This window comes from Drosophila innubila (assembly GCF_004354385.1).
Source record: "Drosophila innubila isolate TH190305 chromosome 3L unlocalized genomic scaffold, UK_Dinn_1.0 0_D_3L, whole genome shotgun sequence".
Classification (NCBI taxonomy): Eukaryota; Metazoa; Arthropoda; class Insecta; order Diptera; family Drosophilidae; genus Drosophila; species Drosophila innubila.
The window spans coordinates 13848106-13919801 of record NW_022995376.1 but is presented as its reverse complement, the minus strand read 5'-3'; the positions used below and the strand labels follow the sequence as shown (position 1 = coordinate 13919801).

At 39.6% G+C, this 71696-nt stretch overlaps 5 protein-coding genes across 7 annotated transcripts in view; 3 read left to right on the top strand and 2 right to left on the bottom strand.

Annotated features, from left to right (window-relative positions):
• The window catches only part of LOC117787093 (toll-like receptor 6), a 4818-nt gene extending 1397 nt beyond the window's left edge, over positions 1–3421 (bottom strand). Inside the window, exon 1 of the mRNA XM_034625538.1 lies at positions 1–3421. This exon is cut by the window's left edge and continues 1397 nt beyond it. Within this exon, the coding sequence (XP_034481429.1) occupies positions 1–3421 (3421 nt within the window).
• A 26338-nt stretch (positions 3422–29759) lies between these two features.
• LOC117787608 (cationic amino acid transporter 2) lies at positions 29760–36220 on the bottom strand. 3 transcript variants are annotated; one of them, XM_034626176.1, is made up of 8 exons: positions 35928–36220; positions 35359–35726; positions 34136–34386; positions 33787–34071; positions 33615–33719; positions 32754–33557; positions 32387–32662; positions 29760–32290 (listed from the first exon to the last, which is right to left on the bottom strand). In XM_034626176.1, exons 3-8 carry the CDS (start codon positions 34374–34376, stop codon positions 30798–30800), a joined length of 3204 nt encoding a protein of 1067 aa, XP_034482067.1. In that variant the 5' UTR covers positions 34377–34386; positions 35359–35726; positions 35928–36220; the 3' UTR covers positions 29760–30797. The 3 variants fall into 3 exon arrangements, with proteins under 3 accessions (XP_034482067.1, XP_034482068.1, XP_034482069.1); XM_034626177.1 differs by having other exon boundaries at positions 35359–35624; XM_034626178.1 differs by having other exon boundaries at positions 29760–30012; positions 35359–36220.
• A 2042-nt stretch (positions 36221–38262) lies between these two features.
• Positions 38263–40029, top strand: LOC117787879 (bestrophin-2). Its single transcript, XM_034626503.1, has 3 exons — positions 38263–38333; positions 38397–38507; positions 38559–40029. The coding sequence occupies exons 1-3, from the start codon at positions 38263–38265 to the stop codon at positions 39994–39996; spliced, it is 1620 nt and encodes a 539-aa protein (XP_034482394.1). The 3' UTR covers positions 39997–40029.
• Positions 40030–42257: 2228 nt separating this feature from the next.
• On the top strand, positions 42258–44288 carry LOC117787510 (bestrophin-4). The gene is made up of 5 exons (XM_034626056.1): positions 42258–42342; positions 42422–42532; positions 42594–43344; positions 43404–43806; positions 43883–44288. Exons 1-5 carry the CDS (start codon positions 42272–42274, stop codon positions 44116–44118), a joined length of 1572 nt encoding a protein of 523 aa, XP_034481947.1. The 5' UTR covers positions 42258–42271; the 3' UTR covers positions 44119–44288.
• A 25860-nt stretch (positions 44289–70148) lies between these two features.
• Positions 70149–71696, top strand: part of LOC117787940 (putative polypeptide N-acetylgalactosaminyltransferase 12) — a 1761-nt gene continuing 213 nt past the window's right edge. Inside the window, exons 1-2 of the mRNA XM_034626578.1 lie at positions 70149–71213; positions 71271–71696. The exon at positions 71271–71696 is cut by the window's right edge and continues 213 nt beyond it. Of these exons, the coding sequence (XP_034482469.1) occupies positions 70296–71213; positions 71271–71696 (1344 nt within the window). The 5' untranslated portion in view covers positions 70149–70295. The remainder of the gene's footprint in view (positions 71214–71270) is intronic.

Genomic DNA, 71696 nt, shown 5'->3' with positions numbered 1-71696 from the left:
TATTGGCCAGAATCTGATTGACAAAGTGCTCGTCCTGCAGGCTGTAGGCGAAGTAGGCATCGTTGGGTCGCTCCTTGTCCAGCTGATCGACTGTGAAGCGCGGCGAGCGATAGCAGAGGGTCATCAGGCAGCTGCTGGAATGAGCCCACATCTTCAGTTCATGGCGATAGCAGAAGAGTCCAAAAATGAGGCCAAAGAAACCCACAAAGGCGCACGTGGCCACGAGGAGCAGGGGCAGCAGTCCCTCAATCTCATTGGTGTGCATGTAGTGTGCGACGCCATCACGCAGCGTGCACTTGGTGCCATTCTTCTCCCTCAGCACACTGGTCGCATTATTATAGATGCAGCTCACCCGTGCTGCGTCGACAATCTTCTCCGAGCTCTGAGCCAGATAATTGCGAAAGCGTGACAAATAGCCGCACTCACAGCTCCATTGATTGTCGGCTAGGCTAATCTCGACCAGATAGGGATTCGCAGACAGCTGCCAGACCTCAAAGTGCATCAGCCGATTGCCATCGAGTCGGAGCACCTCCAGTTTGCGCATCATTTGGAAGCTGCCATTGGCAATGCTCGCAATGCGATTCGACTGCAAATAGAGTTCTCGCAAGTTCTCCAGATTGTGAAATTCATTGCCCTCCAGCGAGACAATGTGATTATCCTCCAGATGCAGAATGAGCAAACGTTTCAGCCCACTGAATGTCGTATTGTAGATGTGCACCACATTCGAGTTGTTCGCATACAATACTGCCAAGTTCTTTCGACCAAGAAATGAATGTCCCGCCAGCTCGACAAAGTTATTGCCATCGATGTAGAGCTCGGTGGTGTCCATGGGCACACGACGTGGCATCTCGGAGTATCCAGCTCCAGAGCACTCGACGATATTCGTGGACCAGGTCTGGTCATGGAAGCACGTGCAGTTCGTCGGACACGTCATCTCACAGTCGCAGGCATCGAACTCACAGCAATGACAGACGGCAAAGCAATGTGTCTTGTAGGTGCATAGGAAGTGTTTGGGTTCCGCCTCCAGGAGGGGAATGTAGGCACGTTCACGATTATTCAGGAGCTTGCAGTAGATGGTCTCCAGGTCCATGATACGGGGATACTGACGCGACGTAATGTGATTGATCTTCTGCAGCCAGTCAATGTTGCAGTCGCAGGTGAAGGGATTCCCCCCAATGTAGAACTCAGGCAGAGCACGATGCTCCGAGACGGGAAGTATGCGCAAGGACTTGATATCGAGGGTGGTTATCTGATTGGCATACAAATCCACTCTGGTCAGATTTGACTTGTGCATAAATGTGTCGGGGTCGACAGTCGTTATCAGATTATCGTTGAGGAACAACAGCTCTATGGAATTTGGGATGGAGCCGGGTCCAATGCGTTGCAGTTGATTGAAGCTAACGTCGAGGGTTTGAAGTCTCAGCTCGGCGTCAAGGCCGAATCGATTGGAGAGCAGGTTAAGTCGATTCTTGTGCAGATCGAGCCATTGCAAAGTGCTGGGCACATGGCCATAATCGAAGCTTTCCAAACGATTGTCTGAGATGTTCAGCCAGAGCAGGGAGGGCATATTGCTGAAGAGTCCATTGATGTCCGACAAATCGTTGCCATCCAGTCGAATCGCCTGAATACTCGAAGTCATCTCGAATGCTCCTGGCTCCACGACAGCAATGCGATTCCTGGCCAGGTTGAGTATCTGCAGACTGGGCAAATCCCGGAACGTGTGCATCGTAATGTTCTCCAAGTAGTTGCCAATCAGACGCAGTCCATACAAATTGCCCAATCCCTTGAAAGCATTCTCCTCCAGCACGGTTATCATGTTCTCTCCCAGATCCACGGTGCGCAGGAGGCGCATGTTTCGAAGAGCCAATGGGATAGTCTTCAACTGGTTGCCATTCAAGTTGAGATCCTGCAGAGCACTGCAGTTCCTAAAGGCATCAGGATGGACGCCAATCAAAGCATTATTGTCCAGGGAGAGCAGGGACAACACATAGAGACCATTGAGAGCATATGCATCCAAGTACTTGAGCTTGTTGTGGGAGAGTAACAGAGTGTGTAGGTTATTCATCGGGGCAAAGGTGTCGGCGGCAATGTTCTCCAGCTGGTTGTGACGCAGATTGAGAATCTGCAGGGTATACAGGTCGGTGAAGATCTCGGGTTCCAGTTTGGTCAGCTTGTTGTGCGACAGATTCAGCAGGACGAGGCGGATGAGACCCGCAAAGGTGTTGCGATCTGTCCAAGTGGAGGTGATTTGATTGAACGAGAGATCCAAGGCCTGCAGCTGGTCCAAGTTCGAGAACAACTGAGGACTGAGCACACTGATGGAGTTGTTTTGCAGATACACCTCCTGAATAGTCTTGGACTGCTCCGCAAACAGTTCTGAGGGCAGGGCAACAATCTTATTGGAGCTAAGGTTGAGCACTTGTAGATTCTTAAGGCCACTCAGAGCTTTGTCTGCAATCATCGAGATCTCATTGTTGTTCACATGAAGGACACGTAGTCGTCGCAGGGTTCCGAATCCATTGGAGGGCAAGAGCACAAAATGATTAAAGCTGACATCGAGCAGTTCCAGATCCAAGCTGCAGGAACTGCCCAGTCTCCTGGCAGCCGCTGCCTCCGTGGTTGAGCTGGACTCCGTGGACGTGGCCGTCTCCTTGCTGCGATCCCTGAATCCCAACTCGTTGACATCCTGCAAACGATTTTCGCTCATATTGAGGGCGGAGAGGGCGGACAAGGCACAGAAGATGTTATCCGGCAGAGACCAAATGTTGTTCGAGCTCAAGTCCAATCTCTCCAGCTGCTTGGTCACTGCGAAGGCATCTGCCTCGATTTCAAAATTCAAGGCCGGCCAGAGGATGTTGTGGGTGCGCAGCGTGAGATTTCGCAGCTGCTCGAGTCCGTCGAGCACCTGACGTCCCAGCTTGCTCAGCTTGCAGTACTGAATGGACAACTGCTGGAGACGGGCCAAATGGGCAAACGATTGGGCCTCCAGTCGGCTCTTGGCCATGATCTCATCGTTGCACAATATGTGCAGGGCAACCGTGTGCTCCGCGGGAATCACACTGAAGTTGGTCGTGTCGAATTCACTGTTCACCGTGCGCAGATTGCAGGTCAGTGCTATCTCTGGCTGCTCCAGACCCGCAGCGGGCAGAAAGTGGCAGTCATCGGGAGCATCATAGAGACCCGCATCCCCGCTAGAAATCGGACGCAATGTCCGTGCCGGCGTCGAGGGTTGCAACAACTGTGTGCTGGACACGCCCGCCTCGCCCATTATCGCATTCGAGTGCGACTGCGACTGCTGCTGGTGCTTGCTGCTCGACAAGGACTCGGATGTCTGAGCTGAGGCTGGAGCTGCCGACTCCTGGCTGCGGCTGCAGTGGCTCACAGCGAGCAGGATACACAAGCAGAGGCACAATGGATTCATTTTCATAATTGAATTGTTTCTCTCTCTGTGTCTGTGTGTGTTTAAGTGTGTGTGGGTGTGTGTGTATGGGCTTCCTTCGGCAGGAAAGTTTAATAACGAAAAAACCAAGAAATTAAATGAAACTCAATTCCACTTGCTGCCGGTAAAAAACTCAGCGCACATTTTGTTCGATTTCGGCTCCTTTCGCTCAGTTGAGTTAATTTTAATTGGCGTGGCCAAGTTTTCCGTTAACTGTTACTCCCGTCCACATATTCGCATTTTCATTTCGTTTCTGTTTTGTTTTGTTTTTCTTTCACTTGTTTTCTTTGTTTGTATGTATGTTGTTGTAACGAATTATCTTGCGTTTTGTTTAGGAACCTTGATGAATTTTAATTGCTGCGGGCAACACACTCGCGTCACGATATTCTATTATCACTTTTATTTCTTCTGTTTTATTTGGGGGTATTTTCTACTGACAGAGGCAAAAATTGTAACGGTTCACGTTGTGTGGGTGTGCGTGCGTCGTAGTCTCTGTACGTCTGGCGCGCACGTTAGCTGAGTGTCGACTGACTGCCGCAACGTGCGCAACTCTCACTTAAATAGAGAGACGACGACGACGACCACGATGAAGCTGAACAAACCGAACACTGCACAACGTCGGCAGCAGCAGCAGCAGCAACAACAACAGCAACTGGATGGGGAAATATTCAAAGAGAGAGCGTGAGCATGCTTGACTTAAGGGAAATTTGCTCCGCTTGGTTGAATTTCTGAGAGAGTTAAAGAGCAAGAGAGAGCGTGACGCTGAGATGCTGCTTAGGGGTTTCTAATCGCATCAAACAGCTGGCGTCCTTTTTGCCTTTTGGTACTTTTGCTCCTCGTCTCCCATTGCGATTTCGACTGTGACTTCGACTTTGTCTCTGTTTTGATAATGAAAATATATGATGTGCAGGCCAGCGCCAATCTTCATACAAATGTAATTTATTTTTATACGCATGTGTGTGTGTGTGTGTCTGTCTGTCTGTGTGTGTGTGTGTGTGTGAGAGTACCTTGTCTGTATCTCTGTGTGCGTGTGTGTTCAAGTGTGTGCGACACATAAAAATAATAATTCCTTACATTCCATTAAATTACAATAATAATTTTAATTAAACTGTTTTGTTTGCGCATCATGTAACATTTGGTTTGCCTTGATGACATCCTTTTTTTTCGCCCCAATTTGAGATTACCGCTTGTGCTCATCAACAATATCATCATTATCATCATCAAGAATATGATTGCGGTTTGTTGTCGTTGGCTTTATGATAATTTCTAAATTGGATTCAGAGAAATCTCCTGCTTTCTCCTTGGGTTAGGTTCGGTTCTAAAATCAATATGCTGCAGTTTTCTTTTTGAATGAAAACGATGATGATGATGACGGACAGACAGGAAGTAGGCAAACAAGGATATCTGGAAGTATATCGTTAGACTTTGCCCTCTCAATCGAATCATATATTTTTGTATTACGGCGGAAAACGTCATCGAGATAGTTAACACTATTTTCAAATAAAAAAAAATTTCCTTGGCAAAATCTTCAACTTGATTAGGAAGGATCATAGAAATTGAAAATTGAAGTTTTGTTGTAAAAATTGAATATATGCTTTTAACTAAAATTTTTTTGTTTGTGTTTGGATTTTTACAATAAGTATTTTTTTTTATTGATATAGAATATATTTTAAGTTAATATATAGAGGATTATACATAATTCTTGACTGTCACCTTTACAGCCTTAGCTATATTTCGTCGATATTCCGTAAAGTTTACAGATAATTTAAAGGGATAAATAAGGGAATTTTAATGTATCTATCTGATCTATAGCAGTAAATGTCAGACTAAAAAAATGAGATGAAATTTCGCAAGACTCTGAAAAAACAGGTTCTAAACGAATTTTTCCTACATAATTTTCCCACAGTGAAATTTAAATCATATTTTAAAGATTTTTCATCATAGCTCGAGCATCAAAATCGATAAGATTCTATGCAAAAACTGTTCCAAGTAACAGGTAATGCATTTTTCCTGTTTCGCACCATCTTAAAGTTAAGCATCTCATCAGTTGGGCTTTGCAAGGAAAACCTGCCTGAGGAAAAGTCCAACTTGTTTGGTAAACACAAATCTCAACACTCTAATCAAGATGCTGCAACATAAAGAACGCGTTGAAAGCATTTACAATCTCTATAAAATCGGGTTAAGAAATGCGCTAAAATGCAAAGCCGCCATATCTTTAAATACTGATTAAGATGTAGATAGAAGATGTAGAAAGAGGATGAGAATACGAAAGAGGATGAGGATGAGGAGATGTATGTGTAGTGCATCCGTTTTGAGAACAAGCCGATTTGCCGGTTGTCCTTCTCGACATTCGTCTAATGCAAAAGCCAATAGTCATGCACAATTCACAATTGTGAACATAATGCTGGCGAGGACAAATGGGAATGAAAGGAAAATATAAGGTAAACACTTGCGGATGTAAAAGATTATAAAGAGACAGAAACGGAGGCAAAGATGGAGACGTAGACGGAGACGGAGAAAGAGAACTTGATGGTGGTCCAGTGCTCTGCTTTCATATAGATATAGATATACATTTGCTTTAAAGGACATTTTGTGCTCATGACAATTTATCTTCGAAGGAGTCGCTTGTCTTCTTTCCTGCTGCATTGAGGATATAAAAAATTTGTTTGTCAGTTTGCCTGCCCGACTGCTCGACCAACTTGACTGACTGACTGACTGACTGAATTGCGGGTCCAAATGTCTTTATGAGCCTTCATTGTGCAAAATGTGTCCCTTTGGAACAGGAAGCAGGAAGCTGGACTCGCATGTAGGTAAAGATGTCAAGTCACCCAGTTGGAGTCTGGCCGTGTCATGGCCATATTTCTCCATATAATGGCTATTGATTTTCGACATTTGATTGTTTACATTTTGGCGTATTTTGACAACTAAATCGCCAGACAACCCGGCAGCCAAACTCATGTAGACCTGGCCCACCCAGGCCCAGGCTCTTGCTTGCACTTTATAAATTAAATGTCAGCCATACAGTTATTGACCATTTGACTTGACACATGGTTCGATTTCCGGTTGCCTTTCCTTTCTTTTTTTTTTTCGTTTTTTTTTTCAGTTTTGTTTGTATGTTTTTCTTTTTGTATAACCCACAAAGCTGTGGCCAATCCTGCGGAATATCGCCGTGAAGGTCAACCAAGCAATTACTACTTCCAGCTAATAGCAGCAGCAACTGCAGTCCAAGGTTCCGCAACCGTTTCAGCTTTTTCTTTTCCTCTCTCTCCCTCATTCTTTTCCATTCTCTGTGTGTGTCCTTGACTACACTTGTTATACACTTGCTTTTGGCTATTAGATGTTGCCAAATGAGTGTCATTGATAAAACTACAAGATGTTTTTCAGATACTTTGTATCTTATCCAATAAATTAAGAGCAAGGTATATTACTTTTTAATCTAAATTGATCTTGGATAGATTTTATGCCAAGTTGCTTAGAATTACAAGGATTAGAAAATATAATTTCTTATGCAATCAAAGAGTGCAATAATAATATATATTGCTTTACAAAATATTATAAGTAATTGATTTTTAATATAAATTGAAATATAAGTAATAAAACATGTTTTTTAAGACATGTTTGTGATTCCACTCTTAAAAAAAGACTAAAAGAAATCTAAAAATTAAAAGGTGTAATTTTTTAAACCTTGCATACTCTTAATAAGCTTATCTAAAAAAATAATACTTTTCTTATCTACTTGCTGTCTTTTTTTTCACTCTCTTGATGACTGTGCGCCCATTAACATTCTCAATTTGTAGTACTTTTTTTGGAGTGAGCTGAGCTTAAGCTATTTGGAATATTCCCAACTAGGCAGTACAAAAGCCTGGCTGTAAGTTTTAGCTTAAGTTTGCTGCTAATGAGCAATTCATGTCAATTGCTAATTAGTCCGCTGAAGATTTCTATCTGCTTTGCTGCTGACTTATCGTGCCATTTTTATAACCCAGACGCAGGCCGAAACCGAAACCGAAGCCCAGCGTCATCGTCAGCGTCAGCGTCAGCGTTAGGACCAGGCCCAAACACAATGGCCAAGAAATTAGCAAACCCGGCAAAGATAAGTCAATTAGGTTTGGCTTTATAGCTGCCACTGGCGACCAAAACAAAAGCCCGCCCAAAGAGAGCCGAGAGCTGAGTGCGGAATGAACGCGATGGAAAAAAGAATGAGCGAAAAAGGCGAAGGAGGAAAACCAAATCAAATAAAATGAGGCCAAATAAAGGCAACAATTAATAAGCGCAAACACACAGAGCCAAAGAATAGCTGCCAGGACGAAACTGAGACCGAGCTACCGCGCCGGACGCTGCGTATCTGTATCTCTGCGCTGCTGTTTAAGGACATTCGAAGCGGGGCATGAGGTCGGAGGATTGTGTACGGCGGAGTGTCCTGACGTGTATGGGCAATTTAAGCTGGCATTGGACAAGCAACTGACAGGCGGGCATTCGAGATGAGGTTGGCAGGGGGAGGTGAACAGACAGTCACCGTGCAGGATACGGACCTCCTTCCCCACCTCCCCCCCCATCTTCAAGCTTCTACGTTTGTCGTTTAATGCCCCCAGAGACGCAATTGTTACATTTAATTGTGATTTTTGTCTTCGTGCTAAAGCAGCTTTCAGCCTTCATCCTGCAGCCTTTTAGCCAAGTTCCACTCACCCTGCCCCTTCCTCAGCCCCATCCCCATGCAGCCTCCCCATGCGCCGTAAAATATGCAACCTTTTTTCGCAGTGCGCCTCTTGCCTTGAGTGAAAGTAATCCGAAATGCTGTCATTAGGCGCTGCGTAGATTCTGTTGAGATCTGTGAAATTCTGCCAAAGACGGAGACGTAGTTGAAGCTGGCAACGAACCCACGCACAATTAAGATTGACTTGAAAGCCGCTTTCCTAATGCCATTGTGTGTGTCCTGTATACTGTGTCCTGTGTCCTGTGTGTCCTGTGTCCTGTGTGTCCTGTCTCCACTATATAGTGCGTTGTCCTTACAAATAAGAACGAGAATTATGGCACTGTCGAAAAGTGGACAACGTAGCGACGTTTATTTTCTTGGTCATTTCTCATAATTTTCCTCCAAGTCGAGAATTATTGCCAAAGTTAATATTAATGACGTTGATGAAAATCTTGTCATTCGCGTAATCAAGAAAAAAATAAAAAAAAACAACAACAAAAAGTGGGAAAAAATGAATATAAATAAAAAAGTCGAAGGAAAAATACGCGAGCCAGGAGCACATAAATAAGCTAGCCTACTTTGGGCCAGAGTTGCCGAGACAAAAGGCCCAAATTGATAACCACCAAAAAGTTGCTCGCATGTGGACACCAAAAAAAGAAAAGCGGCGACGACAAGGAGAAAGAATAGGGAGGGGAAGAATAGGAGTCGACGGCATTTACATTTGAAAGCAAAAGCAAAAGCCTCTGGCACAATGGCGACAGGAGCCATGGAATCGGCAAATAAATCCAAGGATGCTGAGAAGCTGCGGCTTATTAGGCTTCAGGTCCTGCTCCTGTTCGTTCTCCTGCTGGTGATATAATTTTAATAACTTACATAATATATTCTTTTGTGTGGCCAGGCACATAATTGTTAGAAACATTAGGCAAATCATTAGCCCAGTAAGAGAGTCAGCCAGAGGAAGGAATGAAGGCAGAGAGAAGGCTCAACTGACGTAATTTGGAGCGTGTTTTTAACGCTTGTTTGCTTAGGCCAAACAATTTAAGGAGTATTACTTACGACCATCAAAGATAAGCTAATATCCAAACTGGGCCAGCCAGCTGTAAGCCAAGTGTTTTTACTATCCCATTAGTCAGCTTCTTCTTCCGCCTTTAAGCTAGACTCAGAAATATGCTCGTAGAGCTATTGGCCTTGAAAAGGCTGTAAAAACAGCTTTCCATCAACAAGATTAAAATAGCTATGAGGTATTTTAATGGGTCTAACGAATGACGTCATACTTTGCTTATTTTATAACTCAGAACGGATTTTCGACATGACTTAGGTTAGGTTAGGCACAAGTAAACTAAGATTAGTTGTGATAAGTCGAACTACAGAAAGAAAGTCATGTAAGTGAGATATTTACATCTGAAAAAGTGATATAGTTTAGATTAAAGTTATTTTTAGGAATTAGAATATTAGGATATTGAATATAGAATGGGATAGTTAAGAACCTTAAGTTAAATTCTTATTTATACTTAAAGACTGGTATTTAATTTAAAAATATATGTGTATTCATATCTGAGATAGAAAATATCTGCATTATTTTTCGTTATTATACAGGGTTTAATTTTGAATCACCTAATATAGAAATATGTGCAGACTCTTAATATTTTTTCTTCGATTTCAATTTCAAGATGTCAAATGTTATTTCTGTTTTCCCAGACAATCGAAGAATTTCAATTGAGATACAATTCAATTTTACAACCCTCGATAAGCGATCCATCATTTTATCATTTAGAATGCTATCCATCAAAATAGTACGACATGCAAAGAATGAATGCTCTATTGCTATTGTGAATACGAATACTCGTACACTGATTTACTTACGACTTCATTTCGTAGGCAACTCAATAACTGAATTTTAACAGGTGCCATTTATCATTGCAATTTCAATTGATATACAAGATACTCGAGCACACCTCAAAGTGTTTCTAGAATTATGTGATTCCAGGGGCTTTTGCTCCGGCTTTTGGCCTGCGTCTGCTGTCAAAGCAATCGGAATTAAGGGAACCCAACCCAATCCAAACCAACCCAGCAACAAATCACACAATCAGACAATTATTTTTCAGGTCTATCGCATGCTTTTTGTTCTTTGTGCCTGACCCAATTGAGTGCTCTCTCGTTACGAGTCCTAGCGCCTACTCCGATTTCATAAATTTACGTGTGCTGCGAGTCGGGGTCTGTCATTGGGTCTGGGTCCGGGTCCGGAGACCGGAGACCGCCCCTAACTAAGAGAAAGTGTCAATTTCCAAGCGATTTCAATCCAACTGCTCGAGCTCGTGTTGTTGGCTTTTCATTATTTACGTTGTATTTTTTTGTGAAGTCGTACTTGTGTTTTTGCGATGGGTTTTTCTCTGGTAAAAATGGCACAACTTTTGAGCAGGACTATCGAAACAAAGGCGTGAAAACAATGCAATTGCATTGGGCCAAGCAATCAGTGTTGCTTTGTCCCGAGTCCTGTAGTTTTCACACTGTTTAGCTTGACATTTGGCTGTCAATCAACGATATGACATTGTCCTGCCTGGTCCAAAGTGTGACTGCTTCGTATGACGGCTACTATAATACCATTAACAGCATGGACAGCGCCGCAGGACTTCACACCAAAAACTCATTAAATCAATGCCCCCCACCCCACCATAAAGCAAATGAAAAGAAACTCATGAAAGACAATACGAATAACGTTAGAAAGAAAAGTCAGTTGTGCAGTTGTTCAGTTGTTCAGAGCCCAAAGAGAATGCTTTAGCTGTGCACTGCATGAGATATTCGAAAACAACAAAAATCTTATAATAAAGAAGGAAAAGAAAATTTAACTGTGACCAAGATGGCACCATGTGCCAGACGCTGACTCTCCTGAGTGTGTGTGTGTGTGTATGTGTGTGTGTAGCCTTAGGTAAAGGAAGCTGAGAGCACGACAGCTGTTCGCTGTGGTGAGTTTGCTGTGCAGCCTTTGCAGACACTACAACAATTCACCACGCGCTCTCCCACAACTTTACGCTCTCTATTAGAATTAACGCTCTCACACTCTCTCTCTCTCTCGGTTTGCTTCGGGCTGCTGCCTCAGTGGGTCAGTAAGGGAAATTTTTTTCACGATGCTCTCAACTCTCACTGCGTGGGTGACACATTTCTGGAGTAGCTTTGTCGTTTTTATGTTTTTTATTGTTGTTGTTGTTGTTTTTATATGGCGCTCGACTAAAATAAGTTTTAATTAATTGATGCATAATCATTCTAATTATGCTGGTAGCTTTCATTTGCCTTTGAGAACTATTAAGCATTAGTTTATTATGCAGTTCTCTTGCCACAACAGAAAGTACCAAAAGGAGAGAAACCTCAGTTCTTTTTGCCTTTTCGCAGTTTCGGTTTTAGTTCTTGGTTTTGTTCCTGCCGTCTCGTGACTTACTTTCAGCCCGAATTCGATGTCAATGTCGCCCTCCTGCTCGTCCTTGCTTTGTCCTGCCTGTCACCTGACCTCACTTTTACCTCGTTTCGTCACGTCTCCAAAATAATTTCATATTTATTGACAGCCATTGAACTGTTGCAGTGGCAGAATGGCAGAGTGGCAGTTGCACTTGCATCTGAAGCATCCTTTCATGAGCTGCAAAATGTGGCAAGCCAAGAGTTGCACCTTTTGAATTGGCTTGAATAAGATTTTACTTACTAATTAGCAGCTTTTCCTCTTGACACAAACAAGCTAAGCCCAAGGCTTTACACAATCTTGAGATACTTTGCATGTTGCAACACGCCGCATGCTGCAACTAAAGATGCAGATATTATAATATGTCGCTGTCTCTATAACTCAATAGGATTTTAGATTTGATCTCAATAGGATTTGTTTTTATTAAAATAAAGTTTATAGTTGTTTTTATAAAATAGTCTACAAATAACAATATTATATACGATTTAAAAAAATTTAGTTAAGGAATTTCGATATACATTTTTTCACCCAATTTATGTAATAAACCTCTTAAGTACTTTGGCCAATCCAAAGTTTGTACAGTTGCTCATTCCTTAACGAAAGCGAATGGTTCTGTTGCAAATTTGTTGGATAGAAGATGGAAGATTGTATATGGAAATACGTGAAAAGCTATGCCAAGTATGTATGTTAGCTCTTTTATCAAAAACTTTCGCTTGCAGCGCTCAGCTGTCGACTCCCGTGTGGCATCCACAAGCAGAGGCATATTCCCATCCTTGAGTCGCACTTGAGGCTCGTCGCTCCACATCAAGTGTACTGCGTACTGAGTTTTGTGCTCGCATGCGGTGGCGCCTCAATTTTGACACACTTTCAAGGCAAGTTTTAGTTTCATGCTCGGTTGAACCAAATAGTTGTGCGTTGTGCTTAACGTGCCACGCACTGTGGCAGGCAACGTTAGCTGATGTTGAAAGCGCGCCAGCAGCTCTGTAACCGCAAATATGCACGAGGTGGCAATGAACAGCATGAGCACAGTAGTAAGGGATGGAAGGGTGGCAGGGTGGCAGGGTGAATGGGTGACAGGGAGGTCGGGGGCGGGCACCTTGAGCGCCTACAAGGCAACAACTCAAACTGAAACATCCATTTAAGTGCCTCGTGGCAGTTTGTGGATCGTCTGGTGCGGCATTTTGGCTTTGATTTGAGCCAAAGGTAACACAAAGTAACAATTGTCAGTCCTGGAAGGGTTTGCCCCCAAGGGATAACTGGCAAAAAATGAAAACGTCGAGCATTGAACAGTGAACACTGAAGCGTGGAAATGGAAAAGTGAAAAGTGAAAAATGAAGAAGAGACCGTGCCACCATGGCAACAATCGAATTGGCAATGGGGCATGCCGCCTAATTTTTCAGGCATAACCAAAGCAAATAATTGACATAAAAGCGTCTACGGCAACATCAAAAAAGGAGTCAAAAAAGTCAAGCAGAGCAATTAGAAATCGAAATGGTAAGGGGAATTAATTAAAATATTCCTGAAATTAGGGTTGTACCCCTATCGGGATCGGGTGTGGCAATAACATTTTTCAGCTGCCTTTCAAATTTTTACTGGCAAGCTGAATTTATAGGCTACTGATGAAAACCACAACAAATGAAAGTTTCGCATAGCTTGATTCCTTGCTTACAAGAAGAAAGGGCAACTAAAAACCACACTGCTTTAATTTTGTTAGCCATTAATTAAATTAAATAAGCTTAAGACAGCAAGCAAATATTACGAAAGTTTTATTAGTAATATTTAAAAAATTAGACAATGATATTAATAAAAGTGCTCGAAACATATTTCGCATAAATTGTTTTCATTGTGTAGCAAACAGAGAGATAAAGCGGCAAAACTATTCTACAAATTCGCGCACACACACACACACATAGAGGAGATGTCATGTGTTGTAAAATACCATTAAAATCATGTCAAATGTAATATAAGAGTAAAGCTACGATATGCCGTTAGTTAAGCAACGTTTTTATCCGGCTAAAAACCCATAGCTCTCACTTTTTAGGCAGCTTTTAGTTTTGATGTGCAGGCGTTAAATTTGTCAAAACACAACACGATTGCAATTTACATACACATGCACACACATACACGCACACACACACACACACACACAGAGAGAGAGAGAGAGAGGCACACACATGCTACTCCAATATGAAATGTCACAAAATTTTCAACTATGATTTTTTTGCTGCATATTTGAAAATGTGAAAATAAATTTTAATGCCAGCTGCACACACACACACACCCACACACACACACGTACACATGCACTAAGCAAAAAATGGCAAACGTTTGGAGTTTCAAGTGCAGTCCAACAAATACACACACACACACACACATACTGGCATACTGGCATGCTGGTGTATGTGTGTGGAAAAATGCCATAAATTAAATTTTATGAAAAACAATTACGTATAGCAAAAGTCTACCCACAAAAACACCAACCTGCTACCACCCGCTGCTCCCTGCCCCTGCTCCCTGCCCCTGCTCCCTGCCCCTTCTGCCCGCTCCTGCCCCTGCCTGGCAACCCTGACAGCTCTACATGCGCCCGTGCTGTGGTTTACACTTGTAAGCATTTTGCCAAGCATATTTCATGCTGCGGCAGAGCAGGACAGCAAGTGTGATGGAGTGAGAGAGAATCCAAACGCAGAACAAGTCCAACATTTGCAAGTGTTTAAATTTCATAATAAATTGTCGCACGCGCAGTGTTTCGAGGGGAGTTGGGGAAAGGGTGGAAACATAGGAGAACAGGAGAGTGGGTAAGCTTCACCTGCAACGTTTCAATTAGCCAAGAGCCAGTAACCAAATGTGGGGCAACAGGTCGAAAATGCGCACAGGTCGCAAGTAGGCAGGAATAAGGAGTTAGGAGTCAGGAGTCGGGAGAAAGGATCTTTGCCTTTGCTTTTACTTTCGCTGCAATTTTGGTTTACCTGTGGGCGCGAGTTCCGCTTTCGTTTCTGTTTCCGTTTCCGTTTCCGTTGCCGTTGTCGTTGCCACTGCTCTGCCTATGCATCATTTCCGGTATATGGTTTTATATGCTTTTAATAGATGTCTGCACTGGAAGCAATTTATTTTGGCAGCCAAATGTATGTAAGAATGAAGCTGCGATGTCTAGAATCTGGTGTCTTCCTCGCATCCGGAATTGTTGTGGATTGTGCTCCTATTTGCATTTTATGTATTCAAATTGTGACATTTACAGACACACACCCACACACACATACACACCCACACACACACTGTCGTACACATGTTCCACTTTTCATAGTCATAGATATTCATTTGTATGTCAGTCGGTGGCTGCCACCTCTCACACCGCCTTTCCCCGTCGCCCGCTGACTTCTCCTGCTCTGCACGAATGAATCTAATTGCGCAAATGTGTGTTAAATTATATTTTTGCATACGCAGACAATCGTACACATCCGAGCAGAGGTTGCAGAAGAGGCAGCAGCTGTGTTCTCTGTGGTTCTACCAGTTGTTGTTACTCTGGTTTTCCCAGTCATTCAGTTAGCCAGGTGTGTGCTACTCTGTGTGTGTGTGTGTGGGTGTAGGTGCAATTGACAGAGGGCCAAGTTAACAGTTTGTTAACAATCTTCTGTTACAACGAACTCAAGGTTGATTGGCAAGATCTAAAAATAGGATCCTTGACTGTAGTTCACAGCTGTAGCAAATTGCAATCAAATATTTGATAAGCAGACTTCCAACTCTGTTAAAAGATAATACAAAAATGTTCAAATGGCAATCTCGTGTAATTTTATATCAAATGTAATATTTTTCTTTTAAGATAAAATAATTTCAATCAACTGAAGAGACAAATTAAAACAATATTTTCTTATTATAATATTTATTTAAAATGCCACAATCCAAGAATAACATTCCCAATAAATGAAACATCATATAAATAAAACAACTGTTTTTTTTTTTCGATATATGTAATTCATAAGTTCAACAAAAACAGTATTAATAAAATAATCAATCAAAGATAATAATTTAATTTAATACTTGTATCAAATGAGTTTCGTTTTTCCAACAATTTTAAATAATATTGATTTAAAATAATATATATGTAACTTTAACTACTTCCAAGTACTCGCAAATAACTTGAAATTTGAATAAATACTCAGTACTTAAAACTTCTTAAAGAATTCTCTGAAAAATGAATTACCAATGAAATTGATTTGGAAAACCACAATAAAACGAATTTCCTCCACGCGTCTTTGCACTGAATAAATCTTAAAGTGAAATGAAAAATTATATATGTAATTGAAATTCTCAGGAAAAATTTGGCTTCTCTGTCATTGCTTAAGACATATTTTCAATTGCCTTATTATTGGGGAGTCCACAGCCAAAACTTGTTAGGCCGCCCTCGCTGTAACAATCTCCCCTTGCACCATTGTTACTTGGTTGTATGTTGTGTGGCTGGTGTGCCATAATTGTCAGTAGCTTTTGTTGAATAATTGCTGCCATGCCGAATGCTGGAGAGGCAAACCAGATGAGCATCACACATACACACACACACATATGGCAATGCCAGGGGCACTTGCTGCGGACTTTGCTGCAGCTCCTTCAATCCTCCCATGCTCCCATGCTCCCATTCTCCGATCCTTCGATTCTGCCCTGTTCCGCTCCACATTCATCCTCTTGGCTGGCAAACAAATAACAGCAGCCAGGGCCATGGACATGCGTCTCGCTCTTCAGAACTTGGCATGGAAATTTAATACATTTGGATTTAAAAGTCAAGACATGTTGTTGGCTCCGCGTTGCCAGGCGGCTCCTTCTCTGAGGGATTGGCTGCCGGTTGGGTGATGGGACGGGGGAGGCGGTGTTGCCGTTGACCCGGGTACAAACAAATTGCGACTTACACGTTGCTATTTTACATAAATTACAAAAACAAGCAACAGAGACACCGCACAACGGCAACTGTGGCGTGCCCCACGTACGTTGGCAACGTGCAGAAAACGGGCGACATTTTTATCAATTAGTTTAATCTGCCTGTGGAGGAAAGCTGCGCCTTATCAGCAGCAGAAACAGCAGCAGTTGACAGCAGTTTCCTTTACTCGCTTTGTGGTTGTTTTGTTTTCTTTTTCTCGTTTTATTTGTTTTTTGTTTTTGTGTGTAGGCTGGATACAAAAAATCCTTAAAATTGATTTTGATTTTCGATTTGTGCCAAACAAATCTCAGGGCGAGACATCAGACAGCCCAAATCAGGCAAATTATATTAATTTCCACATTGTCAGTTGCTTTGACACAAATACCAAATCACAAGAAATCTTTTGCCAAATACTTTGCAAACGAAATTAGAAAATCGATTATTTTAAAGCACAAACTGCCAAAGAAAGGGAGACAACGAAAGAGACTGAGGAACGGAGGGGAGAGAAAGGGAGGTGAAGAGCAGCTTTGCTTGGGACATTAGCCAAACTTAGTTGACGGAGACAACGACTGATACGACAAATAGAAAAGTAAAATAAAAGAAAACTTCTTCGAAATATACCAAAAATGCCAGCATTCAAATTAAATAAAGAAAAAATAAAGAATGAATGAACTATTGATTGTGTCAGGGGAATTTGTGTATACCCTAACTCTCCTGATTTTGCAGCAACAGTCAGAGTATTAATATTAATAATATTTAAAGCAAGTCATCAATATTTCAAAATGTTGCCAAAAGTCAAACAAAATAAAATTGATCTGCACTTTAAAATTGAATAAGATAGAAAAGGGAAATAAGAAATTAAATTCATATGTAAGATTTTATTTATTAATATAGCTTTTGTACTCCACTCAATATTCTATTTCCGTTGATAACTTGTGTTTTCAATGTTATTTCAATCTCTTCATTCTCAGAATTATTTGTTATTTATTTTAAGACTTAATAATAATAAAAACTGCACTATATGCCTTGACTTTACAAAATTTGCTAACTAAGTATGTTCAAGTTACAATATTTTCTCTTAATTTACCGCAAAAGTGAGACAAGGGCTTAGAGTTGGCGGCTTTTAAGTTAAGGCCAAGTTAAAGACAAAGCTTTGATAGAGTATCGAAATCAGCAAAAAGGCTGACACAGTCTGATCTGTCTCTCCATTGGTCCATCCGTCTATCCGTCTGGCTGTCTGTCTGTCTGTCTCTCTGGCTGTCTGTCTGTCTGGCTGTCTGTCTGTTTGCCACACACTCCACCGACTACATATAGTTGAATGAAAAAAAAAAAACACTAAAATGCTCTTATTCAAATGCAGATTATCCTTTGCCGCACCCACACACACAGTCACACACACACATGCACAACTACAGTTGCGTAGACTTAGTCCAAGGATTTACTTTCATTTGTATTCGAGGAGTGCGTATGTGTGTTTCATCTCTTTCCCTCTTTGTGTGTAAATGTGTTTGTGAAGGGCTCTAGACGACAACGAGAATTAGACAAATGAAGTAGAATTTTGTATGTGGCACACACACACACACACAAATTTAAAGTGCACAAGCAGGCAAAAAGGACACTTAAGTGCCTCCTCGTTGTGTTCACATAATTCGATTTATGTAGTTCTTGCTCTTCTCGTTGTTGTTGTGGTTGTTGCTGTTGTTGTTGTTGCCAGTAACCAAGTCCAAGTTTGAGGTTGAGTTTGAGTTTTGAGTCCTATTCGAAAATCTAGTCATGCTGAACTCCGCAGTTTGTCGCATTGCGACTTGTTCGTAATTTACATAAGTGTTTGTCACATATTGCCACATATTTCGAGTGCTGGTGACAATAATGACACTTTTTGTTTAACAATTGCATTCTCAACTACAACAATCTAAAGCTCATCATCATTATCATCATCGTCATCCAACTAACTGACAATGCAAACTGCAGATGATGATGGGAGACAATCCTTGACATACGTGAGTCGAATCTTGTCGAGCTGAGTTGGGACTGAGTCTGAGTTGAACTCTGTTTTGGCAATTATCGATTTGACACATTTTGATTTTTGACCAAACATTTGGACACAAGTGGTGGAAGTCCAACAACAATAACAACAACAACAGAATCCAAATCGAGACCACAGCATGAGTCACATTTCATGCATTTGATTATCAAATTTCAAACAGAATGCATATCACAATACAAGTCCAAATATTTGGGCTAAAAGCACGCAATTGTGTTACAGTTTTGGCATACGAGTACAAACAATAAGCCATTGATAAATTGACTGCTTGCTTTTCAACAAACTCATGTCGGCAACCAATGCACACGATATTGACAAGTGTTATTAGAAACCATTTCAAAAGCATCCATTGCATTGTTATTGTTCATGACGAAAGTAGAGTTATGAGAGCTAATGGAAGCTATCATATCAAATTATTTCAATTAGGACAACTAAACCAACTAGAATATTGAATTTGATATGAAAAACATTTTCGAACTGATTTTTTTTATATCAGGTATGTTCCAATATCATTTAGAGATTTCTTTGGAAACCAACCGTTCTGGAGTCAGGGATTTCCATTTCTTTAACATATTTTGCCAAATATTTATTTTATGTGTATACATTTAAGTAATTTAAATGAAAAATTCAGTTAAAGAGCAATAATTTAATTTAATTCAAAAATTTGTTAATATTTATAGGCATGTATTAATTATATATTAACAATATTTATACGAGTACCATCAAACCTTATCCTACATTTTATCTTAGTATTTGGTGTGAAATCTTTTCCCATATCAGCTTACATTATACCTGGAAATCGCACTCGAACGGAAGTGGTAGCAAATTGGTAGAGCTCGAAAACTTTTCATTTCACGTTAACTTCTTAACCGACTTTGTAATTTGGATCTTTGGGTTTCAAATTTCTTGTTGTCACAACAGATTGGGCCACTCTCAAGTGCTGTTGGCAGCGCCTTCTGCGAAGGGTCGTAAATCCTATTAGATCCTTCTGTACTTCTGCAACATGTGGCAGCTGCTGCAGAGAATTCTTTTGTCCAAAGCTGAACCTCGTTTTTCGCCTTAATCGGCTTTAGCTCAATTGGAACAATTGTTGCTGTCAACGACTGTCAGGTAGATGCCTTCTGTATGTCGCAAAAGCGAGTTTGGTGCTTACATAATCTCAGCATATAGAGAAAATGTTCTCATATTTCCATAAGCATTTTATAGCTTTTGAATGGCCAGATAAAAGCCAATGCTTGTCAGATCCCACCCAAAAGACATAGTCTAACACCAACACAAAATAGATCTTCACACCTTTTATCGAAAATGAAAAGATTCAATATTCTGGTAGCCTATCTATAATTTCAGTTTTCCAAACAAGCTGCTTAGCTTATCGGAAAATTCAAATGTTTTTCCCTTACAAGATCACATCAATCGATCGGAAATGACTGAGCATTTTCATAGACCAAGGGAAGGGAAGGAATGGGAAAAGATCAACCCATGTATCGTCTTAACAAGTTCCATGTTAGGTCTAGCCCTATAATTTGATGCCCGAAAGACCGAGACCATAAAAAACACAAGCGTCTCCTACTCCCAAATCTATTTATCACAAGCAACACAAAATAAACGAGATCATGACAAATCCGTGCCGGCTGACGGACGATTGAGTCTGTGTCCGACTCCGACTCCGAGTCCCAGTCCCAGTCCCAAGTCGGGAATGACTTTTGAGAAAAACTCTTTGCCTGCTGTTGTCGGTGCCGTCGGGCCATATGGCTTGGGTTCGAGTCCACGCCCGTCCGACTGACACTGACACTGACACTGTCTGCCATATGTTACACTCTTTTCGGCAATTATCCTTTTCCGTTTTCATTCTCTCGTTGGAAATTAGTTTCAGTTGCAGTTTCGCTTTGGTTCAACGGACCAAAGGGATGCCGATGCAACTGCAGCCATGTACTATGTAGTGAGTAAGAGTATCTATGTATCTGTTGGATGCTCCGCACATAAAACCGCAGCTAATGTGCTTATACACGCTCAATAAGATGCTGACAGGCGTTTGGGGGCCAAGGTGAAGGGCATGTGTCTCGGTCTCGAATCCGGGCATGTTTTCTTTTTTTTTTGTTTTGTATGCATTCTTTGCTGCAGTTGTAAAGAAAGAAAAAGGTTTTTCTTGTAGTCATAAAACTGCCAGCAACTTTGTGGTGCATAGCTCATCATATCCATATCTCGGGCATATATCTGCATACTATACCATACTCGATAGTGAGGCACTAAATCTAACGCCCCTGCCAATGGGTACTTAGCAGCAGCTGTCATATCCTTGGCGCTCCATGCGTTCATCCTTCTTCAAAGTGCTCTGTTCCGTCTAAGGACATTTTCGTCTCAGCTTGCAATTGAGTTTCTTCTAACGTACTAGTCTTATTCCTTCTTAAGTCCCACTCTCTCTCTCTCTCTCTCATTCACAGCGTGCCTTGGCATACTTTAGATAGTTTTGTGTATTTTGATACTTTTGGTGTCATTTATCATGACCTTCTGCTGCAGTTTCACTTTGTGCCAGTACTAAAAATAACTGAGTCGAGCCAGAGTTCTTAAAAGTTATAAATGGTATAGCGGCCATAAGCTAAAATAATGAAACCAATGATGAAGTCGAGTGTTTCATTGTCTTAGAATAACGAATATATAATGAGGATGCTTATCCAATAGGAACACCTACATAATCTGTTAAATTTATCAGTTCGAAGAGTTATAAGAATGCACACTTCATATTTATAAAGTTAATTAGTCAAATTTAATGCTATATTGTAATAAAAAACTAAAACATGGCTTTCCCCGAGATTTAAATTTAACATTTTTAAATTGTTCATTTCTAATTAATTGACTTATCAATTTCTTGGACTTTTCACACTTTTCTACAAATTCACTGTTATAAGATGCCTTAAATCTTCAAGACAACACTTAAAAATTTATGGAACAAGGAAAATTGCTATCCACATTTTAGCATATTCTTGGAAATTTCATTTTCGTATATCATTAGCATAGTTTTCCCCCACTCAGCCAAAGACAGTGCAACGATTTAATTTGTTGCTTCACATAGAACCAAAAAAAAAAAAAGTAAAGAAAAATGAAATAAAATAAAAATTGAAAAGCAGAGTAAGAGCGAAAAATCTGCTCCGTTTTCCAATCGCACGCTGACTTACTGACTTGCCGCTGCTGCTTTTTCTCCTGTCCCCTCGTCTCCTTCCAAATCTTCACACCGTCCGCCTGTTTGCCGTCTCGACTTTTGCGTACAAGTGAATTTTAATTTAATTTCCCTACAACTAGACGGTTGAGACAGACGTGTGCGCCAGCTCAGAAGCTTAGAGCTCTCCCCTCAAGAGGCTAGAGGGGGGAAGGAGGGAGTGCCCCTACTGAAGTCCGTATGAGACGGGGCGCTTTAATTGTGTGCGGCATGACAGCGCACAAAATGGCGACGAGAGTTGCACGTCATCAGGCGGAGCTTCTATGGCTGGCAGCTGCCCCTGTTTCCCTGTTCCCCTCCCCTTTGGCCGATGTAGACAGCGAGCCTCTGTGCGATTTTCGTATTTAGTTAAACAAAATTAAAACGTGATTTGTTTTCTTGTTTTCGCCTGGCACTTTCTTCCTCTTCTCCGTGCTCAACGTTTCTGGTCGTTCGTTTGCACATTTTTGGCGTTCCTGCCTCCATTTCACTCTGCAAACTCGCCCCCGAAAAGCGTCGAGTGTCTGACTTGTTGTCTGACTGCTTGGTGGCTGCTCTTCATTATGTTGCAAGCTTTAAGCGTTTTAAATTCAATGCGCGCCTTTTGTGGCACCAATTGAAAATTTATTGCATTTACAAGTCGATTTATTATGCAAGCCAACAGTGAAAGGATCTAATAGGATGCGGGGCAGTGGGTATAGGGGGGTGAGGTTGTGGTAGCTGCTTCTCATCAAAACTGCCTGTGGGTTCTACTCTATGCCGCTGCTGCCATTTTCCAATCTGCACTTTCATTTCAATGCCCGTTGACAATTTCCATTTGGTGCCAATTCCCTTCATTTTCCATCCATCCATCTCCTTCCATTCCATTCCCTGCTCTGTTCTGAGTTCTGTGTTCTGAGTTCTGTGTTCTGCGTGCTCGTCCTCGAGCCAAGTGAACCGCAGCTGGTAACCAACTGACGTTTAGATGTGATTTGAAATGTTCAAATTACCAACATTATAAAAGATGAACAGCGTCAGCTCTCAGCTCAGTTCAGCGCAGCTCAGTCAGTAGCTAAAGCGAGGGTAAGCTTGAAAGTTCATTGTGTTAATGAGAAAAAATTTATACCGTTATATTCTGATGTCAATACGATTGCATTTCCAAGTATCTATGTAAATACAGCTCATGCTAGAACGAAACTGTTTTATTCAAATAAGAATCCAACTTTTTAAGCTTTATTAAAATTTCTAATATTTATATTTTTATTGATATTTAAATTTTTAAACCTTAAAGAAAATCGCAGCAAAAATGTCAACTTTTAATTTAAAGAAATGTACATTAGCTTTGTTTAAATCATATTAAATTTTAATTTTCATCTGTTCACTGTATATCAAGATCAGATACTAAAAATAACAAATTATAAAATTTTTAAAAATATTTCGAAACATGGTCTTAATTCTCTTTAATCACTTATTATTTAACTTTTATTAATTTATTTTATTTCTTTTATTATTTATACATATTACAGGTTGTGTATTTATACAAAACATACTTTCAGGTCTTAATTCTCTTTCATCACTTATTATTTAACTTTTATTAATTTTTTTTATTTTGTTTATTACTTATACATATCACAGGTTGTGTATTTATATAAAACATACTTTCAGTGCCGCCCTCGCGTTCGCACATTGAATTTCATCCTATTCGTGTCTTTCTCTGTGTCTGTGTGTGTTTTAAACGCATCAAATGCTTGCGTGTGATTAGTTTGCATACAATTTGATGTGGTGCGAGGCGGGAGGAGGAAAGGGATGAGGGGAAATAAGATACAGTGGGTGGCGTATGAAGATGAGATTGGATGGAGGTTGAAGCCTTGTTGACAAGTGCCTGGCAGGCAACGTCGTCGGCATCGTCATCGTCATCGTTCTCGTCATCATCATCATCATCGTCAGAGCTTAATTTCGCGGTTTCACGCTTAAAACGCGTAATGCCATTTGCAACTACTTGAACTACAACAACAACAACAAAAACAACAGCAACAACAATTGGAACTACAACATGGCAAATGAGCATTTGAATACTAAAGGAATTGATAATGCCGAGCAATGAGAATTTCGAGCGGCTTTTGTTGTAATTGTAATTGTAATTGTGCTTGTAACTGGGCGTGGTCTACGGTGTGATGTGTTGGATTCTAATCTAATGTGTATCTATGTGTGTGTAAGTGCCTTGTTAGCAGCACGTTAGTCGCTCAGTTAGTTAGTTAGCGCTTGCACATTAGGCCGTTAAACAGACAGACAGACAGACAGACAGACAGACTGAGAGACAGCTGAAGAGACAAACATTTGGCTGTTTTATACTTGTAACTGGTTGACAGGCAATCAGCAGCAACTGGCTAAAAGCTTACGTGCCAACGGACAGCTGACAACAGGCAACTGACAATTGGTAACATTGCCAATGGCAACTAACGCACTTTTACTGTCCGAAAAATTGTGCCTAATGAGCATTTGAAATACGCACATTTGCCTATCAGCAACAAGCATTAGATCCACGGAGAGAGCGAGAGCGAGATAGAGACAATAACTGATTTGACCCGGCCAGAAGCGTTAACGTGCCATTGCCAACTTGTTAACAAGCCCAACACAGACATCCGCTGGACAGTTGGGGAATTGCCGCTCAGGTCCGAGCATTGGCTTTGGACCTGCCATTGACTCTTGTTTTGCCCTGTGTGTTGACAATTAGCCCCAGTTAATATGATTGCCACTTGATGTCCTGATGGGCCACTCTCTATGGCTCTATGGCTGCCGAACGGTATAGCGCAATGCGCCACTAAAATGAATGCTCCATAAGCGGAGCAACTCTGAAACTTTGGTTAGCTTGACAACACGGAAATTACCCACTTAAAATTATATATTTTTATGCAATGGAATTTTTAATGCAATACATTGGTATATTAAAGCAATACTTATTATTTATCAAAAGTTCTTTAAAATTATTATAACTATTAAAATTAGTATTATTTAGCAATTACTAAATTCGTATGATAAACTATAAGTTGCCTGATAACTTTTACTTCTGGATGACATATTCATTTTAAATTCACATACTTAAAAAACATGCTAACATATTTAAGATTTATGAACGATTTAAAAAAAATAATGTAAAATTTAACTGTTTTTTCTGCATTATATTTATAGTTGACATTTTGTTAATTTTTTTTTTATTAAACTTAAAGTTTATTTCACTTATCAATATTTTAATATTTTTGGTATACTAATTTAAATATTGGGTAAAAATTAATTAATTAAAATATTAGAATAAATGTACTATTAATAAAAGACAAACCAACAATATTTGGTAATATTAAATTTTTTTTTTATTAAGCTTAAAGTTTATTTTACTTTTCAATATTTTTTATTTTTGGTATATTAGTTTAAATATTGGGTAATTAATTGGGTAATTAAATAATAATTAATTAAAATATAAGAATAAATGTTCTATTAATTAAAGACTAACCAACAATATTTGGTAATATTAAAATTTTTTTATTAAACTTAAAGTTTATTTAACTTTTCAATATTTTTTATTTTTGGTATATTAGTTTACATATTGGGTAATTAAATATTAATTAATTAAAATATTAGAATAAATGTACTATTAATAAAAGACTAACCAACAATATTTGGTAATAATAAGATGGTAATAAATTGACCCACTTGTTGTTAGAAATAACTTAAAATGTATAACAATTTAGTACCTAGAATATTGATAATTTATGTGAGTTGTCTGACTTGAGTTAAGGGCATTTCAGTTTCGTTATGACTTAAAGCCATCATCAGTTTATGGGCCATACATCATAGTAGACCCATTTCTGCCATGCGGTCTACATAGCGCAGAATCTAATGTCAGCTTAGCGCGCAATTTGTTGCTGCTGACAGCTGTGAGATATTGTTGTTGCTGTTGTTGCTGTAGCTGCTGCATTCAGGCCAAAAGGATGTCATCAAGAAGGGCAGCAACCCATTGAAAGGAAGATGGCGATGGCACAGTCACAGTCACATTTACAGGCATTTGCCATTTGCCATTGTCCTGTCCTGTTCGGTTCTGTTAGGTTCTGTTAGGTTCTGTTCTCAGTTCTCAGTTCTCAGCTCTTGGTTCTCTGTCCCTAGTTGCTGTGAGTGTCAGTCACAAATGCTAACGACATTTTGTTATTTACTTATTGCATTCATTTAGTCGAGAAGCTTCCTTTCTCACGCACACTCTCTCTTTCTGCTCTTTCTCTGACTGTGACACTGTGAACCACATTTCCTCATTTGGCGAAGGGAGGCCAGCTCTCATCTTGGGCTCATCTCTTTGCTATTTATAATCTGCCGCCTTTTGTATTGCACTTAACTTGCATTGCAGTCTCTTCGCTGCCTCTCTCAAACTCCTGAGAGTGCATTGTAACTCCTGCTCAGCTCATAGACCAGAATTTAACATGAACAATGGGCCACATATAATGGGGCAAATTGAATTTGAATTGGTCGGTTGGCTGGCTGCTGGCTGCTGGCTTGGTATCCTATGCACAGAGAGTCTTCTTCTTCTTCTGTCTTCAGAGTCTACTCTGCACATCTTGAGCTCAATAACGTGCTCATTGTCATGGAATTCAGTGTGAAAACAATGCCCAAGCGAGTTGTAGGAGTCCTGCTGGATGGGTGCCTGCCTAGGTCTATTGTGCGTGCTCTGTAAATATTATTCTTCTTAAAAAATGTAGAAGCAGCAGCTTCTAGGAGCAGATACAAGATACTCGGACTCGCACTCGTACTACGAAAAAATTAAAAAGGTTATGACAAGCAAACCATTTGTCGAAAAATAATATAAGGCCAAGCAAAAGTAAAACGAAGATAAATGGAAAAAAATGTTAAGAGCTGAGAACTGAGAACTGAGAGTTGAATGAACAATGGGAAGAATGCGAAGAGATAGAGAAAACGACCAACTGGCTATAAAAATCAATTGAAGTCGAGTAGAAAATCAGAAGCGTATTATTTTTCTGGTTTTGTTGAGCACAGTGTACATTGTTGTTATTGCTCCTTGTTGTGGCAAATGACAAAGGACCAATTATACTGAGCACCACGAACAGAAGAGAACACAACTGAACAGGACACAAGAATGCAATGAAAGTGCTGACAAATCAAGCGAATTATAATGAAATTCAAACAAATTGTGATTAATAATTTGGCCAAGGAACAAGACTATTTTAAAGATGTTCCCTCTCAATTGTAACCAAAAGGTAAAAAGGACATTTGTGATGCTCACAATAGAAATTGCAAAGAAAATAGAAGACTGTTCAAGTAAATTAATTTTAGGGAGTGAGTTGAATGTCTTTTATTAAGATGATTAACTTTGAAAGAAACGCATTGAATCGAATTGTTGCCAGGTGTGAATGCAGACATCAACTGAAATCAAATTTGTTATATTTACAATTAAATAAACTAGGAGCAGCTTTAAAAATTAAAATAATTTTTATATTTAGTTCTTCTTAATATTTATGAAAGTGTTTTGAGTATCATTCTCTAAATATAATTAATAAAAACATGCAAGTTAATGAAATCTTTATTTATTTATATTCAAAGATTGGTATTGAATTTATTTATTCCTTTAACACTAATTCAAATATTTGCAGAAAATTTTAAATTTAATTTCCCTTAGCATTTATGCTATATAAAACAATAAAGCAACTCTTTTGATGGGATTAACAGATTTGCAGAATACTTTTTTTGAGCAATTTGTGTCCGATGAAAAGAGTCGCAAGTAAAACAAAGGAAAATAAGAGTCCATGTCAAAAGGATTCTTATTCAACACGTTGGCCTGATAGCAACCTTAAAAATACTCTTCCTAAGCCAACCACATAATCTCATCTTAACCCATCTAAATCCAATTTTTACACTAACTATATCCCACCTACAAATACCTCCCAGTTACATGGCTCAAACAATGCAATCTGTGCCTTAACATATGCAACTTTATTCAGCTGACGAGCCGGACGGGAGACGAGAGACGGGAGACGGGAAACCACATTGCAGACCTTGACATAGACACGGGACGGGATTCATTGTGACATTTGTCGTTGGCCATGGCCGATTGAACATACTGTTAAGCCCAATGATAATCCTTTTTCGGTAGTTCAATCCCAGTTGGAGTTGCAGTGGCAGTGGCAGTTGCAATTGCAGTACCTGCAACTCTGCAGCTGTTGTTATTGTTGCCACAAACTATTTTTTTTTTTTTTAGCGGAGAGAAATGACAAATTCACTGATCCACTTTGCGTACAGTAGCATCCGCCTTTATGTTTTGACAAAATGTTTTTGTTGAGTGCCCATTGACTTTGTTCTAACCAGCTCGACTCACATGTGTCTCCTTTATTTGTTTTTTCCATGCAGGTTGCACACAACCCGCATTCACATTCACATTCGCATTTACATACACATTCACATTCACATTCGTATTCGTATTCCGGGTTTACCTGAGCTCTTTCGACGTTGACGTTTTGTCGTTTTTGGTTTCGGCTAAACCCACACACATATTTTAATTTTCAAAACAATTCCCGAATGAAAAAAAGAAGATAAACATAAAATTGTGTCCAAGTAGAGTCCAATACGCAGTTGCAGCTTCTGTAAGCGGATTATGTTTTCCGTCTATGCGGAGGAAATGGGAACTCGCAATTTTTATGAATATGAAAAGCCGCTTTGGCCGGCAGAACTAACTAACTTCAAACAAAAACATCACAGAAACAAAACACAAAACTAGAGTAAGGGTATGTTATTAGAGCTCAGCCCGAAAGCTTACATATGAGTATACCCTAACAAGCAGAGCTCAAGTCTGGTATATTGATTCAGAGGATTGACAGCTTTATCTAAAATCATATTTAATAAATAGATATCAATTACAGCAATTCAGCTTATAGGTTTAATTTATCTCTATAAATATAACACTTACATTTTATACTTAAATCTTAGCTTTAATATAAGTATGTATTTCACATTTCCTCTTATGAGAAAGTGTTTTGAAATCTGTTCGACTGAGAAAGTTCGTCTTTATTCTATTGAATGTAATGTGCTCGCTGCTGTGTTAATTAGTTTTGGCTTCTGCAATTTGTCACAGAGTCGCATGTGGATGCTCGGGTGTCTTAAAGTCTTAGCCCGGGAGAGTGACTTTAAGTTTTGGCGCCCATAAATATGCCATAAAACTATTTGGTCGCTTGACTAGATAAAGGGGGCGGACAGCAAGTGTAGCAAACAGCAAACAGGCCAAAACAAACCGAAAACCACCACCATCAAAGCGACTAGTGGGGAGCACAAGGGGAATTGTGAGTCTTCTGAGACTTGTGAGACTACTGTGTACCATAACAAAGTTAATAATAATAAAGCAGGGGGGTTACACACAGACCCGCCCCCAAATAGAGAAAGATTCGGCAGTCCACAGTCGACAGTCGTAGTGATGCCGCCAAATACGATTACAATTTGTTACACTTACACAGCACAAAAAGTCAGTTCATCCCCCTAAAGAAGAAGAAGAAGAAGCGGGCGTTGCGACGCCAAAGAGTCGCCAGTTGTGTTGTCTTGTGGTTATACAAATTTTGGAATCTGAATTGTGGAATCTGGCATCATCAACCTGACCAGAGAAATGCCCAGAAAACGGCGGCATAAATCAGGCAGCCCGTTGTTGTCTTAAATCGATTGGGTGAAAGGGAAAGGGCCCAGGGGATGGTTCAGTCTAATCAAAATCAATGCAAGGGGAATGACTAAACTACACGAGAGTCTCTTGGCACACGCTCCGCTTCTCCTCCTCCTCTCAATGTCTTTCTCTACTCGACGATCAGCCGACATCAATTAATTTATCAAAGTCAGTGGAAGACAAGACCTTCGGGAATTAAACGACAATGACGATCCATTCACGAGTTATTAATAAACAGCCTGCTCGCACTAACGATCGTCTTGGGTTCTGTACTCTCTCAACATTTTTCCATTCCGGAAACGGCAGTTGCAGTTGCTCTCGACATTTCTTTAGACTCTACTGAAAGGTAAAGCAAACATTTGACTTTTATTAATTACAACTAGATTTTTATTTATAACAACAAATTGTTCACATTTATCAAATTGGCTTAGGACATACATCTAAGTAATTATCAAGTTTTGATTGTGTTATATTCTCATCTATTTCATTCAGTTCCCCTTGTTTGTTTGTTGTTCTTTAAAGATCTCCACTATATTTGAGCTTCTGCCAGCCGGAGCGTTGTCTTCTCATTTCTCTATAGCTATTGGGCAGTCCATAGAATAAGTATATGGAAAGACCTAAGAGAATTGGAAAGTGAACTCATTTCATTAATTTAACGAACTCGATTAACTTAACAATACTTTTACTTCATGCACATGCAATTGAGCAACTTCATCTTGTTGAATTAAGTAGTTATTATCGACTAACTCGACAATTACATAGTTAATATAATTAAAGTGTAGTAAATATTATAATTAGTAATTTACAGATTAAGAGATGGCAGGGTTCATCTTATAAGTAAGCTCACTTGATTGAACTGGAAATTAGTAACATTAAATAAACTTTGTTTAATTCATATTATTGAATGTATTCTGCTTTTATTCTTTGTTTTATATCACATTTTTAGTGATGAATGTTTCTTATAAGCTTATAATACTAATGCTTTAATGTTCCAAGAAATCTTCTAAAGCAACAATATCATAATCTCGAACATTTTTTACAATTCTATCCGATTAAAGACATAACCCGTAGCTTTTCATTAGCTTCTTGCTGCTATCGCTAACTGCCACTCAACAGATTTCGCGTGCCACTTACACATCCCATAATTGGCAGCGTGCTACCAGCACAGCTAACGGAATTTTCCAAATTTTCACAAATTCGAGAAATTTGCAATTGAATTTCACGCATTTCCCGTTGCGCTGCAGCCTTCGGCACTTATCATCTAGTATTGCTTCCATTTAACTAGCTAACAGCTCTACAACTACAGCTACAACTACAACTACTTAGCATTAGATTACATTAGTGGAGTGTGTAGTGTAGTTTTACAGTATGCTACAAAATTGCACCCTCTTTGGTTTTGGGCTCATTCAATTGCTGTTTCCTCAATGTACGTAGATTGCGGCCGACGGCGCATCCCCACATCCGTTCCCGTTCCCGTTCTCGTTCCCGTTCCCGTTCCCGCTGCCGGACGCTGCTGCAGGCGATGCGAGGGACCCCGTTGCAATATGGCCTCCAATTTCGCTTTGAATAGCACCGGCTCTGGCTCCGTCTCCGGCTCCGGCTCTGCAATTGCTGTTGTTGCTGTTGCTATTTTTGTTGATGGCTCCGGTTCGGATGTGGGGGAGTCAACTAGATGCTGAGCTGCTGCAACTACCTTCATGTTCTTGGCATCCACGTTGAGCTCTCGGCTCAAACTAGGTCGCTGTTTGTGCAAACTAATGCTGTTTATGGTCTTGTACAAAACCGGATCGAATTTGGGTGGGCGCGGTATATGGTTGGTAGCTCTAGGCGATGTAGTTACTGTTGCAGCCTTATCACCATTATCATTACCGTTGCCATCAGCTACAGACTCATCATCACTGTCCGCTTTCAGCTCTCGAATGGCCTTCAGCAACAGCAGTCGGACATCAGTTTCACTTTTCGATTGCTTCAGCTGCGGCCTTGTGGGTTTCTCTTTGGTTGTCTCAGCCGGATTCGCTGGCTCTTCGCTTTTCTTGGACTTGTGCGCATTGGGATTCATAATGAGGTGGCTCAGTCGATCCTTAAACTTTTCCGAATGCAAGGGATCATCGACCACAGAGGTGAAAGAAGCCTGCGATGCTGTCGAGACAACCGAAGGAACACGCTTTAGTTGAGGTCTGAGTTGAGGTGAAGTGGACTCTGTTGTTTCCTCTTTAACTGAGGATTCCTCTTTGACTAAAGATTGTCTTGTCCTGGCTGCCTGCAGTTGTTCGTAGAATGCAACACTATCGAACATCTCCTGAAGCATTTCATTAGCAGCTTTCCTGCAATCCTCCAGCCTGTATAGCTCTAAGGATCGCTGACTGGACACTTCATCATCATCGCTGCTGCTATTATGAACAGTGGCAAATATTGTGGTTTCTATTACACTGGGTAGCAATTCGGAATCAATGCTAAAGTTACGAGAAAAGATCTGATGTTGTTCTAGCTGCTGTTGTTGTGAATCCTCCGCATCGAGAACATCGTCCAGCATCGCGATAACCGAGTGTTCATCCTCACAAGCCTCAGCATCGTTGGCGGCCAACGTGGTCCTAGAATGTTCGCTCTTTGTATCCTCCACATAAAAGATTTTGCCGTTTGCATGTTTCTTTTCTCTTAAGTCGTCATAAACCTCACTTAAGTTCTGTATTTGATCCAGGCTACTCGAATTTCCCACAAGCTGCGTTTCATTCGTCATTGTGCTTAGCTTGGAGTGGATTCCGTTACTATTAACCCCAACAAAATCTGCATCTTTGGGCACTTTTAAGGCCTTGTAGAAATCAATGCGTTCTGGATTGCGTTTCTTGAGATTTTTGATGTCATAGAGACACCAGCATGCAATAAATATGGGTATACCTAAGGTATTACAGTTAGTAGTACAATATTAAAGTAACATGCATTAGTTAAGGGCTACAAATGCTACACTAGGGAGAGCGAAGAGAAGGCACTCACCCACAATCATCCAGACACCGAAACGTATCCAAGTCCAGCTGTCCAGCTGTAGCATGAGATAAATGTTTATAAAGATGCTAATGGCAGGCACCACAGGCACAAAGGGCACCCTAAAGAGCCGACTCCGTGGCTCTCGTGGCTGTAAACAGGTGAGCAATAGCACCACAGCAATCAGCACCAAGAGGAGAATGAGCAAAGTCAAGGCCCAAGCCTTGCCTGAGCTGATGGCCGAATATCCTTGCATGAGGAGCACGCCAAGTCCCAGAGAGAGCAAACCTAAAATGAAAATAAACATTAGAATAATGCTCATATAAATAGTGAATGGAGGGAAGAAGGGAGCCCGTCTCTTCACCCGTCCTATACCCACAGAACAAGGTCGTCAGCACGCCCACAATCCTTGTTGAAATTTGGTTCGGTTCCGGAGCGCGATGCACATTAAAGAGTTGAGTGCAAAGTGAACTCCAAGTGAAGCGTTCACTTCTCGATGTCAGTGAAGAAGTTTCCGAGATGCCCTGCGGTGTTTGCTCCTCCGACTCGCTGTACTCCATATAGCGCAAAATTGTGATGGATATGGCTACAACACTATAGGCCAAAAGCGTGCCAATGGACAGCAGGCTAACCAACTGGGCCAGATCGAATAGACCCGCAAAGAGAGCTGTAAAGAGGGCAGCCACAATGGAGCCCGTCACAGGCACCTGATAGCGCGGACTGATCTTGCCCAGAAAGCGAAACAGAAGACCGTCCTGAGCCATGGAGTACATGACGCGCGGCAGTGGAAACAGTGCACCAAAGAGACTGGCCAAGAGACCCACCAAACCACCAATGGTCACAATCCACATGGCCACCGGCCAGCCGACATACTCGAAGGCATAGGGAAGCGGAGCATTCACATCCTGCACATAATAGGGTAACATCAGGGTCAGCACAGTGGACACTCCAAAGTAGCAGAGGAAAATGATGAGTAGTGAGAGCAGAATGGAGCGTGGTATATTCTTGCGAGGCTGACGCACCTCCTCTCCAGTGGTGGCAATGCAATCAAAGCCCACAAAGCCAAAGAAGCAAGTGGCGGCTCCCTGCAGAGTGCCCTCAAAGCCAAATGGAAAGAAGCCACCATTGCCTACACTAGTAGCATTTGTTGTAGCCGCATCCACAGTCCAGTTGCTGAAATCGGCTGTATGAAAATAGTGCTTAAGTAACGCAAATAAGTCATCTTATTTCAAATACTCACCCTTCACAGCTCCCGCAATTATGACAAAGCCCAGGATGAAAATATTAACGCACGTGACAAAGTTATTGGCCATCGCAGAGGTCTCCACGCCAAAGGCCAAAGCCACTAGAAAATCACCAAAATATTAATTGGTTATTCAAATATAAATTTAAGGATGACTGGAACTTCTTACCGCCGAAAACTACAACCAAACCGAAGGCGAGGAAATCAAAGTAACTGCCCATAAAGCTGACATTCATGGGCGCCACCGCAGCAAATGTTTCCTTCAGGGTATCATTGAGCAGCGTGTCCAAATAAAGGCTAATACCACGACAAACGCTGGCCGTACCTATGACATACTCCAATATCAGATTCCAGCCAATAACAAAGGCCACAAACTCCCCAATGCACACATAGCTGTAGACATACGCAGATCCAGCCTTGGGCACTCGAGCTCCGAATTCCGCATAGCAAATGCCTGTCAAGAGGTGCAATCCATAAGTAGATGCATATATATGTATGACGGGGATAAGTAAACTTACCCGCGAGTAGGGAGGCGAGGGCTGCGATGGCAAAGGATATCATTACCGATGGACCCGCTTGCTCCTTGGCTATTTGGCCGGCCAGAACATAGACGCCGGCGCCCAAAGTGGAGCCCACGCCCAATGCTGTGAGATCCCATAGGCCCAGGACACGATTCAGTTTTGTTTCTCCCTCGCTGCCATCGGCTGTTAGACGTTTGCGACGAGTTAGCACCTTCCACGCCGAATACTGATGAACCATATCGGTATCTCTGCAATTGGAGGTTCATTAAACTCAGACTGTTCCGTTCCGTTCCGTTCTGTTGTTGTTATGTGTTTTTTGTCTAGCTAAAATATTAATTTGCTTAGGGTTCATGCATTGTTCTAAGTGCATAGAAGAAGCTGACAAGATCATGCAAATTTAATGACATCGCCGTACTTGCATCTATATAATGTCCCAGTCGCTTATCAATGTCCAGCTAGCGACGCTTTCGATTATACAATCTGGTACAAATTATTGAGCACAATTTGCAATCGATGGCAAGTCGAGGCTAAGCCAATGTGCCAAGCTTCAATTCATTTCATTCATTTTTATATTAAGTAGAGTTTCTATATAACAAAGAAATTACGCACTGGACAGATTCCTTAATTATTTTTGTCATTTCATTAAAGAATCTAGAGGATACTTTTTTTAAATCAAATATAATTTTATACATCTATTTCACATACTTATCCAATGAAACTTTGCATAATTTATTTTATTCACAGGTAAATTTAGTGTAATCTTCAATTACATATACTATCCATATAATGTAAACTATCTTAAAGCTATTGAGAGATTAGAGAACAGCTAATATAACTACGGGTCTTACAAGCCTGTTTCAAGTGTTTTACTAAGAGAAAAGTTCTTAATTATTGGGGTTAGGTCTTTGCGGCTTTTGGGCGCCCTTTTGAGGCGTGTTTACTTGATTTTTTGGGCTTGGTCCTCTTATCCAATGACAATGACTAAGCGAGCTAACTGATAACATAGATGCTTAACTATTAGGTACTCTTCTATGTTTACATTTGTTTTTCTTCTTCTGTTGTTTTTGCGTTCAGTATAAAGATAATTATATGGGTCTAGGTAAGGCAGGCAGCCATTGTTTTTGTCGAATAAAAAGTTATGCTATATTTATATAATATCATGTTTATCTTTATCTTCAAGTTCTAAGTTTTATTTATATGTAGTTAATTAGTTGACTTACCAACTTTTAAACAGTTGCCGACTGCTGTTGCTTCCTCTGCTGCAATTGCTGCAAACTCTGTCCAAATATTTACTTGATATTAATAAGGTATACAGGTGTAGGTGAGCGGTATGGGGGGAGTTTGACAACGAGTGTACGAGTACAAGTATGAAGATGTGTATTGAATTCAATTCAATTCGCTTCCGATGACAACAACTGACAGACTTCGCGCTCTGAATACGTCTGCCCAGGCGATCGTTAAGTTACAGTCGAGAATTCGAATATTTCTTTAAGATAAGAAGACAATGTTCCAGAATGACAAGGCAGAGAAAGAAAGAGAGCGAGCGAGAGCGTTGAGCATCAGCTACTGATAAGAGACAGAAAAGCCGCTAGAGAGTCAGAGAGAGAAAGAGAGTGTGAGAGTGAGCGTTAAACAAAAACAAACTTTAAATGTCACAGGTAGTTGATAGAGGGGGCGGCGAGGTAGCGTGAGGGCGTGTAATTAGAGCGACTATGAAAATTAGCAGGTACGCTAGAGAGAAATAAAGAGTGTGTGAGAGAAAAGTGGAGGAAGTGATGCTGTGTGTTACGTCTCCATATGCCAGTTTTACGATCTTGCTATCAACTGATCAGTGATATCAACTGATTTCTCGGCTGCTTTTTCAGGTTCAGCCCCTCGGCGTTGCCCGCGTGTTTGCACTTGTCATTTATTGTTATTTATGTTGTTCAGATAAGATTGTTAGTATTGTCGTATTGATTGTTTTATTTCCGATCTGTGGACACGGGTTTAGCGCCGACGTGTTTCGTGTAATTTTTTTTTCTTATTTTTTTTTGCTGCTGTTGTTGACGCGCTCAGTGAAAAACGTTAACTGAAACTGTAAGATAATAAACGCTTACCTATATGGCTAACAGCAATAGCTGCTAATATACTGCAATATCAGAGAGCTGAGAGAAAAAGTGAGAAGGAGAGTGAGAGTAAGAGAGTGTTCTTGAATGCCACTTTAACTTTACAATAAATGTTCTTATTTTGTTAAGCTAAAAATTGGGTTAGTGGCATGAATGAGTTGAATGAAATTTATAGATTGAAAGCCTTTTCCTAAATGTATTTCCAAAAATAACTCGAATTTCTGTTCATATATCTTTTCATAAGTATGGGACTTAGCGCTTCTAATAAATGTTATAAAATTTATTTTTTTCTAAATTTTAATTGATTCACTTGGCTGCCTCGATAAGGCTAAAGTGCAAAATGCAATCTTTACACTCAGAAGTGTCAAAGACATGCACAATAATTATTATATACGTAAACAATAAAATATATATTTTATGTATGCTGATAATAATATGATTTCAGTTTAGTCTACCATTCTCCATGTTCCGATTATTAAGATTGTATCATTTAATCTCATTAATGCTCACAACTGATAGACTAAATAAATAAAATTTCAAATAGTTGTACAATAGATATAATTATAACAGATACCCCCAGGGATGTGCTCGCTATATATAGTGAATATAGTATATACATAGAGATAGGTGTTTCCACACTCACTTCTCGCGTGCGTGATAAATGCCTAGCTATTAGCAACTATTAAATTATCTATAAACTGATTACGGGTATTATTAAACTGAGGAGGGCCTGGGCCTAAGGCCGTTCGCTGTTTATTGTGTCTTTATTGGACTATGCGTCACATTTGGATTATACACAGAAAAAAATTAGCGGTTGTGAATCAAGGATAGCTCTCATAAAAAATATATATTGCAGCCAAATTATTTTTGGCATGTATATTTTTGGGTTTTGAAAGTCAACCAACAAAACACGCCACTTGTTTGATTAAATTCCATTTATTAAATCATTATATATTTGTAAAGTTATAAATTCTATAATATTTGTTGGGGCTGCTAGATTTTCCGCTCAGTGTATGGCGTCACATTTGGATTACACAGCAATTACCATAGAAGCGACGATCAACGTGAGCTAAAACATGACTATACGAGTACTCACACTCATAGTCATACTCGTGCTAATACTCATACATGCTCGCAATGCTGATAAGATACTCGAAATGCTCTTCACACTTTCACTCTTGATACCATAGATGGAGAGGATTGGGCTGCAAGGGGTGCTAAGGTGGAGAGCTAAAGGGGGTCTAAATCACAACAGCACGCGTTGTATAGGCATTAAAATTTTACTGCCCCTGACGCAGCTACCTACCAAGTATTTGCACTGCCAAACAAATACAAACACATATATGTACTAACTGCTGGATGATTTTGGGTGTTAAGGAGCTTTTTGGGAGTTTTGGAAGAAAATGTGTAGAGATGTGCTGAGCACATGTGGCTGTGATTGCAAATTGGCATTGTGATTGCCTTTGTTGTCGCCAGCAAATATAAATGATCTAATTTAAATAATTACGCCCACAAATGTGATGCCTCAAATTGTGTTGCCGCATTCATTTAACGCCAGAATAACAGCATCAAATTAGCTGACAAAGACAATCAGAGCTGTTCCAGTACGAGTATACACATTCATTAAGCAATCATTTAGTCAAATACACATACATATATAGCTAGCAAATATTTAATTTTATACTTAATAAATAGAATAAATAAAAAAAAAAAACAACTTTTTATCTTCAGCAAATATTCTCTCCAATATAATATATCATTCTCTCATATTATAACACAGTTTTCTACGATTCACCTATAAACTATCTAAAGTCAACTAATATTTGAAATTCTGATATTTTTCCATAATTGTTTTCAATTATCAGATTTGAACTAACAATGGCAATTTGTCTATGCTACTTTTGTTTGGTGCATTCAGTAGGCCAGACAAAAATTCATTCATAGCAAACAATTCCGAAATAGAGTTGACTTTAGCCAAATTGAATCCGATTTCAAATTGTTTGACGAACCTGCACAAACATGACTGTGTCCTATACCGCTGAGGTTGCTACCTGTCAGCGATGTGGCTGCTTCTGGAAACTGTTGGCCAGGTAAGTCCCTTTAACAATTTATAGTATGCGTCGCAGTCACAAGTTTGCTAAAACCACCGCTAGATGGCGTGCAAGTATCTATAAAATAATTTGGTTCGACCTGTTGGTGTTTCTATCATGTTTCTATGCCATGGCCTTGTTGTATCGCATGATTCTAAATGAGAATGATAAACGGTAAGCTAAAATTGTATCTTTCGGGTTTTCTGTACTTAAGTCCATTCCCAGCTTTTTTGAAGATCTTGTGCGTTATTGCCGCAACCATGGAGCTCTCATACCGCTCTCCTTTGTGCTTGGTTTCTATGTGGCTATCATTGTGGATCGCTGGTGGAATCAGTACATATCGGTGCCCTGGCCAGATCCGCTGGCCGTATATGTGAGCACCTTGGTACGTGGCCTCGACGAACATGGACGTCTCATGCGGCGCACTATAATGCGCTATGTTTGTCTCTCTCTGACAATGGTCCTTACCATGATATCGCCGGGAGTTAAGCGTCGTTTTCCGACCTATGATTTCCTCGTGGAAGCTGGTTTGCTTAATAGGAATGAAGCGACTATTATTGCGGCTATGGATGAAAAGTTTCCAAATCATTTCAAATACTGGATGCCTATCATGTGGGCATCCAGCATTATGACACGTGCTCGCAAGGAGGGTCGCATTTGGGATGATTTCTCACTCAAGTCGATGATCGATGAACTGAACAAGTTCCGATCCGGCTGCAATATGCTCATCCATTACGATACGATCAGTGTGCCTTTAGTATACACTCAGGTGGTAACCCTGGCGGTGTACACCTACTTTTTGGCTGCTATCTTTGGACATCAGTATATAGAAACCCATGATGACAGCTTTAACAATGTGATCAACTATTATTTTCCCGTCTTTAGTACGCTGGAGTTTTTCTTCTTTATGGGCTGGCTAAAGGTTGCGGAGACTCTGATTTGTCCCTTTGGCGATGATGATGACGACTTTGATCTCAATTGGGCGATTGATCGCAATCTGCAGGTTAGCTATTTAATTGTGGATGAGATGCACAACGATCATCCAACTCTGGTAAGGGATCAGTACTGGGACGAGGTCTTTCCCAATGAGCTTCCCTATCCAGATGAGTCGCAACGTCATGCCCCTCCAGAGCCCTCCACAGCTAAATTGGACTTGTCTAAAATCACAACCTCCCACATACCCAAAGTGGCTACAACAACTACCACCGATGAGATCGATTTTACGAATTTCGATGGCGAAGATGGCGAATCCTATGACAATGAACTTCGCATAAAATTTGCCTCTCGTCGTTTTAATATCCACCGTAGCTCTTCTTCCATTTCCTACGCAAACTTCAGTCAGCTTGTGTCCAGCGAGAGCCGAGGAGGAGAAGAGGAGGAGGAGATTCTGCTGCCAACTCGAGAAACCAGCAAGGATGATTTTGATCGCTTGAAGGAGGAGCGCGAACGGGAACGTCACGCGAGGCAACTGCAACATGCAGCTTTGGCACTTGATTTGCTTAAGGAGGAGCTCCAGAATCCCACAGATCCGCCCACTTCGTCAAACGATCCCAATCAGTCCTCCTCAAGACCTCCAATTAGAACATCAGTGTCCAATCATACACAAACAGACAAAAGTTTCGTTCAAAGCAACATCAATCAGAATCGTGAAAAAGATTCTTAAATGATATTCTCTGAGCTTTAAACAAATCGAGAATCTGAAATCCATATCTAAATGTTTCTTTATTATTATTAATAAAAAATATTTTGTTTGTACTTATCACTGATATTATTTTAATTATTTTAACCGATTTCAATTATCATTGTCTTTTGAAACATAGTTTTTGCTCTCAATTATATTATAATTTTTAATCAGGAAATAACACTGGAACCGGTACCGGAGCCGTTAAGCGAAACTAACCGTTTCATTATTAGAACCGGAACTGAAACCGTAACCGAATGAAAATTCTCTGTCCAGAACCAAATACCGAAACGTTTGTACCGGTACGGTTTTGGTAAAGTTGCTAGTTCAAAGAGTTGTCAAACTTCCAACTGTCATAACTTGAACAAAACTGAATGGATTTTCAAACGGAATGTCATTTTGATCATGGTTTGGCTTCTAAACTCATTCTGCATTCGAATTTTATTAACTTCTAAAAAAAAATTATTTTTTGATAAAATTCGATTTTGATGGTAAGGGTACCCCCTTTGAAATTTTCAAAATTGAAAATTTTAATTCTTAAGTTTTCACTTTTAATCAACTCCTTATATCATAATTTGTATAAAACAACACCTAAAACTTGATTCTGAGACGTTTCATTTTCTTGTCAAAAATCATGGGAAATTGACCAAAAATTTTGACTTGTAAAGTCACTAGATCCAATGTCTGACCAACTTCAATCCGTCATAACTTTGTCAAAACTAAACCGATTTTCAAGCGGAAGGTCATTTTGATCATGGTTTGGCCTCCAAATTCATTCTGCATTTAAATTTTATTAACTTCTAAAAAAAAATCATTTTTTGCTAAAATTCGATTTTGATGGTAAGGGTACCCCCTTTGAAATTTTCAAAATTTAAAATTTTAATTCTTAAGTTTTCACTTTTAATCAACTCCTTATATCATAATTTGTATAAAACAACACTTAAAACTTGATTCTGAGACGTTTCATTTTCTTGTCAAAAATCATGGGAAATTGACCAAAAATTTTGACTTGTAAAGTCACTAGATCCAATGTCTGACCAACTTCAATCCGTCATAACTTTGTCAAAACTAAACCGATTTTCAAGCGGAATGTCATTTTGATCATGGTTTGGCCTCTAAATTCCATCTGCATTTAAATTTTATTAACTTCTAAAATAAAATTATTTTTTGATAAAATTCGATTTTGATGGTAAGGGTACCCCCTTTGAAATTTTCAAAATTGAAAATTTTAATTCTTAAGTTTTCACTTTTAATCAACTCCTTATATCATAATTTGTATAAAACAACACTTAAAACTTGATTCTGAGACGTTTCATTTTCTTGTCAAAAATCATGGGAAATTGACCAAAAATTTTGACTTGTAAAGTCACTAGATCCAATGTCTGACCAACTTCAATCCGTCATAACTTTGTCAAAACTAAACTGATTTTCAAGCGGAATGTCATTTTGATCATGGTTTGGCCTCTTAATTCATTCTGCATTTAAATTTTATTAACTTCTAAAAAAAAATAATTTTTTGCTAAAATTCGATTTTGATGGTAAGGGTACCCCCTTTGAAATTTTCAAAATTGAAAATTTTAAATCTCAAGTTTTCACTTTTAATCAACTTTTTATATCGTTATTAGTATAAAACAACACTTTAAACTTGATTCTGAGACCTTTAATTTTTTTGTTAAAAATCATGTGAAATTGAACAAAAATTTGGACTTGTAAAGTGGCTAAATCCGCAGTCTGACCAACATCAAACTGTCATAACTTGATCAAAACTAAACCGATTTTTAAGCAGAATGTCATTTTGATCATGGTTTGGCCTCTTTATACATTCTGCATTCAAATATTTTTTTTTAAATTCGTTAAAAAAAAATTTTTTTTTTGCCCTAGGTCTGTTTTGATGTCATACTAATTATAAAACGACATCTTAAATTTTTGAAATGTTTTAAAATTGATTTGCTGTACCGTTACGTACCGGTACTGATACCGAAACTAAAAGAAACAAACTGAAATAGAACCTTTAACCAAAATAGTTATTTCGGGACGTACCGGAACCGAAACCCTAACCTATATTTGTTTCGGTTTGATTCCCAGTTTTTAATAATTAATATTTTGCTTAAGAATTAACATATTCGAAGTATAATCTATATGTAGGCATTTATTTTAGTAAAAGTAGGCTGTTTTATGTGCGTATGATATAACATTTTAAAACAGTTTTGAGAATTTATATTGCCTTTCAATCGAGAGTTGGTGAGCTTGTGCAATCATGACTGTAACCTATACATCTCGAGTGACCACATCGAGGCGAGTAAGCAACTTTTTACGTTTGTTAGCAAGGTGATATATATTTTTTATTTAATCATTATGATGTGAAACTGTATGAGTAATACTTTCTTTTCTTGCGCCTCTCCGACAGATGGCGTGGCAGTATTTATAAGCTAATCTGGATGAATCTACTACTGTTCCTATTTTTATATATATTTCTGGCGATGGCTTATCGTCATTTTATGAATGAGGCAGCACGCAAGTAAGTTTCTTAACCATCTACACATTTTACCAATTTTCAACAACTTATTGTATCGTTTTAGAGTCTTTGAGGATATTGTTGTATATTGTAGTAAGTACGTGAATCTCATTCCATTATCATTTGTGCTGGGCTTTTTTGTATCCATTGTGATGGGGCGCTGGTGGAAGCAATATTTGAGCATTCCTTGGCCGGATTCCATAGCTCTGCTGGTTAGTGCTTCCATACACGGAGCGGACGATCGTGCCCGGGCCATGCGTCGTACAATCATGCGTTATGTGTGCCTCTGTCAGGTGATTGTCTTCACTTTGATATCGCCCAGTGTCAAGAAGAGATTTCCCACCTACAATCAAATCATCGAGTCGGGTCTTTTGCTGGAGAACGAAAAGAATATCATTGAGGTATTGGATGTTGCATTTCCGTATTATCCCAAGCACTGGATGCCAATTGTCTGGGCAGCCAGCCTTGTGAACCGTGCCCGGCGAGAAAATAAGATACGCGATGATTATGCGGTGAAATCAATCATCGATGAACTCAATTCCTTTCGGGGATTGTGTGGTTTTCTGCTCTACTATGATTGGGTCAGTATACCGCTAGTTTACACTCAGGTGGTCACACTGGCCACATATTCGTTCTTCTTGTGTAGCGTAATTGGACAGCAATGGGTAGCATCACAAGGCAGTGACGTCAGCGAGAATACAATTTTCCGATACTTTCCCATATTGACGATTCTACAGTTTTTCTTCTATATGGGATGGCTGAAGGTGGCCGAGTCTCTGATCAATCCTTTTGGCGAGGATGATGATGATTTCGAGGTTAGCAACTGAAGCATAAGTATATTTGGCTTATGATAACACTCACAACTGGTTCACAGCTTAATTGGATGATTGATCGCAATTTGACTGTATCGTATCTGATTGTGGATGAAATGCATCAGGAACATCCGCAGCTGATCAAGGATCAGTACTGGGAAGAAGTATTCCCCAATGAACTTCCATATACCGATGAATCCAAGCGTCCTGTCCCACCGGAACCATCTACCGCCAAGTTGGGGATATCTCGGCAAAGCTTGGAGGATAAAGCTATGTTAAAAAGCAATTTCTTAATGCTGGACTCGACTCATAGCTTCATCTCGCGCACCACATCTGATCCTTACGCCGAACAGAAAGAGCAGGTACGATCCTCGGCAGTAACGTTTAACGACAACGTTAACACGTCGGATACCGATAATAGAATTAAATCGGAAATAATAATTTTACGACCCAGTCCAACGAGCTGTAAGTCTTTGTCACACACACACACACATTTGAATCAAAAGTTTTCATACTAATACTTTATTTTTCATAACCAAAGTGAACCTGGAGGAGCTGATCGATCAGCGCAATCGGGAGAGACGTGAGCGTTTGCGACATCGCTTCCTCAATATACGATCCAGTCATAAGACTGCAAACAGTCGTTATATTTTAACGGTATTACGTCCACCTTCAGCCGGCAGTAGCCATCATTCCATTCCTGAGGAGGGCGAAGAGGAGCAAGAGAAGCCACCGACCTCGGACGTGCCCAATAACAAGCAAGAGAAGACTGATTAAAGAGCGTTAAGCTGAAATTTCTGAATATATAATGAAATCAAAAATATGCAAATATCCTGTTTTTGTGTCTGCCTTTCGATTTAAATTCTTTGACTGTTGCAGAAAATAAAACCTCAAATCCGTTCACATTTCGGTGACGAAAATGGCTTTTGATAGGTTAAGACAATGCACACAGTTTTTTGAATCATTTATAAACCACACAATGTCAGTTCTGGGCTATGGCAGGAAATGACGGGGGAAGACTGGAAAAGCCTGCCAGCTGACAAAAACAACAAGTAAAATGGCTCATTGTTTGCATTATCATATCTGAACATCTGAAAATCTGACGCGATGCGTGTTATTATTTTTTGCACTTGACAGCATTTTTGAACCCCATAAAAAAGCTTGTAAAAACATGTAAATTGGTCGAGCATAATCGTCTAGAAGCTACCCTATAATTAAATAAAGAGATTCCGGAAAAAATATTCCTATTTTTATATCCAAGCTGTTTTCCTTTGCTGTAAACTGAAAATATTAAAGTTTCTCTGGTCAATTTAGTAAGAATACAAATTTCAATATATCACATAATTAATAAAAAACTGTAATTATTATACTTTAAAGTTTATAGTTACTCTTTATACAATTTCAATTTCACACTGTTTTAGTTATACTCTTTGTACACATTTGATGTGTACAGGGTATAAATAGCATCTGCCTGGGACTGAGCTGCGGATTCAGCACGAGAGTAAAAAATTAAATAAATTTTAATGTCAGTCGCTATTTATGAAAGTTTCAAAATTTTATTATTTTTAATGCGCGCTCGTAATGTGGTTTAATGCGGTTCGATTCAGTTCGCCACTTAACTCATTTGGGTGTTGACTTCTTGTTGTCTTTTTTGTTAACAATTTTTATGTTATTTTATTCGCGCCGATATGTAATGGTGCCAATCAGTCAATTTTTTATAATTGCGAGGCAATATGTACATTGTCAGCTAACCACAGGCCAAACGACAAAGAGACTCAAACAATTGTCTACGGTTGACTAATAGATGCTCTTTAAATTATACAACTTTCCAAAAGTTAAGTGGTAACTTAAATATTATTTATTGGATTATCTTAATACATTAAACTAAATTATATTTTATTAAAGCTTAAAATGATAGAGTTTTTTTACTTACAGTCTTTCAATATTATAAATAAATATAAAATATATTTTGAAAGCAAAATAAATAAAGTGGTGTTTGTAAGATGAAATTACAAATTTTTAAAATTTTTCAATATTATAAATAAATAGAAAATATATTTTGAAAGCAAAATAAATAAAGTTGTGTTTGTAAGATGAAATTATTTGTTTTTATTGTCTTTTTGTTACATTTCTGCTATACTATTTGAAATACCACTCAGTAAGGCAATTTTATAGATGTGATGGAATAAATATATTTCATATTTGATGCTGTGTTTTGCTCATGTCGATTGGTAGTGCTGATGATTGATGACATGCTGGCCACTTGGCAACGAAATGATCGCAGAATGCACTTGCCAAAGTACGAGGACTTCCTCGGGGAGCTGAGGTATCTACAGGCAGCAGCCCAATAAAAAAGGGGTTAATTTAATTTCGCGCACGAACGCATTTGTCCATAATTGGCAATTAGCACTGTCCATTGGCATAGCCAGCAACATCAGCAACATGGCCTTCCACATACACATAGACACACTCGTGAACACAATACTCGTACACACACATACGTCAACTTACAGCGCGGTCAGCGTTTGCATTTTGCATTTGGCCAACGGTAACAAATATTTGTCCATGTCCGTTTTATCATACACACACATACTCGTATATTTGTGCCTCTGTGTATGCTTTTTTTGTAACCGATTTTTTAAAAAATCGTTCGAATTATTGAGGCGTTGAAACAATAATCATCACCGCGCCTCACATCGCTTTGCATCGCCTCGTCATATCGAATATTTATTGGCTGATTGCAGCTGCTGCTCGGCGTTGTGTCGTTAATTGCAACATCCATGCAAAATGCAAAATGCGTTAAATACTAACGGATTTTTAAGGGGTTGCGCGTCCTCCCTGACCTTTGGAACGATGCAAGCGCATTATTCACACCATTTTTCAAAGTCAATTTTACAAATTTAAAGTCACCTCGGGGAAAGCGCATTAAATTCACGTAAAACGTTACGTTTACTTTTTATGTTGCATCATTAGGAAGGCTTCGTTTTTAGTCATGCTAGATTTCAAAAATTTTGTTCTATTTTTTGTTAATTTATAAGTTATTCGATCAAAAAATCAATTTCAATTATTTACAAAATTTGCGATCAAGAAAAATTAAGGAATGTCCATTAATAAACAACGTGTAAGCTCGACTTTATTAATAGCCTAATTCCACGACAGCACGTTTTGCTCATTCGACGCCATTTTCATCATTTGGCCCAAATGTGGACTTCATTTCAGTACAAAATACGAATGATCATTTTGGCTCATTCATAATGAATGAGCCGATTTTTTGACATTCGCCACGACGATTTTCAGTATTTTTTTATCGAACACGCGATGTTTATCGATATGCTCGTGAAAAAAAAGCAATTATCACCTTAACCAGCTGTTTTCATTAATATAAACGGTAGGCATTAAATTTGCGCCAATTATAATATTATAATAAATATTAAAATGTTGTTATTGTCTGCTTTTTATAATTTGTGCACAGAAGCCGAACAGCTGATTTGCTTTGGGTGTCCTAAGAGATTCACATTTGGTCGTGGAAAGCCAAATGTGATCCACATTCAAATGTGAGCAAATGTGGCAAATGTGATTGGTCGTGGAAATAGCCTATTAGATAATAAACTAAAGGGCTTTTAGTTATGAGCAAGTCAAGTTGACTTTTATGCTTCACACTCTGAAGAAAGTAAACTCTTTTAATCTTGGAAGCAGTTGCCTCAGCTTGCTCTGTGCTTATCTTGGATCACGACGAGTGAGATAAGACGCAGTTTACATCGTATTGGACTGTCTTTCAAATGGAGCTCAACCCAAATACACAAACACACACACACACACACAGATACACTCGTAAATACACACAGCTTGTGAAAGGCGCATTAGTCGCTAGCTGGACATTATCGTTAACATCTTTGGCTTTTATTCTGGCTAATGCTAATGTCCTTTCGCTTGTCTTTCCCTTTCTCTCTGCCCACTCTCGATTTGGCTACCTTTTCGGGTATCCGATTTTGTTGTTACAAGGCTAATTATGTGACAGCCTATTAGCAACTCGATAAATATGTGCCCAGTGGAGAGCGAAAGCAACAAATGGAGAGAGATGAAGAGCTGTCAGGGCATGAGAGAGCTAGCAAATAGACTCATTCCGATGGAGATACTTTTTCATGATGATGCTCCGGCTGCTGGGCCAGCGAAAAGTTTACTTTGTGGCGCCACCTCTGTCTCGTTTCTCGTTCTGGGCCCCATTCATTAGATATGCGAACCCTGCTCCCGGGCTGATTATGACAAAGCACTTTTACCCAATTGGGTAAATTAGGTGGAAACTGAAAACTAAATGAAACGGAACTCGGCATACGCCCACTTTTTCCGCCAAGCGACCGTCGCTCTAATTTCGGAAGACAGTGCAAAAAAAAAAAATAAGAGTACAAAAATTGAAAGAATGGAAAAAAAATACCATTGGCTTTTGTTGTTTTTACCAGGCAGAGCTCGGACCACGAACCGTAGCAATTATTCTGCATTAACGAAAGGGTTTAACATTTGCGTTTTAGCCAGTTTTCGAGCGACGCGACGTCCAGCAACGTTTAACAACAACAGCACCAACTACAAGCCGCATATTACGGAGGAGTACTGGGGGGTGTGGGGTGGGGTGGGGTGGGGATGAGGATAGGGTATATCAGGGGGGTGGTTACAGTCCTGAGGGCTTGTACGCCTTGTAATTCATTCGTAACGTTGCGTTTGTTTTTTCTGTTTATTTGTTGTTTTGTTGCTGTTGTTGTTGTTGTTGTGCGGCCGCAATGACGACGATAAATTGTTGTAATTAATTTTTATTTAACTGTAAAAATGGAAATTCTCTTTTTATTCGGTTGTGTTTTTTTGAAACATTTTCAGAATTGGCTTAAAATGTAAATTATTATTGCGGCCAGAGAATTCTGTTCGTCATGTTGTGCCGGTCGGGTCGACCAGGCAAAAAGGCAGAAGGCAAAACCCAGAGGCGGATTGTGTGCGGATTATGGTTCGTGGAACGTTTGTCGTGTCTATTAATTAAGCTGCATGTGTGTAGGACCTGGTCCTGGTTCACAGTTGTGAAAAGGGGGCAATGTGACGAAATGGGGCAGTTTGCTGTGTTGTAAGTGATAATTACAAGTTGGCAACTTTTACACTCAATTGTCGCAATTACAGGGTCGACACGAGCTGATTCAGTGGCCCTAAAGTAATTACAATTAAGCAGACAACACACACATCAAAACAAAATTGCAGTCGCAAGTTCTTTATTAGTTTTGTGTAGTCGAGTGCTTTGAGCAGTTTCCTTTCATTCGCTAAATTTATCAAATACAAACGCTTTTCTAATTCCCAGTCAAGAAAATCTTGTTTGGCTAACAAACTTTAACGCTTTGAATTCTTTCATTTAAAACAACCAGAAATCTTATCCCCCTTCCAGTCAAAATATCGCTCTGTAATGTGGGCAAACTTTTGTCTAAGTATTACCAATAAAATTGATGGAGAAATAGTCCGAAACTATTTGGTCGTAGATAAAAAACTTTTCTTCCCAGCAAGTGGGGGCAAAACAACAAATTCCAGTTAGCAAAAGCTTGGCTTATATTAAAATTCCAAAAAGAACAAAATAGGAAGAGAGAGGAGAAGAAAATCAAGAGAAAAATGAGTGCAAGTGAACTAAAAGTGAAGCTAACTGAAAACTGAACTCAAAACGATTTTCGAGCAGCCAAAAAGGGGTTCAAATTATAAGTAAGTGTTTGGCTTTGGCCCTACAGTGGCACAAAAGGGATTCAAACTCCTTGCACACAACTTTACACCGAAATAGAACTGAACTGGAGTTTCAAACTCAAGAGGGGAAACTATAGTAGAAAGCGCAGGAATGCTGCAGCCGGAGCAACAGCAGAAGCTTAGGGCACAAAATGAATGAATAAATGAATGAATAGATGGCTGAATGAATAAGAGTTCGAAAGAAGCTCTAAAGTTGCTCAACTTGAATGGAATTCATAATTGCTGCTGGACCCGTGTCTTCATATACATTATAAGTACAAGACGCAGTCTTATATGCACTTTAAATATTTCTTAGAATAAATTTAAGATAATATGATGAGTAAATAACCAAAATGACAACTTAAAGCAACTGTGAATGTAATGAATTATTAAAATTTACTATTAAAGATGACAAAACTAATGGATTTAAGTTTTAATTTACTTTAAATAAATAAATCTCTTCAATTAAATTAATTTTATAATAAATTGCTGAACTAGTACATCATTTTCACTCACCTAAATGGCCTATTCACAACATTTTTATTAACGGTTTGCACACATTTTAGGCCAATTATTGGCACATTTGGCGAGACGCCGCTAAATTTGGCCCCAAAAAGTAAAGAGTAAAAAAAATCATATAAATCCAATTAAAGTTTCAAACAGTTTTGAACAGGTGTTCCCCCCTTACCGCTCAACGTACTAAATCAGACCCCCCACCGCTCCCTTTTCCCCCTACTTTAGCCAGGTTGTCCACCATTCAAGCGAGAACACGCACAACTTTTAGCTACTTGTAATTAGCTTTTCTTGTTCGATTCGCTGGCAACGAGAGCCCGAAAGCGACAGTTCCTAAAACGCTTAACACGCAGGCCTTATCCAAACTGAACGTGCCCCGAGTCCCGCGTGCCCCGAGTGCCCCACTGTGGCAACACATTTTTGCGTGCTTCGGCAGCTAGCGAAATTTGTTCTTATGCTCTGAAAGATTTAACTTTTTGATTGAGAAAACATCATTAACGCACGTAAAAGGCCAACTATTTACGGGTGTGTGCGTTTGCAAGTGTGTGTTAGAGGGTGTTCGAGTGTGTTCGAGTGTGTGTTGGTGTCTAGGTTAAAAGTTTCGGTTTTTGCTGGTGCTAAAAATCAAATAGGGGAAAGCATTTCCAACCAGGAGAACGTTACAAGAAACTTTCTAATCACATTTACCGCAATTACTAACAAGGTTTTTTGTTGACTGCGATGAGTATTTGGCCTCTTGTTGCTATCTTGAGGTTTTTCCGGCGTACAGTGGGGACAAAATTTCGCTGATTTTCGTTATATATGTACTACAAAGCAAATTAAATAATTTAATTAATTATGAAATTTTTGGTCTTAATTTGTGTTGCTTTTTCCCCAGAGTTACGGCAATCAGGCATGCTATTTAACCTAATGAGCCTTTGATTAAAAGTACTGAGTTAACTATAGGAAGTTAAAGATGTAATATAGGAAAAGCACGGCGGAAAATTTAAAAAAACAAAAATATACGCATGGATTACTTATACAAAGTAAATTTGAACCACAATTGAATTATGAATTAAAATAGAATAGTATTTAATATAATAGATGGAATTTCACTCCAGTTTTCATCAAACTTGAAATACTTTAAATAATTTAAATTAAAGTTTCACCACCGCAATTGAAGCCACTAAAGAAACTAACGAACCACATCACAACTTCTTTCCCCTATTTTTAACACATATTGAAAAAAAAAAAAAAACAATGTGAATAATCAATTAAACCCTATCGCCAGGGTCAGGCCGCATAGCATTTGCAAAGGGAACCCAAAACATTTAAATTGAGCTAATTCAACCCTAGCAAATTGATAATGCATTTTCTGCGTTTGGACTTAGGCATAGGCAGGGTCTGTCTATAAAAGGATCATTCACATGCTCCATCAAAGTCAGGACTGTTGAGCTACCTGAATGCCAAATTATTTATATCGCACTTAAATTGCCAATAAATAGAAATTTTCGGGATCTGTTGTCCTCGAAAAGGGGTGAAGATGTCGTCGACAGCTGCGCTCAACGCAATTTACGATTTCTTATAGAGTCGCCGAAGCATGAAGTCGTTGATCAAGCCGCTCCCTATTACTTATAAGTAAAAGTACCTACTCAGCCCCTGCTCCTAAGCAAATAACAATTGAGTTTTAGCAAAGAAAAATTACCGAAACGGCAACAATCTTAATCTTTAAACAATTAATGCCCAGACGCTAATGATAGGGGCGGGTTTGCGCGACCGAGCGGCAAAAGAATAACAATGATAATCCAAAAAATATGAAGAAAAGTACTTGGTCCTCAGCAATCGGTAATCGGTACGCGGTAGTCGGTATTTGGTACTTACTCACTGGCACTCTTGTTTGAGTATTAGTTGGAATCTGGCCCGCTAAACAAGTGCCCGGGATTATGGCCAAATCGAAAACTTCCAAAACATTTTAAATGCCTCGGCGGACTGCCAGCTGTGTCGCCTTCATCTTCAGGCACAGTTTCACTCCCTCCTTCTCCACATCTCTCCCTTTCTCTCTGTTTATTTGTGGCCCAGCCAAGGATAATGGGAGTGATGGTGAGGGGGAGAATGCGGGGACACAACGCCACGCTTAACAATATTTCAAGCGCTAAAGTTTTCTTCTGGTTTGTGCCCACACAATGCGCCCAGAAAAAAAGAAAGAAAGAAAAGGCGAGCCAAACGAAAAGAAAACTCTACGGGCCAAATGTGAATGAGAAAATTCAGGGAAAACTCCTACGAGTACTCGTCGAGGCATGCCAAACCAACCAACAGCTACAACAACATTGAAAAGTACAAACGGAGTTCATATTGAGGTTGCTCGACTTTTAGAGTATATTTGCCAAAATTATATATATTATAATTCTAGCAAAATAATATAAATAAAATAAATATACTTTACACACAATTCAAAAAAAATAAATAAAACAAACTTGACATTTCATTGTCAATTTCTCAAATATATTTGTTTTTATATTTTAAAGGTATACAAAAAATATCTACTAGATTTTCTAATTTTGAGCTAATATCTCTTTATGTTTCCTATGTTTTTTAAGTTTTTTGTAATATAATTCATATGTTTATTTATAGAAGAAAATTACCAATATTAGAGCTAGTCAGTCTATATTAAAATTAAAACTACAAGTTACAATACAAGTAATATATTAAATTCTTTGTCTTTGTCAGGTCATTTGAAATTCGGCTTAGTCCTCTATACACTGTTAGCTCTTGAAATAAAATTCTGACACACAGGCACACACATACACACACACACCAAACACTCACTTACAATCTTATATACACTCACACTTTTAGCCATTCACATATTCGTCAGTTGAGAACGGAACGGAAAAAAAATTTGCTCGCTTCGTTTTCTGCTTGAATTACAAATTGCAACATCAAAAGTTTGACGTTCTTCGTTCTGTTGCCACAGAACCCTCCTCTCATTCCAATCTAAACCTTACCGATACCGGCTCTACTTGTGTTGCTGTTGTTGTTAACAATGCTTTTCGGTTTGCTTGCCTTCTTGTTGCTCCCAGTAGCCAGTTGCTGTTGCTGTTGCCATTGCCGAAAGGAAAGCAATTTTCCAGCAATATGTTCTGCGTATTAGAATTTTGTTTACACTCGAAATGGAAAACATGTTGTGCAATGCAACTTGTATGTGAGACAGTGTGTATGTGTGTGTCTCTCTCTCCTTTTCTTTTTGTGTGTGTGTGTGTGTGTGTGTGTGTGTGTGTGCCGCTCATTTGTTTACTTTGATATCAAGTTGTCAAGCTGGCTTCCTCTAAGATTTTGGCATTTTTAAATGCATTTTCATGAACAAGTTGCCCCAAAAAGTTGCAGGCATTCGCCACATCTCAAGCAGACTGCAACATTCATTTAACCAGCTCCCTCCTCGGCCTTATGCTAATTACTTTCAACAGCAGCTGTTGTAATAACTCAGCCATAAACTGCTCAATGTATACACTAAAAATTATGCATAATTATTTCAAAGCATTTTCATTAATTAGCCGGCAATGTTGCTATTGCTTTTGTTGTTGTTGTTGTTGTTGCTGCTGCTGCTGCTGTTGTTGCAGCGAGCTTCCTACTTTGCTATGCTGTATGAGAGCTTAATGTAGGTCGCTAGGTGGCGCCACCGCACAGATTTCGACAATTTAACACCTTCATTATTAATTGAAGATGGACTAAACCTTGCATAACACCCACAGAGCAACCATCGCGAAGCTACTTCACCGCCATTATTATAGCGAACAATTTACGCCAAGTTAAACAGGGTAAAAATTTTTACGTTTTGCCAAAAACTTTGCGCTGAAAGCTTCGCCCACAACTTTTAGAATATTAATGATGATTTGCTGCTAACAGCGAAAGATAGAAAAAGAGTGTGTGTTAGAGAGAAATGGAGAAAAGAAAGAGAGCAAGAGACTTTTGGATTTTTAAGCACTAAATGAAAGTTGGTTATAACAACTATGGAATGCTGTTTACAATTATAAACAGTAGGAAACAATTCGTTAATTTCCTGACTTAATTCTTAGATATTTATTCAAAATATAGTTATTCATTTAAGCTTGCGATCCTGTAAGTTTAAAATTTTAAAAGTATTTTATAAAATTTATTTTATTTGAATTTAAGAATGTTTTATTGAAATGTTTTCAAATACATGAAAGTATATTTTAGGTTGCAATATCATTACGACTGCTAGGGTATTAAATTCTCTATATTTCGATGAAACCTTTCTTGATTGTTTTCTGTTATGTTTTCATAGTCGTTGTTATTGCTTCTCTGCTGCACATGGTAGAACGAATGATGAAAATTGTTAAGGAGTTTTTGCTTGGTTTTGCCCGTAGCTTATTAATGCAGCTCGTAACATAGTTCATAGCTAAAAACTCAGCGCTTGCCTTTTGCTTTAGCCCTCATATATTAAGGTTCAACAGAGCAAGAGATTGTTAGAGATTTATGCTGATATACTCGTCCACTTCTATAGCAAATTCGAGAGTTCTTAATTGCCGTAAAGGTCAGACGAAGGCAGTTATTTGAATGGTTATAATTGTGCTCTCCACATTCACAGTGAAAGTGACAGAGAGGGAATGAGAGTGGGAGAGTGAGAGTGGGAGAGAGGGAGAGAAAGGGGCTGCAAGGAACAAAAGAGCTTGTATAATTGATTGGGTGGCTCTTAAAATGATGGATGCTTCATTTGTTGCTCTGTTGTTCGTAAGCAGCTTGTCATTTGTTAAGTCAAATGATGCAGTTCGGGATTAACTGAGGAGGTGCTGATGTAGCAGAAATTATAAGCACTCTGATTTATATGGTCGGAAAGGCAGAAATAGAGGGAGTAAGTGAGAGATGGAGTTTAATTGGTCAGAAAAGGAAAGCACACTTTAGCTACAGTTAACTTTAGCAAATTGAGCTATCCTTTTGTTGGTTAAATTCTTCTGTTGAACGATTGACTTATCAATGATATTTAAGTAAGCAATATTTTATGAAGAAACTCGTTAATGATTAGAGCATTTGAAACTTGAAATTTATCTATAGTTCTGTGGAGAAGACGAATATGTAATTGTTTTATGCTAACGATCTCTATTTTATTGTGCAAAGATCTAAAGAATACTGTATAAGTGTTGAAAATTATGATGTGTTATTGCAAAAGTAAATAGTGCTATCGTTGGAAATTTCATCCTCGATGGTTGTAAATCGAAGTCATACTTAACAAACATGTTTATATGTATTTTTTGGGCATCTCCTGATGGGGGTTGCTTTTTCGACAAAACTCCAATTGCTGAGTACTGCATTGAATATATTGAAAAGTGTTTTCTGAGAGCCATAGTGTTGAAATCTTGACAATTAATGCATAGCAGAGACATTTAAGTACTTAGTCAAGCTGCAAGACATTTGCCATTTGCCTGCATCCTGCGTTCTACGTCCTGTGGCAACTCTCTGTGCTCCTTCTCGTCAGACACATGTGACAATGCATGACGTCTGGAGTACTGTGTGTGTGTGGACGTCTGAGAAGTGTGTCTGTGATTGCTATTGAGTTTTGAGTTGACAGGGAATGTATTGGTTGCATGGCAGCAGCAGCAGCAGCAACAGCAGCAGCAGCAACAACAACAAGTAGTGGCAAAGGAAGCAGCGAAATCAAATTTCCAGCGCGCACTTTGCGAAATCAAATACATCAGCCAAGTCAGCGGACAGAAGGGGAGAGTCAAGCTGAAGGAAACATAGCGCAAAGTATGAAGTATTTGCCAAAAATACAAAAAAAGAAAAGAAAATGGGCACAATGCATCGAGAAAAGAAGTCGGCAGCAAGAAATGTTGCTCGTGAATGGAATTTTCTTGCATTGTAAAAAAGAGAGAACATTTTCGATTTCGGGGCGAGCCAAGTGCCAGATGATTGAAGTAAGCTGAGCTCTGTCTGTCGCTCAGTCGCTCAGTCTGTCAGGTCCTTAGTCTGTCAGTTCCTCAGTCCCTCAGTCCTACAGTCCTACAGTCGTTCAGTCGCTCTGTTGTCTGCCCCCTGGCGCTGACGTTGTCGCTCGGCGCTGGCCAAAGGCAACTTACATGTTTGCTAACAAACAAATGCACACATCAGGAGCAGGAGTCGCGCCAGGAGACACACACATACATTCAATATGGGGACAAACAACGCTGGAAAGCAAAGCAAATAGAAAATTCTGCTGCAGCACAAAGAGGAACGAAGGAAGGACAAACGTCGACGATGTTTGACATATTTGCTTTGACAGTTCCAAGTGCACATTTTAGCCACGTTGCTGCTGCCTCAGCTTGAGCTTCTGCATTTTCTTTAACCATTTCCTCCTTTTGAGTCCTTACATGCCTTTTGCCATTTTGTTCGCCTTTTTCTGCATTGCAAATGCCGCTTTGGTCCTTTCGTCCTATTACTCGCTAGCTGGTATTAAAATGGGCACTTAAATAGCCAGAGGGTCATGTCGTCTGTCCTCCAGTCCCAGACTCCAGTCCGCCATCTCCTTGCGTTTGATGTCTGTTGACTGGCTTTTGCATTTGCGTCTAATAAATATTAATGCAAATTAATCCAATTAAAGTGTGGCGTCAAAATTGTAAAAGACCTTATGATATATATGGGTGTATCCCGCTTCCACACCTCCAGCTATCATATAGAGGTACATAAATATACATACTCGTATACGTATTCAGTAACATTGCATTCAGTTTGGTGGTTGTTGCTCTGTGCTAATTTGGCAGATGTTGCAGGGTTGGTTTATCCCCCCAACATCAACAACAACAAACAAACAAATAGACAGGCGCACAACACACACACACACACACACAGGCACAACAAATGCCCATGGGATTGTCTTAATCAAATTTATGAAACGCTAATGAGCAAAGTCGCTAAGGAATGAGATCTCAAACTGCAGTCGGAGCGGGTAATCAATGCAGTGAAAGGCCAAGGGGAGTGGCAAATGGGAACTGACAGATTATAGCCATATAATACCCAAAACAGCAGCTTAGCATTATTGTAAATAGCTCACAAGCTAGGGCTCTAATATGTCAAAGTATCAAGCAAAGAAAAGAAAAGAAAAAGAAATGCCTTAAGCTTATTTGGCAAACATTGAATTCAGCTGGAAAGCTAAGAGTTCTTCATATAGTTCTTAATTCATGCACTTTTCCATTGATTTGAAAATTAAAAAGACAGCTGCACAAATGTAAATAAACAAGTTGAATTAGCTTAAGCTTTTCTTTAATATTCAACACTTTCCCTGCTGTTATTCGAAGGTACATATTCTAGAATTAAGAGATATGTGAAATTAAGTAAATACATAGTCATCTTTATGAATCAATTACTTGAATACTCAGCAATTAAAACAAAATGATTTAATTATTATTTAAAGTTTGTTTAAGAGAGAGTACAATGCAATCAAGTTTCAAAACTAAAACGTTTCCCCCAGGCAACCCAAAAATCCATTAACTATAATACTTATCACGCTCCACACTCTGGCACGCTTAGCTCCGGTTCCGATGCCGACTGCTGCTTCTTCTCCTGCTTTCTTCCTGCGGCGAATGACAAACTTTGTGCGTTTTGCACTGTATTCGAATTTAACTCGTTAACAAACCATAAAGTGAAATTTATGTTTGCTACGTGTCAGTGTCACTGGGCTAGTGACTTGAACCCCGAACCTCTCTTTCACAGCCGAGAACTGAACCCGACTGAATCCGTACTTAAACCCGAACCTGAGTTATAAGCAGCAATCTGAAAGCTCAAACTGTTAGCTTGGCCTTTTTATTTAGAAGTTATCATTAAACTTGGCGTTGTGCATTTTGACTTTGAAGTTGTATCGTCTGCCAGGAATGGGAGTGTGGGGTTTAATGCGTGCTATCCAATGCCATGGAAATCGAAAGGATAAGCCAGACAGAGACTGACAGACAGAGAGACAGAGAGACTGACTGACTGGCTGGCTGAGAGGACAGCAAGCATTGTGCTGTGTTCCTTTTGGCTCCTTTCGACTGCATTTGACGCTTTGACTACGTCATTGCACGTCTGCAATATAAGATATGGGCAGAGTGGTGGAGGGGGAAACACCCGCATACACACACGCACACACACACACGTGAACTCATGACTATAACTGATATTTTACGTGCTCCACTAGACGCGTGTGTGTGTGTTTGTGTGTAATGATTCGGTATATGTTTTATGTCCTTGGGTAACATAAATTGAATTTCACAAAATTGTTGAAGCATAAAACCTGCTTCAAGTGAATTTTAGCCTGCTCATTCTCGTATAAAATAATGCTCTTTTTGTCTGTCATTCTCTGTAGTTCTCTAGCTGTGCAAACTCTTCCAACTCGCAGCGACTTATGCGTTTGTCTTTTCGGATCTATTGAACAATTTACTCGACCACAGTCAACAGCAAGCAACAGAATTCGCCAAGTCACACAACAACATGCAACAACAATAAGAACAACAATGCCAACGACAAGAACAAGCTAATTTACAAGGCGTTTTGTGTTTAGGCCATTGAGCTAACAAAAATTGGCGTCTAAGTCATGTGGCCTTCTCACAAGCTTGTCTGTCGCATGTCCTTTCGGTCCTGTTTGTCCTGTTTGGCGCATCCGCCATTTGCCACCCGCGATTTGCCATTTCCCATTCACCATTCTCCATTCCCTATTCGCCATTTGCGCTGGCAATCGCCGCTTCCACATCAATGCGTCAATTTGATACGCCACAAGGCGACGGTTGCATACAAAGTGATATGGCAAAACAGGACATACAGGACATACAGCAGATACACACTGAGCTTATCCTGACTCTCAGCACTGTTTGCTCACTACACAGCAAATTGTTGTCTTTTCATTATTTCATTTTATTTTCTGTTTAGTCACTTTTTGAGTAATGTTTTTCGTTTTTTTCACTTTGGCAATTAAATGGGAAGAAGAAGAAGAAAACAGCAACACGAGAAAAAAACGTGAGTTGGAAATAAGAACATTTGTATGAGGTTTATCAAATTACGAATTATGCTAAGTGCAGTTAAAGCAGAAGAAGCTTCAGTTAATTCATTATATATTTTACAGGTGCAAGCAACCAATTTAAAAGGGAGATAATATCAATCTTATTTAACGATTTGTTCTTTAATTGAAAGTTTGACTTATTTATCATACATAAATATCAATATGTAATAGTTAATCTTAATATGGGACATATATAAATAATATATTTTTAAAAGTTTTGGACAAAATATTAATGTAATTAAATCAAATTCATAGAATTAGAGCTTTTAGAGATTTTTATGATAACTCCAAATGTACACGAGTATCGTATGTTAATATTGTTGTTAATTTATCATTAATCAAGTGTTTGCCAAGTGTCTAATCATTACACGCTCATTACTCATACGCCACATTGTCCATACTGCAAACGAGTTGCCTTGTAGAGTCGGCTAAATATAAAAAATCATTGCACTAATTTAATTTGGTCGACAACTCAGCTGGCAAAGGCTCAATGGTAGAAGTATAGCCACAAATTTGTTTCGGCAAGACGAAGACGTTAACCACCTCAATACGTAAGAAGGCCTTGCCACGCCCACATCGCACGTCGAAATGCTTGCAAATTGTTGTTGGCGAAAAAGCAAAAGGAAAAAGGAAAAAAGAAGAAGGCGGAGCGGTTTTAACGACAGGAAGTTGCTTCATCATGACGTCAACTACACTTCAAAGGCCGCGCCGAGTCGTGTATACTCGTTCTTTGAATATGTTTTGTTGGCTTAGGGGAGAAGGGAGAAGGGAGAAGGAAAGGGATGCAGTTAAAAGAGGGTTGAACTTAACGCAACCTCAAGGCCAGAAGTAGAGAGGGAGAGGCGGCATGTGAGTTGGCAGGTTTTTGGCATTGCCTCCATATGAAGAGAAGTGCATCTAATTGACACTTGACTGTTGCTCCGGCAAGTGGCTCGAGATGGTTGCGAATCCTTTGGACCTGAAATTGAAGCTGAAGCTGAAGCCTGAAGCCTGAAGTTACGGCCTGGCATGGTAGCCTCAAATTGTAATTGCCATTGGCCATTAAACGTTTCCGGGCTGAAGAAGGCCATTGTGGGCCAAGGGGAAGATGGAGACACTTGCACACACTTCAACTTTTATGGCCCACAATTTACGTGCGGCACTCGGCAACAAAACAACAATATGGCCGTAAACAGATGCCCGGCACCCCAACACCGTCGCCATAACTCATCAAATGACCAACGTTGTTGTCAAGCAGCCCGAATTATAGAACAGGAGTAGAGTAGGGGTTATTTTCTTGAGCGCAGGCAACCAGAAAAGGGGCAACAAATGAGCTGAATAATTTTATAAGCAAATGAGCAGATTACAAACCGAAAATGGCACAAGACATTGACCAGAATTTGACCCATCATATTCCTGGCTGCAACCCTCTAACCCTCAGCCTCAACTATAATAACGTCTTGAGCCCAAGAAACAACCTTGTTTTTCTTCAACTTGTTTGTCGATGTCGTTGTTTGCGCTTGTCAAACCAATAAATGTAAAATTCTCTTTAAGTACATATCAAAAAGGATCATAAAATAAACCAATAAATATTGTATGCAGTGGAAAGTGGAGAGTCCAAGCTGCTGCTAAGACACACACACACACACACCCACCCACAATCTGCGTGGCTGTGCGTGTGTTTGTCATTGGCATTAAAAGCAGTCATCAACCGCATTGAGTTTTATTGTGCAGTTTTCTACTTGATGCCTACTTGTGACAGCCCCGCCCCTTCCCACTATCCTTTATTCACTCTCCTGCCTTCCCTCGTTCTGCCCTCTACATATTCTATAGAAAAGCAGAGACATAAAATAAATAAATATATGCAAATGTATTGTATTGTTTGCTTTGGATGCTTTAAGGTGCATGCGCTTCACTTATTTCCTATGAATGTATGCGTGTGTATGGGTGTATGTGCGTGTGTGTGTGATATAGGGAGCGAGTTAGGATAACAATTGAAACTGCATATTAAATAGATATCGACAATGGCATCGCAATTGGCCCTGAAATCGGCAATAACACAAAGGCAACTTACCTGAACCTTAACCCATAAAACGCGTGCACTCGAGCAGATGATATAACCCCTAAATAATGCATTGATATATATCATACTTTCCTATACACTAGCAGATACATATATGGGCACTTTACACGTAATTATTTGGAACTGGCTGTATTGTATGTTTCTATTAGCGGCGTTTGATTCGTGGCATTGATAAGTGCGACTCGATAGCTGATTGTAATTCATCAGCTTAACCCCTTGGATTTAGCCTGTATTGTGTAAGCACTTTATTCACCCTGTGAGAAGTGTAAATATATAAACATAAGAATACTTTGAAGTTATACAGGTTAAGTATTAACGGCAATCAATCCTTACAAGACAAATGTAATAACTTTGAAGTTGGTATTTTTTTCTTTTAGAATAGATCATAAACTATATTTATTTTGTAGATAATTTTTTTTAGAATCAGATATACATATGTATCTCGAGTATATCGGAATGCAATTGAAATAAGTAACTTAAAATGCAAAAATGACAACAAAATTATATTTATATCATGAAAACCATCTACAAGGACATTTAAGTTATATTTACTTGGTTTTTCTTATACACTTAACTTGTTTTAAAGTCTCTTTCAATGGCTTTTGCTGAGTGTATGTGTTATCTGTTAACTTTAACGATTGCCAATCACTTGTCCATTTCAATGACTCTCAAACTGTAGCACAGTTGCCCTGAGTGCTTGTCCATTGTATGTTCTATGTGTGTTCGCCTGTCAACTGGCAGTTAAACTGTTCAACTGCTCTTCCCCTTGGCTTACACGTGCCTTTATAATGTATCTCTGTATTCATGCTTGTAGGGGCAACTGCTTAACATTCATTTGGTCAACCCACCACCATAACCATTGCCATCTCCAGCTCCAGCTAGCTGGTAACCATCCCCTTGTGATAATCTTCTCCAGCTCTGAGCAATCCAGCAGTTCGCCTTATCGCTTGGCCATGCGACGCTTTTTAAGTAGCCGCCAATGCGTTAAATTGTGTTTTGTTATTATCAGACACTGTTCTCTCACTTGATTGTTGTTGTTGTTGTTGTTCCATATGACACTTTTGTTGACTGGATCGAGGGAAGGAGGAGGTAAGGTATCGCCCCATAAAAGGCGTCGAAAGCGTCGACACCTGCGGTCGATTGGGTAGAGCTAAATGTAAGGTCCTCAGGTCCTCAGGTCGCCATTCAAGTTGCCATCTTTGTTGGGTGTGTGCCACATTTTTGTAACTTGCGTGTTGAAAGGTGTGTGTGTGTGTGTAATACACACTGTGTATATATCGGCATGTGCTTGTGTGCGTGTATTGTGCAATTTATTTTAATGCCGCACGCTTCGGGCGCCGCTTTTAATGCCAAACGCGTCGAGCTAATTTCGTGGCATTTTTATGCCCCCCCGCAGTCCCCTTACATCTATCAGCCCCTTTCTCCACGCCCTTTGGAACTTCCGCGTTTCGCTCTGTCCCAGCTGTGCGATCATTTATTTTTTGGACGATATTGCGCGGTAATTAGATTATAAAATATGCCATAAAATATGCAAGTGTGTGTTGTTGCTGTTGTTGTTGTTGTTGATGTTGTTATGCATTGTTGTTTTTTATGGCACTAAAACATATGTACCCACACACGGACCTACACGGACTCGTAAATGTTGCATGCCCCTTACATTTTAAGTCCTTTTCGGACTATGAGCATTCTATGCGACACATCCTTTGGTCAATTTCATGCCAACGGAAGCGTTTAAAAGCCATGAAAAAGCATTGCCCTTCTCCACACTCTCCCCATTGCCTCATTCCCCTTGAAAGTTGCATCCCGACAATTTACAAATTAAGCAAATCAAAGGCAAAGGCAAATGAATGGGAAGATCGTTGGATAAGTGGGGAAAAAGGGCAGAAAGTAAGAGAGTTAGCGCTAAAAGCGTCGCAAATGAATAAGTAATGAGAATAACATTTTGATATACCCTGTAAGCTAGGAGGTAGTCAAAAAGAGTCTAATAACAAACAGGTTAAAGTCTTATCGAGACAAATTGTTGATGAGTTGAATTATTAATAATTTTCACTCGCCTTTATACTTGACGTTTGAATTCAACTTTATAGTTTGAATCATATATACATACTTTTTAAATACAAGTACATATATTGAAAATTTAAGAATTTATTAGGGTATTACCATGTGTCATTTCATTGTATATTCACACCATTCGGACATGTTTTACTGTATGCTGTCTGTCAAATGCTTTGATGTGTTTGTCTGAATGAAGTTCCCTTTGGCTTGTCTGTCCAACTGCTTTTGCTTTGGTCTCTGACTGTTTTGTCGACCATCGCGCCTTATAATATGGTTATATTCATAAAATATGAACTATTTCGTATACTCTCTTTCTCACTCTCTCTCTCTTACTTTCTCTCTCTCTGTCTGCCACTTATGTACATGTTGAAGGATGCTGGTGACAACTGGCAGACAGAAGACAGTTTCCTTTTGCCAGAGATACTAACTAGCTTTGTAGCGCAGCATTTTTGGCCAATGTGGGTCGCATAGTTGCGGACGGGGCCAACAAAATGCTGGTTTGACTGTTGGCCATTAGGGGTACTCCCTGCCACCAACATTGGTGGCCACATAAGTGTTTGTGTGTGCGGCAAATTATATTTGTACATTAAGTTTTCGCAGCGGCAACATCAGTGGCAACAGCAACAACAACAACAAATACAACAACAACTGCCAAAGGCAAAGACAACGTGGCACGTCAGTTGACTTTGTTCCTCCTTTCAGCATGGCATCCTTCACGACTCCACTTCCATTTCCACTTCCACATCCTGCGCCTCTCACAACTCCTGCGTATGCCACAAAAATTCCTAAGAGCTCATTAATTATTGAGATACTATAAACAAGCTGAAGCTGTAGCTGTAGCTTTTACTCTCTCACTCTCTTCCTCTCCCGCTCTCTCTCCCACTTTCTCCCTCTTACTTTCTCCTACTGCTGAGGCAAACGAAGTCAAGCTCGTTTGTGGTTGCCTACAGCCCAGACACATTTGCTTTTGCAACGCTCCCCGTATTTACCCTCTCCTCCCCACCTCCGCATACAAACCCCTCGCATGCGAACGAAAGTGGACAGTTTTTCGTTTAATGTATTGCCAAAGTTGGGTATATCGATGCAGATATCAAGTCTGGGCTCAAATCCAGACAGTTTCCACAGAATTTTATTAATTTTTGATTTAGAATTGTAATAATAATCACAATTTATTTATTCTTCATTAATTGTCTGCTTTAGATAATTTAGCTAGATTGAAGGGTATTGGCAATTCGTATATCTGGCAAATAGTTTTCATTTCTTGTTTTGTTTGCCTCATTTCCAGTACCCTCCTTTACAGCACTTGCTTTCATTTCATTCTGGTCGCTGCTTTTACTTCATTTTGCTCACCACAAACGCACACACACAACACACACACACAACACACACACATATAGCATACACAACACGCGCCTTTTGCCTTATTCATAATTTATGCCAGAAGCACATTGGGACGCCCATCCGGGCCACCGGAAATGCCACCATATTTATGCGTGTGTGAGTGCACGCATGTGTGTATGTGTGCATGTGTGTGTGGAGGCATTCCTTTGGGCATCGAGTAGAGTTGGAGGCCACCAAGGGTCGGGGGCAGGGGCAGGAGCAGGGATACGAAAACGCGTGACAATAAGAGGCCACGACTGACACTTGAACTGCGCTCTTATTGTCATTTATTGTTGCCGGGGTAAGCCCAACCCCAATTTGCACGCTCTTTTCCATAAATGCAACCCGCTGCGTTTTGGGTTGGGCTGCTCCATTCACGGAATTGGTATAGGGATTCCGAATGAGAGTGGTAAAGGGGCAGGGAAGTGGCTTTGGCTGTGGGTGTAATTGTGGACTGAGCGTATTTATTCTTAAATGTCTCACCAACGGTGCTAAATTGCACACACACACACACACACACACACACACACACTCACACTCACACACGCACAAGTGTCTTTCCTCAAGGGTGCAGGTTCAGGGGCGCGACAACCACCTTTGTAGTGTTTAAGCAGGGGAGAGATGGGGAGTGGAGTAAGTATTAGCTACAATATTTGACCCAAGTCTTGCAATTAACGTCACATAGAAGAGACAGCATACAAATTAGATTGTATGTCCTATATATCCTAACGTCTAATTGTTATTGGGGCAGAAAAGGAACGCTTTGGAAAGTTCAGAACACTCCCCGGAAACTTGTGTCATAACTTTTACTTTCAACTTTCTTTAGCTCAACTCTTGTCAACTCAAATTTATTCAAAGCCTTTTCATTTATTAGAAAATATTGTCTAGATGTTTACTTTAAAATAATTCTGATAAGATATCTAAATTGTGAGATCTATTTATATATTTATATTTAAGAATAAATAAATAATGCTTTAATTAACAAATATTAAGAACTATTTTTATATTTTAGAAAATGCTCCGTTCCTTTTTTGGACTCTAATTAAAGATTTTGTAATGCGTTTCAGGAGAAAGTTTTTTAAGCTCCCGATTCGGCCATGATGCTTGTTGGCCAAGATCGCTGAAAGAGAATGCTTGGCTGCTTTGAGTGATGTTTCGAGCTGGCTTTTGTTAACGGAATTCGTAAGCCGGCCTTTAACATTTTGAGTTTTAGCGAAACACCAGCTGAAAAGCAATACAATCGAGTTCTATGCCACATAGCGCACTTTTCATTTGTCAGATTTCAGTTTCTACAGTTTTTCATGCAATTTTTTTCTTTTCTAATTCTTTTTTCTCTTGTTTTTTTTCCCTTTTTTGAAGTGTTTGCTTTTGGGGCTGGCTTGTGTGTGTGTGTGTGTGTGTGTGTCCCATAGAAATCGCCAATCGATTTGGTTCCTTTTCTACTTTCATTGCTGGCGTTGGGACTTGCCATTTCCATTCACTTACCCGTACACCTCTGATTTGTCCTTTCAACCAAGTTTCTCTCACTCTCTCTCTCTCTGTCTCTTCTCGTTCTTGCTTTTCTCTCATTTGATGATTCGCATACCTCCCTCTGTGTAATTTCGCTTCAAACACTTTTGGGCATTTGATTTGTTCGCCTCTCTCCCAACTGAAATGTTTGTGATTTGTATGCCCGTCCAACTGCCACCTTCAGAACCTTTCCATCTCCCCTCGCTGTCACCCTCTATGCCCATTGCCGGGCACTGCAATTTTGTAGGTCAATCGTTGGCTTTTTCTTTTAGTCAATTTTCTCATCTGCACACACACACACACACACACACACATGCGTCACTGGGGCGTCGGTTGTTGGAAATGTGATTGTGACAGTGGGCGTTGCAGCTGCCACGCCTACCACAGTTGTCATGCCAAATGCAGTGCTATACATGCCTCGTCTCTCGTCCCCTTACCGCTTCTGCCCCCCTTGTGCATTGCATGCAAACGTCTCGGAACAATAAATTCGCATGCGTTTCCAAAAAACTAAAAATTTGTGCTTGGGGCAAGCAATATGGAACCAAGGGGAACTGTCGGCTCGTATCGTGCCCCAAATCGCTGTGGCCATCGCTGCCACCATGCAGTGCATATTTGATTTTATCTGTTAACTCTTTTAGCCACAAATCTACACAACTACCAATGCGACTCGCTTCTTCTGCTCTGCTCGTGTTGTATGTCTCCCTCGAACCTTGCCTGCAACTGACAGACAGGCAACACCTCCCTCTCCCCTTGTCTACATAAGTTGATGCCAATGCCGCTGCCGAATGTCCAAAAGCCAGGCCTAGCACTGGTCCTACTCCTGGTATTGGTCCTGCTTCTGTTCCCAGTGTCGAGCGTTTTCGGCATAAATGCATGCATACAGTCAGAGTTTCCCCCTCACCCCCATCCATCAGTTTTACTGGTGTTGTTGTTGTGCCTGCCTAACCAATTTGTTTTATGGCACACACGCACACTCATTTGGGTTGTGCTTGGAGCAGGAGCCTAGTGACTTTACCATGTGCCTTAAATATTGGAAATTATATAAGCTTACTTATGAAGTAATTGGTTTTATGCCTACATCATTTATGAAGCCTAAAGGGAATACACTTAAAATATTAGGCGCACTTCTTCTCCACTTAATATTCTAATTTCTACTTAATCGATGCAGAGTTTGTAGAATGAGAAAAATTTTATAATTTATTTTCTTCACAAATTTACTTAGATTAAATAATTATTTGCACTTATTTCCAAAGACTGAAATGTCATCTATTAAATTAGAAAGCATATAAGTATTCACTGTTTAAAATAAATTATCAAAAAAAAAAAAATAATTAGTAACGAATATCAGAATTGGAAACAAAGTTAAAATTTTTATTTAATTTGTTAAGTATATATTTCACAAAAATCATTGAATTAGAGAGACGTTGAGAAAACATATATTATATATTGTAATCACAAGTTTTTCCCGATTTAAATAGTGTAAACTTAGTTCGTTGTCGTTTTACTTCACATAGATTAAACATGACTTTTGTTCTCTTTTTTGCCATTGTTTTGTGTTTGCTTTTTGGCCACATCAGAATTTATTGTTTATTGTTTATTGTGCACTGTGCAGTGTGGAATGTGCAATGTGAAATGTGCAATTCATATTTTGTCATATTTTTGGTCGTTTCTGAGTTTGAAGTTTGATTTGTTTGGCGTCCCGCATAAAATGTAGTTCATCAGACAGCGGAAATTCGAAGCGGGCATTGTTTTCAGATTCAATATGGTCAACGGGTAGACTTACCCACTCCATTCCCTTCACAAGCATTCCCTTGTGGGATGGTCATATTCAGTTAGCTGGTCGCTGCTTTGGCATCTCTTTGTTGTCCTTTGTTGCCATTTTAGTGCAAATATTTTAGACAAACAGTAGGAAAAGAGGAAAATGCTCTAAGTTGCTTCTCAATTGCAAAAGTCCAAGACCAGGCAGCAAGTCAATGCAAAGCTAAGAAAAACATAAACAAAACAACAGTAAAAACAACAACAATACACACACACACATTTCAATGAGCTGGTTTGGCATTTATCTCTATCACGTTACAAATTGCTCAAGTGCGCCAAGATATTGAACGGACAACCAAAGGGCCAGCCCCGACTTTGACTTGGCCACGTTTGGCTTGTCTTTGACCACATTGCTGAGCATCAGAGCAAACCCAAAGGCTGACAAACTATACTCCCCGCTCCCCATTCTCCATTCCCCATTCCCCTTGCTGGCCGATGGCTAACAAATCATTCAAGAGTGTGTCCTCTGTGTGTGTGTCCGTGTGTCCGTGTGTGCGTGTGTGTCGGCTAAAGTTTTCCAAAGACAAATAAAACTGTTAAGTGAACTCTTCAGCTATCTGGCTGTCAGGTTGCTGACTGTCGACTGTTTTCTGCTTTCTGCTTCTGCTTCTGCTTTTGCTTCTGTCTCAGCACTCTGGGCATTGGAAAGGGGTTGTAAATATCGAAATTTGTAAATATGCATGAAATACGGGCATGTTTAGCATTTTCAAACATTTGGCAGCATTCTTCCTACTACCCTTAAACTAAAGAACGCTTTATACCCTACCAAAACTATTTCAGCTCTATCAGCGTCTACAAAATAAAATTTATTTGAAATACTTGCTAATTTCATTTCAAGTAAAGTAAAAGTGGCTTAGCGAATATTTCTCTATATATTATTTCGATTTATAATTCGTATATATGATTTAATAAATTTTATAACATTTGTAATTAAACCAATTTATACGTATTATTTATTTATTTTTTTAATTATTTACAGTGTGCTGAGTTATTGGACATCTACATCCAATTTTATAATTTTTGTATTATTCAGGCAGAGAATTTATAATAATAAAAACAGCAATACATTTTTGACACTAACTAAATCATATTTTAGAATTTTAAAGTGTAATAAATAAATATATATTTTTTTTTATATTAAAGTTAAGGTATCTAAACGTCGCATTAAACGCAATAGATATTTATTCCTGTCTTGATTTCCCTACTTCAATGGCTACTGTTGCGTTTGCTTGTGAGTTGCTTCAGGTGCGGAAATAAACTCTCCCTTGACCTGTCTTCCTCCTCTTCCGTTTTCCTTGACAATGTCCGTATTGTAGTTGAGTCAATATATTATACATTGTCGTCTCTCAGTCTCTCAGTCTTCCGTTCCCTTGGATTCACTGTTCTCAGTTCTGGGACTGGTTACTGGCAACTGGCAACTGGTAACTGGTGGCTCCTAAACAAGCGCTTAGAGCTTTGTTAGCAGTTTTATAAGTGGGGCGAGGGAGAGAAAGAGACAGAGGGACAAAAAGGGCAGTGGGTGGAAGAAAAAAAGTGCACAAGTAGCACAAAATGTCAATGTAAATAAATAAATTTTTGAAATGTACATTTCTCGCTATCGTTGCTACTATCTCTAACCTGCCCCTTCTCTCTTCCTCCGCAATTTCCCCTCTACCTACCGCTCGTTGTATAAACGAATCTCGATATCTTCATACATGCGAAAGCTGATACTATTTCTATTTCTGTTTGTTGTGTTTTGCATGTGTTTTTGCTTCTCCCACCTCCTGCCTCATCTCCTTTCCATTCAACTGTAGTCAACCCCTCTTCACGCAGTTACAGATAGCTACACATGTTCAGGTTGGCAAACACATTGCGCATACGTAACGTTGTACCGTGGGAAATTGTTCTTGTTATTGTTGCTATTATTCCTGTTATTTGTTATTGTTGTGTTGTTTTGTTTTATTTTATTTTGTTTGATATTGTTATTGTTGTTGTTGTTGTTGTTTGGCTTTTCAGTATTATTGCAAGGCCATGGGGAAAATGTCGTTCGTTTAGGCTTCTGTCGTAAATTGTTCCCATTTATCTGTTGTTTTCCTTAATGTCATAATTCAAAATTACCAAAGGGCTATTTCGAGATATTTGCATAGAAATGTACAAACATTGCTATAAACAATTTGAAATTTTGTGTTTCTAATTAAATTAAAAAAACACTTTTTCTTGTGTTTGGCATTTGCTTAACTAACAACTGTCAATTTTTGATGTTCATTTGCTATTTAGCAGTTCAAATAATTCACATTAATCGCCCAAGGCAATATATACGCTTTTGTCAATTAGTCTTTATTTGTTTAATTATAAACATATATTAATTTATCTTTTACTTATTTCTAAAAATCATACTCTTTCTTGGGCATTAAGAATAATTATACTTGATGAGATTAAATAGAAGTTTAGCTACTATCTATCTATTTATCTATACGAGCTGGAAACTCCAAGTTTTAGTTTTCTTGACTACAATACAAGTTAATCTTAATATATTATAAAATATAATTCACTATTTAGTAAACTCAATTTATAAGTCTTCATTTTAAGTGGTTTGTTGGGTTATATTCATTAAAATTGCAATTTATACGCCTCAATTAGCCGTGAAATGTAACAATTACTTGACTCGAGTGTCGGCTGGAATCTTCAGTCGACATTTAAGCATCTAGTTAAACTTGTGTTCTAATGCATCTTCCACGCATTCAGTGGAGACCGACTGGCATTGGTCGAAAGCCAAGGAGGCACTGCCGTCTTCAGTTGAGGCTATTTGCCATTCTCGTAGCGGGTTTGTTGCTTTGGTCCTTGCACCACCAACTAAGCAACTGGGATGGCATTGTGGAACCACAGCACCACTCGCAAACGATGGCAGTGGATGACATTGTAGCGTATACCAGACGCTGGTTGGAATTTGGTTACAATGCCTGGTTGGCTGAGCGGATTCCACTGCGGCGGGAGTTGCCGGATGTGCGAGATAGACGCTGCCTGAATATCAGCTATGAGCATGTGATGCAGGGGGAGCCTGGCGTGTCCCTAATTGTGATCTTTCGGAACGAGCAGCTGGCAATGTTGCTGAGAACGCTGCACAGTTTGCGGGACAGAACAGACCCGGAGTTTGTTGGTGAGCTTCTGGTGATAAACGATAACAGCGATATGGGAATCTGGACAGAGGAGCTATCCAGGCATGCCTTCGATGCGTATGTGTGGCAACATATCCGCAGCTCAGCAAAAATCTTTCATATGGAAGAGCAGATGGGCTTGGTGAGAGCTCGCAGATTTGCCGCGAGCATGTCCGAGTTCGAAATACTCGTCTTTCTGGACGCGCACGTGGAGGTCAACGAGGGTTGGCTGGAGCCACTGCTGGAAGTGATTATCACAGATCCCTACTCAGTCGCGTGTCCGCAGCTGGATCTGCTGGATGAACAGACGCTGAACTATGTGCGTACTGTGGAGCGACGCAGCCTCTTCGACTGGACCTTGAGGCGGCGTGAGGTGCCGCTGCTGTGGCACCAACTGAAGGAGTTGCCACACCCCTTTGCCACGCCTGTGCTACACACTCCGGTTTTTGCCATTGATGCAGAATGGTTCAATTATATAGCGCATTTCGATATGGAACTGAATTCACCTGCTGCCTTTGAGTTGGAGCTGAGCTTCAAGATCTGGCGATCTAACAATCGCATCCTCCAAGTGCCCTGCTCCCGTGTGGGGCATCTTCAGCCCAGCGATCTCAACTACATGCAGCGCTATGGGAATCTCAATCAATTTGCCGAGCAGCATTTTAGCGTAAGCATATCCTCAAATTGTAATAAGGAGATTTAACTCATAGCTTGTCATTCCTAGAGCTGTAAGCGCCTGGTGGAAACCTGGTTAAATGTGCCCAAGTACAAGTCTGTGGTCTATCAATACCAGCCACAAATCCAGCAAGCTCACATTGGCAACGTTTCCGAAGTGAACGGCACTTTTGAGAAAGTCCATTTCGAGTCCTTCGATTGGTATTTGGAGCATGTGGCAACCGATTTGTTGCACCATTTTCCCTTGCAGCCTCTCATTGACTTTGCCAACGGCACTCTGCGTCCTATTCAACTGCCCAGTCACTGTCTGACGGGCTACTTGACCACCCGTCTCATTACCCTGGAGGCCTGTGAACCCCTCCTGCATGCAACTCAAAACTGGACACTTACCTACATGAACGATCTGCGACTGGGCGACAATTACTGTGTTGAGGTGCAACCCAATCAAGTGCTGGCCCTGAATCCGTGTCATACT

What these genes read in the sequence shown, in the direction of transcription:
- LOC117787879 (XM_034626503.1), top strand. Translation starts at nt 38,263, where the DNA reads ATGACTGTGTCCTATACCGCTGAGGTTGCTACCTGTCAGCGATGTGGC. An exon ending in TTCTGGAAACTGTTGGCCAG is followed by an intron (nt 38,334 to 38,396) that starts GTAAGTCCCTTT and finishes AACCACCGCTAG; the next exon opens with ATGGCGTGCAAGTATCTATA. An exon ending in CTAAATGAGAATGATAAACG is followed by an intron (nt 38,508 to 38,558) that starts GTAAGCTAAAAT and finishes GTCCATTCCCAG; the next exon opens with CTTTTTTGAAGATCTTGTGC.
- LOC117787608 (XM_034626176.1), bottom strand. Translation starts at nt 34,376, where the DNA reads ATGGTTCATCAGTATTCGGCGTGGAAGGTGCTAACTCGTCGCAAACGT. An exon ending in TTTGGTTGTAGTTTTCGGCG is followed by an intron (nt 33,720 to 33,786) that starts GTAAGAAGTTCC and finishes GTGATTTTCTAG; the next exon opens with TGGCTTTGGCCTTTGGCGTG. An exon ending in CGGTGTCTGGATGATTGTGG is followed by an intron (nt 32,291 to 32,386) that starts GTGAGTGCCTTC and finishes GTAATACCTTAG; the next exon opens with GTATACCCATATTTATTGCA.
- LOC117787510 (XM_034626056.1), top strand. Translation starts at nt 42,272, where the DNA reads ATGACTGTAACCTATACATCTCGAGTGACCACATCGAGGCGAGTAAGC. An exon ending in TTTTTACGTTTGTTAGCAAG is followed by an intron (nt 42,343 to 42,421) that starts GTGATATATATT and finishes CCTCTCCGACAG; the next exon opens with ATGGCGTGGCAGTATTTATA. An exon ending in AGGATGATGATGATTTCGAG is followed by an intron (nt 43,345 to 43,403) that starts GTTAGCAACTGA and finishes ACTGGTTCACAG; the next exon opens with CTTAATTGGATGATTGATCG.